This window comes from Spinacia oleracea, chromosome 5 (assembly GCF_020520425.1).
Source record: "Spinacia oleracea cultivar Varoflay chromosome 5, BTI_SOV_V1, whole genome shotgun sequence".
In the NCBI taxonomy this organism is placed as follows: Eukaryota; Viridiplantae; Streptophyta; class Magnoliopsida; order Caryophyllales; family Amaranthaceae; genus Spinacia; species Spinacia oleracea.
In genome coordinates, this window is record NC_079491.1 from 32467308 (window position 1) to 32539396 (window position 72089).

Below are 72089 nucleotides of genomic sequence, written 5' to 3' on the forward strand. Positions count from 1 at the left end.
TACGTGCGTTTAAAAATATTAATATCATATTAAATGCAAGGACCGATGACCACCATCGCCTATTCCCTCCACCAAAGTTTTAGATCTAAAGTTTTGATGTTTGATTCAACAATTGTCAAGTCCATCAAGCCCTTTATCATATTGTCTCCGTTTATGTTAGAAAATCTCTACTTTGATTTTAATATGTGACACATCACCCGACACATCAAACCTATTACACAAATAATTTATCGTAAATTGCAACCTTTATCACGTTACATAGAGATTAAAGATGGAGAAAACTCTATAATTTCTCTCTTAGAAAAATTAGAACTTTAGTTAACAAATAAGAAGAGGTAATAGTAGACTACATTTGTACAAATTAATTACTCGGTTTTGAATACACGGATGAATTTTTTTTTTATATATAAAAATTTATGTTCTCCAAAACTAACGGTAGTGAGTAGGGGTGTGCACATGTCTAAAATCGGACCGGACCGGAATCGGTTGGACCGGTGGACCGGAATCTTATGAATTCACGGACCAATGACCGGACCGGAAAGAATCCGGTCCGGACCGGACCCGGACCGGAAAATTCAGTTCCGGTCCGGTTTTGGACCGGTTTGGACTTGTTTTTTATAATTTTTGCGATTTACAATCTTAAACTCAATTTTACAATTTTATCTTTTTACAACCTATATTTCTCTTTAAGTATCTCATACATCACATCATGAGCTTAATATAAAGGTGATAAAGGCCAATGACATATAAAAAATATCCAAGGTGATAAAGGCCAGTGACAGTAGTTGGATTCTAATTATTCATTCAATTAAAAGAAAAAAGACATCTAAGAAGATTTAAACCCATAACCTACCATTAATATGTGAAAGAATTTCCATTTAAATTACATAACTTTTATGTTAATTATATCAACTACACTTTTAATACAATGCATTTTGAAACCACAAAATAAAGACTAAAATGAATCTAAATAACGGTAAAATCAATGCACATTAATTAATAAAAAGTTGGTAGGAAGTGCCCCTTGTTCGATCCCCCACAACAACAATTGGGAGGGGACTGAAACATATCCACCCAAAACTCTCCCTGAATATAAACCTAAGGATAAACCGGGTGCTAACACCAAAAATATCAATAAAAAAAATGTTTATCACAAAACTATTATATCCTCAATTCATCTAAAATCTTAATATTTCAATAATTACGTGCGTTTAAAAATATTAATATCATATTAAATGCAAGGACCGATGACCACCATCGCCTATTCCCTCCACCAAAGTTTTAGATCTAAAGTTTTGATGTTTGATTCAACAATTGTCAAGTCCATCAAGCCCTTTATCATATTGTCTCCGTTTATGTTAGAAAATCTCTACTTTGATTTTAATATGTGACACATCACCCGACACATCAAACCTATTACACAAATAATTTATCGTAAATTGCAACCTTTATCACGTTACATAGAGATTAAAGATGGAGAAAACTCTATAATTTCTCTCTTAGAAAAATTAGAACTTTAGTTAACAAATAAGAAGAGGTAATAGTAGACTACATTTGTACAAATTAATTACTCGGTTTTGAATACACGGATGAATTTTTTTTTTATATATAAAAATTTATGTTCTCCAAAACTAACGGTAGTGAGTAGGGGTGTGCACATGTCTAAAATCGGACCGGACCGGAATCGGTTGGACCGGTGGACCGGAATCTTATGAATTCACGGACCAATGACCGGACCGGAAAGAATCCGGTCCGGACCGGACCCGGACCGGAAAATTCAGTTCCGGTCCGGTTTTGGACCGGTTTGGACTTGTTTTTTATAATTTTTGCGATTTACAATCTTAAACTCAATTTTACAATTTTATCTTTTTACAACCTATATTTCTCTTTAAGTATCTCATACATCACATCATGAGCTTAATATAAAGGTGATAAAGGCCAATGACATATAAAAAATATCCAAGGTGATAAAGGCCAGTGACAGTAGTTGGATTCTAATTATTCATTCAATTAAAAGAAAAAAGACATCTAAGAAGATTTAAACCCATAACCTACCATTAATATGTGAAAGAATTTCCATTTAAATTACATAACTTTTATGTTAATTATATCAACTACACTTTTAATACAATGCATTTTGAAACCACAAAATAAAGACTAAAATGAATCTAAATAACGGTAAAATCAATGCACATTAATTAATAAAAAGTTGGTAGGAAGTGCCCCTTGTTCGATCCCCCACAACAACAATTGGGAGGGGACTGAAACATATCCACCCAAAACTCTCCCTGAATATAAACCTAAGGATAAACCGGGTGCTAACACCAAAAATATCAATAAAAAAAATGTTTATCACAAAACTATTATATCCTCAATTCATCTAAAATCTTAATATTTCAATAATTACGTGCGTTTAAAAATATTAATATCATATTAAATGCAAGGACCGATGACCACCATCGCCTATTCCCTCCACCAAAGTTTTAGATCTAAAGTTTTGATGTTTGATTCAACAATTGTCAAGTCCATCAAGCCCTTTATCATATTGTCTCCGTTTATGTTAGAAAATCTCTACTTTGATTTTAATATGTGACACATCACCCGACACATCAAACCTATTACACAAATAATTTATCGTAAATTGCAACCTTTATCACGTTACATAGAGATTAAAGATGGAGAAAACTCTATAATTTCTCTCTTAGAAAAATTAGAACTTTAGTTAACAAATAAGAAGAGGTAATAGTAGACTACATTTGTACAAATTAATTACTCGGTTTTGAATACACGGATGAATTTTTTTTTTATATATAAAAATTTATGTTCTCCAAAACTAACGGTAGTGAGTAGGGGTGTGCACATGTCTAAAATCGGACCGGACCGGAATCGGTTGGACCGGTGGACCGGAATCTTATGAATTCACGGACCAATGACCGGACCGGAAAGAATCCGGTCCGGACCGGACCCGGACCGGAAAATTCAGTTCCGGTCCGGTTTTGGACCGGTTTGGACTTGTTTTTTATAATTTTTGCGATTTACAATCTTAAACTCAATTTTACAATTTTATCTTTTTACAACCTATATTTCTCTTTAAGTATCTCATACATCACATCATGAGCTTAATATAAAGGTGATAAAGGCCAATGACATATAAAAAATATCCAAGGTGATAAAGGCCAGTGACAGTAGTTGGATTCTAATTATTCATTCAATTAAAAGAAAAAAGACATCTAAGAAGATTTAAACCCATAACCTACCATTAATATGTGAAAGAATTTCCATTTAAATTACATAACTTTTATGTTAATTATATCAACTACACTTTTAATACAATGCATTTTGAAACCACAAAATAAAGACTAAAATGAATCTAAATAACGGTAAAATCAATGCACATTAATTAATAAAAAGTTGGTAGGAAGTGCCCCTTGTTCGATCCCCCACAACGACACTTGGGAGGGGACTGAAACATATTCACCCAGAGCTCTCCCTGAATATAAACCTAAGGATAAACCGGGTGCTAACACCAAAAATATCAATAAAAAAAATGTTTATCACAAAACTATTATATCCTCAATTCATCTAAAATCTTAATATTTCAATAATTACATGCGTTTAAAAATATTAATATCATATTACATGCAAGGACCGATGACCACCATCGCCTATTCCCTCCACCAAAGTTTTAGATCTAAAGTTTTGATGTTTGATTCAACAATTGTCAAGTCCATCAAGCACTTTATCATATTGTCTCCGTTTATGTAAGAAAATCTCTACTTTGATTTTAATATGTGACACATCACCCGACATATCAAACCTATTACACAAATAATTTATCGTAAATTGCAACCTTTATCACGTTACATAGAGATTAAAGATGGAGAAAACTCTATAATTTCTCTCTTAGAAAAATTAGAACTTTAGTTAACAAATAAGAAGAGGTAATAGTAGACTACATTTGTACAAATTAATTACTCGGTTTTGAATACACGTATGAATTTTTTTTTTTTATATATAAAAACTTATGTTCTCCAAAACTAACGGTAGTGAATAGGGGTGTGCACATGTCTAAAATCGGACCGGACCGAAATCGGTTGGATCGGTGGACCGGAATTTTATGAATTCACGGACCAATGACCGGACCGGAAAGAATCCGGTCCGGATCGGACCCGGACCGGAAAATTCAGTTCCGGTCCGGTTTTGGACCGGTTTTGACTTGTTTTTTATAATTTTTGCGATTTACAATCTTACACTCAATTTTACAATTTTATCTTTTTACAACCTATATTTCTCTTTAAGTATCTCATACGTCACATCATGAGCTTAATATAAAGGTGATAAAGGTCAATGACATATAAAAAATATCCAAGGTGATAAAGGCTAGTGACAGTAGTTGGATTCTAATTATTCATTCAATTAAAAGAAAAAAGACATCTAAGAAGATTTGAACCCATAACCTACCATTAATATGTGAAAGAATTTCCATTTAAATTACATAACTTTTATGTTAATTATATCAACTACACTTTTAATACAATGTATTTTGAAACCACAAAATAAAGACTAAAATGAATCTAAATAACGGTAAAATCAATGCACATTAATTAATAAAAAGTTGGTAGGAAGTGCCCCTTGTTCGATCCCCCACAACAACACTTGGGAGGGGACTGAAACATATCCACCCAGAGCTCTCCCTGAATATAAACCAAAGGATAAACCGGGTGCTAACACCAAAAATATCAATAAAAAAAATGTTTATCACAAAACTATTATATCCTCAATTCATCTAAAATCTTAATATTTCAATAATTACATGCGTTTAAAAATATTAATATCATATTACATGCAAGGACCGATGACCACCATCGCCTATTCCCTCCACCAAAGTTTTAGATCTAAAGTTTTGATGTTTGATTCAACAATTGTCAAGTCCATCAAGCCCTTTATCATATTGTCTCCGTTTATGTTAGAAAATCTCTACTTTGATTTTAATATGTGACACATCACCCGACACATCAAACCTATTACACAAATAATTTATCGTAACTTGCAACCTTTATCACGTTACATAGAGATTAAAGATGGAGAAAACTCTATAATTTCTCTCTTAGAAAAATTAGAACTTTAGTTAACAAATAAGAAGAGGTAATAGTAGACTACATTTGTACAAATTAATTACTCGGTTTTGAATACATGGATGAATTTTTTTTATATATATAAAAATTTATGTTCTCCAAAACTAACGGTAGTGAGTAGGGGTGTGCACATGTCTAAAATCGGACCGGACCGGAATCGGGTGGACCGGTGGACCGGAATTTTATGAATTCACGGACCAATGACCGGACCGGAAAGAATCCGGTCCGGACCGGACCCGGACCGGAAAATTCAGTTCCGGTCCGGTTTTGGAACGGTTTGGACTTGTTTTTTATAATTTTTGCGATTTACAATCTTAAACTCAATTTTACAATTTTATCTTTTTACAACCTATATTTCTCTTTAAGTATCTCATACATCACATCATGAGCTTAATATAAAGGTGATAAAGGCCAATGACATATAAAAAATATCCAAGGTGATAAAGGCCAGTGACAGTAGTTGGATTCTAATTATTCATTCAATTAAAAGAAAAAAGACGTCTAAGAAGATTTGAACCCATAACCTACCATTAATATGTGAAAGAATTTCCATTTAAATTACATAACTTTTATGTTAATTATATCAACTACACTTTTCATACAATGCATTTTGAAACCACAAAATAAAGACTAAAATGAATCTAAATATCCGTAAAATCAATGCACATTAATTAATAAAAAGTTGGTAGGAAGTGCCCCTTGTTCGATCCCCCACAACAACAATTGGGAGGGGACTGAAACATATCCACCCAGAACTCTCCCTGAATATAAACCTAAGGATAAACCGGGTGCTAACACAAAAAATATCAATAAAAAAAAGTTTATCACAAAACTACACTAGTAGAAAAAACCCCTGTTGCACCCCCCTTGTTGCAGCGTACATGTATTAATACGTTTCAACAACCAGTCGGTCAACGCGGGTCAAACCATTTAAAGGGTTGTTGCAGCGTACAATTTAATTGTTCCCTGCAAAAAAGTTTGTTGCAGCGTACATTTTAAAAGCCCCCTGCAATAACCCTTTTTGTTGCAGCGTACAATTTAAAAGCCCCCTGCAATAACCGGATAAAAAAATTTCAAAACAATTTAAGCCGCATCTCAATTTTTTTTCTCGCGGTCCTTTCTTCTTCCCTTGCCTTTCCCTGCGTCGTCCCCTAAAGACAAACCCTAAGCCGCGTCCCTCAAAATTTCGAACACTCTTTCTCTTCGTTCCTCTGCATCGCCGGCCACCACCTCCTTCATGCCGACGCTGCTGGGTGGTTGCGATGGTTATTGCGTTGTTGTGGTTGATGGTGTTGTCCTGCCTCCGTGCTCGGCTTTCCTCTGCTTGTCGCCGCCAATAATGGTGGCCTACCAACACAACATCATTTGTAACTAATTGGTAAATTGATTTCAATTTTTCCCTCAATTGTTTTAATAAGTTCTTGATTTAAAATCCCAAAACCCTAACTAATCGATTCAATGTTTTTTTCCCCCTTGCTTGCGCCGCCCGTTCTGGTTGTTGGGTGACTACTAGCTAGCGCCGTCCAATTAGGGTGGGGGATTAGATCTTACAAGAAAGGCTTCGTCGGAGATTCCAATTTTATGCCCGCCAGGGAACTCGGGGTCGCCTCTCTCTTCGTTTGAGCCGCCGCTACCGCCTTCTTTGCCGCCCTTAACGCCTCCGGCATCCACAGTGTGAGTTTGTTTATCTCGTTTCTTTCTTTTTGGAGTAAAATGTTGGATTTTTAGGTCAAATTTCATCAATTTGGGAATTCTGGAATTTGTTTTTAGTGAAAAATTGATAGTTTGCCAATTGGGTTTTTGATTTACATTGAGAATGATGATTTGGGTTGATTAATTGAAGGGTTTTAGTTTATTGTTTCAGCTATTTTTAATTTATTCTTATTAATTTTGTATTCAGGTTTAGTATGCTTGTTGATTGTTGTTTTTGGAAGAATTTGAATGCAAAGTTGTGAGATTTTTGTATTTAGTTTGTTGCATTGTCAACTTAGTTCTCATAGCTCAAGTGATCTTAGAAGAACATGGGTTGAATGTAGTCTAGGGGATGACAAGTGACAACCACAGTTTAGTATTTGAATAATCAACTAGTCTCTATATCGTGATTTGGTGACTCTTGAATCTGATTTTAGTCAACTCACAATTGAAGTACTATCCAACCTGAAAAATTGATGTACTGATAGAATGATAGATATACGTGTTCCTTATAGTTCTATGAATAACAAGAATTATATGGGTCAAGTTCAACGCAAAGTATATTTTTTTCTTCAATTTCTATACAGAAAATGCCTTATTTTTTTTTAATGAAGGCTTGTCAATGTATAGCTTTGCTTCTAATTTGTGGTTTGCTTCAATGTATAACTGAACATAAAGGAAGGGGTTTAAATATAATCATACTACTATGGTGCTTTATGTTCAGTTGTATACTATCTGTAGTTCTGTACGGTTTACAGTTCTTTCATTGAGTTAATCTAGTAGCTCGATCATAATAATTGGCAGAGACTATAGTATAATGCTAGGGATATTTGTATTTTGGTATTGATGTTTTATACATTTGCAACATGAGAGGTGACATGAATTCAATAATGATTTTACATGCTGTAAGACATCTAACCCGGTTTTCCCCAAATCATATGTGCTTTCACATATTGACGAGAAGATGAGGGGTAAAAAATAGACAATGTATACAAAAGCTATGACGATTACAAGAAAGCTATTCACGGTTTGCTCTTGTTTGGTGGAGAAACTGTAAATATTTGTTCTCCTCTCCTGTTATGTTTGTATTGATGTGTTTCCTTATTGCGGCTCAAGTCACTTGTAACAACTATATTTCTGGAGCAGAATCAATTGATAGTTTATGTTTCTGTTGACCTTTTCTCAGACAATTGAACATGAAATCCATCTGGAAACTGTAAGCCAGGGGTCCGAACTATGTTCCCTCCTTTTACTGGATTCCACCTGAGGTTGAAGAAAATAAGTTAAATCTTCCCTTTTTATTTAATATGCATGTTAATTTTTGAAAGTGAGCTTCTACCTGTACTTTGTAACCAAGCAGTGTAGAAATACAGCCATTTACACCTTGGTAAAATCTGTCCCAACACAAAATCTCATGCCTCCACCGAAAGCCATGAAATGTTTGGATGCACCATTTATTTCTCCTCCCTATACACAAATAAATTTCATGTTTATTTTTTTGTATTTTAATAAAGTAATCTAACCAAAATTTTTTCCTCCCATCTTTTTTCCTCTCGTGAATGACAGAAATAAGAAAGTTTGATACATACCTCCCATCTCGATGGATTAAAGTCAAGGGGATTTTCATATTTAGCAGGGTTTAAGTGTACAGCTGGAGGACAGACCATGACACCCCAACCAGCTGGAATGGTGTAACCTACATCAATCAAAATTCTATGTTAAGGTATGCATTTGAGTATAAACATAACATTGACATAAAACACTTTAAGTCCATAAGTTTTGTAATGATGGTAGATGCATACCCTTGTAGCTGACATCTTTCAATGCTTTTCTAAATATTCCTGGAACTATATTTGCCAGCCTAACTGTTTCATTGATAAACTGTAATTCAAACTGGTTAGTTAATCAACACTATTTTAAGAAGGATCATCAATGAATTTGTTTTGTGTGGAGGCATTCTTAACGAACCTGAAAAGTGAATATCATTGATTTGTATTCACTCCATGTAAGGTGAGAATCAGGATTTTCACGCTTCTTTAAAATCGCCTCATGCTCTTCCTGTCAATTTGGTACGGTGTCAGTATGATTTCGATCAAATAGAAGATGCAATAGTGAATATGGATAATTTAGACATTTTTTTTGCCTCAAAGGTTATTTACCGTTAGTTTTTGTAGCACCAGAGGATAATCTGAGAGATATTTTAAGGCTACGGTTAAAGCCAAGGAGGTTGTCTCAAAGCTAGCTAAGAGAAGCACAAACATCAAGTCCAAAGCAATTCCCTCTGTTAGTAGTGTTTCCTCCTTTGCCAGTTCCACTAAGACATAATCATAAAAGTCGGTGTTCTGTTTTCTGGGCATCATTCTTCTCTCTTGTAGCATATTTTTTAGCATCTTCATTGCCTTCTTTCTTCCCTGTGGCCACAAATTTTGCATTTTGTCACTATACATTCATGTATGAAAAAACTAAGACATTTGTATTTAAGACTATTAGGACATTGTCATTCGTTTCTTGAATGTTAAAATGTGATATTTAATTTGTATTTAATCTAATGTTTAATTTAAATTTCTGTTTTTGTAAAGGTCTACACTCCGAGGATTGCGCCTTATGCGAGGAATTTGATGTGGTTCGTGAGCAATGGGCTAAGTTTTTTACCAGCAAGTATTTATTATTGGCTTTAGCGCGCTTGATCGAGTTGGTTTAGTTGTTATAGAATAAATTTTATATTAAAATGTATGTTTATGTTGAAATTGGAACATATATTTAAATGTAATATGTGCACTTTGGTTTTGGGATATATAGTATACAAAACTCCAGTTGTTGTTTTTATATTTGTTATACAGGTTGCGTTATTCTATTATTGTTTTGACAAGTTTCTATATTTGGTGCAAGGCACTCTAGGTATCCCTAAACAAAATTAGAATTTTCCCGCAAAAAGTGCTTTGTTGCAGCGTACATATATATTGTACGCTGCAACAAGGGGAAAAAATTTCGCAAAATTCCAGACTTGTTGCAGCGTACAAATAAATGTACGCTGCAAAAAGTTGAGTCTTTTGCAGCGTACATATATATGTACGCTGCAACAAGTCTAAATTTTTGCCAATTTTTTGGCACTTATTGCAGCGTACATACATATGTACGCTGCAAAAAACCCCTTTTAGCAGCGAACTTTGTACGCTGCAACAAGTTCAGACTTGTTGCAGGCACTAGTGGAAAAAGGGTCATTTGCATCGCACTTTTAAGCACATTTGCGTCGCACATCGTGCGTGGCAAAAGCTCTCGACGCAAATGACTAAAAGTCATTTGCGTCGCACATTTGTGCGACGCAAATGAACCTTATTTGCGTCGCACATTTAGCTAATGTGCGACGCAAATAACTTTTCAGGCATGGTGCTGAAAAGTCATTTGCAACGCACATTAGCTAAATGTGCGACGCAAATAAGGTTCATTTGCAACGCACATTTAGCTAATGTGCGTTGCAAATGACTTTTCAGCACCATGCCTGAAAAGTTATTTGCGTCGCACATTAGCTAAATGTGCGACGCAAATAGCTTTTTAGGCATGGTGCTGAAAAGTCATTTGCAACGCACATTAGCTAAATGTGCGTTGCAAATGACAATTTTAGCGCCAAAAAATTAAGTCATTTGCCTCGCACATTGAGCTAACGTGCGTTGCAAATGACTTATTTTTTTTAAAAAAATATTCGTTTTTTAATATTTTAGTTGGAAATTCCGACATGATCGTCTTTGAAATTAGACGCTTCATTCCCAATACCGGGAATACATTTATAATTAATACCTGTCACTAAAGTTTACAACGTAATTAACGTTCCCAATAAAAGGCAATTAAATTCGTCATAGATCGATCAACCAACATGTTACAACAAACATAAAATTATTACAACAAAGGTACGTAGCTAGCTAGAGATCAAGTTCATATTACAAATTAAGCTAAAAATTCGACATTGTTCATGAAGTAATCTGCCCAAAAATCTTTCACCTCATTAATCTCCTCCGGTGAATAGGGCAATGTTCTTGAAAAATCCTAAAAAAGTGTAAATAATTCAATTTATCAACGATTGATCAATATAATAGTTTTGTGTACTTCAATTTATTATATAAAGTACGTAGTTTATGAGAACATACCTTAGTAAGATCTTGACTATTACCATGATTCATTATTATGTCGTACATAAAACGCATGACGTAGTAGCCACAATCTAGTGATCCCGGTTGTTGAGCACACTAAATGCATTAAAATAAATAACACAAGTAAAATTTCTATCACATTGTATGTTATAATTTTGAAAAACTTATTTCTTAGGTAAATAATAAACTAATTATATATATATATACCTGTGCTGGAATCCATGTTAATTTAGTTCCCTTAGATTGTCCACCTAGTCTCTTGTAACTCCGAAAAGCACTACACATTCGATAAAATATGCAATTATATATACTTTGTTTACACATGTAAATGCAAAGAATATTTTACATGTAAGTGCAATTATATACTTTATTTACACATGTAAATACAATTATATACGTAGTAGTCACATTTAAGGCTAATTGGGTCGTTCTAGGTCATTTTTAGGCAAAAATGATGTTTTCGAACCCAACTTTGAACCAAAGAACCTAAGGAATGTTTTCAAACTTATTACACGTCTCATATGCATAGTTATAACTTTCTAAGGCCCTTTACAATCTATTATTTCACATTTAAGGCTATTTGGGTCGTCCTAGGTCATTTTTAGGCAAAAATGATGTTTTCGAACCCAACTTTGAACCAAAGAACCTAAGGAATGTTTTCAAACTTATTACACGTCTCATATGCATAGTTATAACTTTCTAAGTCCCTTTACAATCTATTATTTCACATTTAAGGCTAATTGGGTCGTCCTAGGTCATTTTTAGGCAAAAATGATGTTTTCGAACCCAACTTTGAACCAAAGAACCTAAGGAATGTTTTCAAACTTATTACACGTCTCATATGCATAGTTATAACTTTCTAAGGCCCTTTACAATCTATTATTTCACATTTAAGGCTATTTGGGTCGTCCTAGGTCATTTTTAGGCAAAAATGATGTTTTCGAACCCAACTTTGAACCAAAGAACCTAAGGAATGTTTTCAAACTTATTACACGTCTCATATGCATAGTTATAACTTTCTAAGTCCCTTTACAATCTATTATTTCACATTTAAGGCTAATTGGGTCGTCCTAGGTCATTTTTAGGCAAAAATGATGTTTTCGAACCCAACTTTGAACCAAAGAACCTAAGGAATGTTTTCAAACTTATTACACGTCTCATATGCATAGTTATAACTTTCTAAGGCCCTTTACAATCTATTATTTCACATTTAAGGCTATTTGGGTCGTCCTAGGTCATTTTTAGGCAAAAATGATGTTTTCGAACCCAACTTTGAACCAAAGAACCTAAGGAATGTTTTCAAACTTATTACACGTCTCATATGCATAGTTATAACTTTCTAAGTCCCTTTACAATCTATTATTTCACATTTAAGGCTATTTGGGTCGTCCTAGGTCATTTTTAGGCAAAAATGATGTTTTCGAACCCAACTTTGAACCAAAGAACCTAAGGAATGTTTTCAAACTTATTACACGTCTCATATGCATAGTTATAACTTTCTAAGTCCCTTTACAATCTATTATTTCACATTTAAGGCTATTTGGGTCGTCCTAGGTCATTTTTAGGCAAAAATGATGTTTTCGAACCCAACTTTGAACTAAAGAACCTAAGGCAAAAATTTTGGCAAAAATGGCATTTTCATATGCATACTTTACTTACTTGTTTAGTGGCTCCTTAATCATCAAATTTCTCTTCTTCTGTTGAGAATCAAATATGTAGACCTCACGTTTAGACAAGCAAAGAACTAAAAGCATCCAGTGACTCCTACATACAAACAATAAACGTATGTAGTTAGAAAAAAAAAAGTTAAATTTATAACAATCAATTAAAAACGAAGTTCAAAGTAATTTTCATACTTTTCGTAGTATGGACATAAGATGAATGTCTTAGAACTAAGTGCACTCATGGACCTCGTGATGTACAATAGAATTCGATCTGCATCGGACTTTAACATGGTGGCCGAGATCATCTCCGGGCACATGAATCCAATACTATTGGGGTGACAATCATCGTGAAAACACAACTCACTCAAAGCCCTATAATATAGAGTGTAAGAACGTTAAGACAATCATAAAAATCAAATTTAGGGGCAAAATATGAATTTAGGTAACTCACGTAGCAAAAACTTGTATTATTGATATATTGAGCCATGCTCCCGAGAGAAGTTGATCGGTGTCTTCAACGGTGACACTAATTTCAAAGTCCTTTTCCATATTGAATGTCCTTTTAGTGCAATGTACCTTAACGTGCTCCCCTTCTTTTAATCCCAACATCATAGTTTTCATCACATTGCACTTACCACTCAAATTTTGCACTTTATAATTTTCAAGGAAATAGGTTTTTGATTTAGTGTTGGACGCTTTTGTTCCACTTCCCCCAACCACTATCTCTTTCCCTTTGTTCCCTTTCCCTTTAGGCTCTTTACTTGTAGGCTTGTTTACCTGAGGTATGATTTTCAAATAACGATATACATATTAGTGAGCATACATGGTATAATAGTTCTACTTCAAATTATCATGCATATGTTAGTTACCTCCTCATTCGTAAGCGACACCAAATGTTTTGGCCACTGAGTGAAGGTACCATGAGCTTGAGCAAGTTTCTTAATATATTGAGAAGGCACGGGGACGGGAGCTTCTTTGTACGCGGGCTCAAAATCATCAACGCTCACTTTCACGTTATCGGACGTGACGTCGTTGTGGTGATCAAGGAGCAACTCTGGACATATGGTACCATAGGCAACAAAGACTTTCTCCGAGCCTATGTTCAGGTATAGATGGCACGGGACAGGTTCCTTATTATTTATTTTGAACAATAACGCAAATACAATGTAACATGTTAGAAAAGTTCAATAGAATTAACTAGAAACAAAGTACTTGAAAAACACAAATTATCATACCGTAATGTCGGCAAATGGATCTAAACCCCCGGAACGACAACTACTATGAACATTTGCGTCTATCCTCATATGGCTTGGTATTTGGACACCAAGTTCTTTAGCAAATGTGATAAATTTCTCCATGACCATGGCATCCATCTTGGAGTTCATCTCTTGTATTGTCTCATCTTTGACCCTTTTGGTCACTCTTGCTTCCATTTCCTCCATCTCCGCATCTCCATACCGTCGAAAGCTACGCCGCTCTCCGGTCCCCCACACAGCTTTGATGCCTACTCCACCACCAAATGTTAGTGGTCTCCCTTCTTTAGTCTTACCAAGTGCACGAGATAAGACATCATCTCGTGCACTTTTGGGAACAAATTCCCCTTCATCTTGTTTCCTTTTCCATTCATCCTACATGAAATCAAATGGTTTTGAGAAAAGTTCAACACTTGGTTTCATATTTAAGAACATATATGAAATTAGAGGAATCACAACATTACGCAAAATTGTTAAATGAACTTACAATATTTTCTTTGACCTTTTGTGTGCCCTCATCCGGCAAGTAAGGATTTCCTTTCTCATCTGGTTTCGATCTTGCAAGAAGCCATAAACATGTCCTACTCGGCAAACTTGAAGAAATTGTAGACGCAGAGGAACCTTCAGATGACGAAGAAACTGAGGGAATGTACCCTTTTCTCTGCCATTCACTTGTCATTTCAGCATATGATTTCTGTCCCATATGATGAGGATATATGTTGAAAGATTGACTTTGTCTTGCTTTCTCACTTATTTCCTAATTTTAGGGGGGTAAAAGAAATTATTACAACAAAATAAAACTTAGATTATAACAAGACTTTAAATAAGAATAATTTTTATACCTCAGCTTCTTCGGAGGTACGTATCTTCACAAATTCCTTCCATATATCCTTAGTTATATAACTATACAAATCATATGGCATCTTTTCATCTTTTGGCCTTTTCCTTGTACCCCGAATCCAACCAGTCGCCAATCTTGATTTGAATTCCCTCCAACGCTTATCACAACTCTTTAAGACAACTTCTTTCTTAGTTTCATCTGTGATATGAAATTCTCTCTAAATGAAAGAAAAAGAAAAGGAACAAGAAAGTCTTTTAGCACATGAAAAAGACACGTAGATATGTACAACTGAATTTCCAAAATAAAACCGGTTACCTTGACGTCTTCCCACAAAGTGTCTTTTATTCCTTGTGAAACATCTTCCCAGGTTCTGATCAATATTGAAACCTTTGCGCGACTTATCTCGCCAATGTGATTCTTGTAATCCGTTGCCCATTTCCCTGTGGGTCGGTCCAAGTGATCCCATTCAATTTTTCTTGGAACCCCGGGCATGGATTTTATTCCTTTTGTAGGGCCTCTTGGCTTCTTTTTTTGCTTTTGGGGCACTTGATTTGGTGATTTGTTAGAAGGACCTGAATTTGCGTGTTGATCTTCATCCATGCCTGACGCTACTGCATTGGAAAATCATTAAAATTACATACCTTCAAAAGCAGGATTTTAAAATAAAAATAAAGTTCTGATCAGTTCTGTGCACTGATCTGCACAGCTCAGATCAGAACTGTGCAGATCAGTGCACAGAACTGGTCAGAACTGATCAGTTCTGTGCACTGATCTGCACAGCTCAGATCAGAACTGTGCAGATCAGTGCACAGAACTGATCAGAGCTGACCAGTTCTGTGCACTGATCTGCACAGCTCAGATCAGAACTGTGCAGATCAGTGCACAGAACTGATCAGAGCTGACCAGTTCTGTGCACTGATCTGCACAGCTCAGATCAGAACTGTGCAGATCAGTGCACAGAACTGATCAGAGCTGATCAGTTCTGTGCACTGATCTGCACAGCTCAGATCAGAACTGTGCAGATCAGTGCACAGAACTGGTCAGTTCTGATCAGTTCTGTGCACTGATCTGCACAGTTCTGATCTGAGCTGTGCAGATCAGTGCACAGAACTGATCAGAGCTGACCAGTTCTGTGCACTGATCTGCACAGCTCAGATCAGAACTATGCAGATCAGTGCACAGAACTGATCAGTTCTGACCAGTTCTGTGCACTGATCTGCACAGTTCTGATCTGAGCTGTGCAGATCAGTGCATAGAACTGGTCAGTTCTGATCAGTTCTGTACAAATGCTGGGGAATGAATTTGAATATGCAAAATTTTGGTCCACAAACCCACCCAAAAACAGACTGTTCTTTAAAGATTAAGCAACAAAGAAAGCACAACCAAGCTCCTGAAATGACGTTTTCGAACCCAACTTTGAACCAAAGAACCTAAGGAATGTTTTCAAACTTATTACATGTCTCATATGCATAGTTATAACTTTCTAAGCCTCGTAATAATCTATTATTCCACATTTAAGGGTAATTGGGTCGTTATAGTACATATTTAGGCAAAAATGACATTTTCGAACCCAACTTTGAACCAAAGAACCTAAGGAATGTTTTCAAACTTATTACATGTCTCATATGCATAGTTATAACTTTCTAAGCCTCGTACTAATCTATTATTCCACATTTAAGGGTAATTGGGTCGTTATAGTACATATTTAGGCAAAAATGACATTTTCGAACCCAACTTTGAACCAAAGAACCTAAGGAATGTTTTCAAACTTATTACATGTCTCATATGCATAGTTATAACTTTCTAAGCCTCGTAATAATCTATTATTCCACATTTAAGGGTAATTGGGTCGTTATAGTACATATTTAGGCAAAAATGACGTTTTCGAACCCAACTTTGAACCAAAGAACCTAAGGAATGTTTTCAAACTTATTACATGTCTCATATGCATAGTTATAACTTTCTAAGCCTCGTAATAATCTATTATTCCACATTTAAGGGTAATTGGGTCGTTATAGTACATATTTAGGCAAAAATGACATTTTCGAACCCAACTTTGAACCAAAGAACCTAAGGAATGTTTTCAAACTTATTACATGTCTCATATGCATAGTTATAACTTTCTAAGCCTCGTACTAATCTATTATTCCACATTTAAGGGTAATTGGGTCGTTATAGTACATATTTAGGCAAAAATGACATTTTCGAACCCAACTTTTAACCAAAGAACCTAAGGAATGTTTTCAAACTTATTACATGTCTCATATGCATAGTTATAACTTTCTAAGCCTCGTAATAATCTATTATTCCACATTTAAGGGTAATTGGGTCGTTATAGTACATATTTAGGCAAAAATGACGTTTTCGAACCCAACTTTGAACCAAAGAACCTAAGGAATGTTTTCAAACTTATTACATGTCTCATATGCATAGTTATAACTTTCTAAGCCTCGTAATAATCTATTATTCCACATTTAAGGGTAATTGGGTCGTTATAGTACATATTTAGGCAAAAATGACATTTTCGAACCCAACTTTGAACCAAAGAACCTAAGGAATGTTTTCAAACTTATTACATGTCTCATATGCATAGTTATAACTTTCTAAGCCTCGTACTAATCTATTATTCCACATTTAAGGGTAATTGGGTCGTTATAGTACATATTTAGGCAAAAATGACATTTTCGAACCCAACTTTGAACCAAAGAACCTAAGGAATGTTTTCAAACTTATTACATGTCTCATATGCATAGTTATAACTTTCTAAGCCTCGTAATAATCTATTATTCCACATTTAAGGGTAATTGGGTCGTTATAGTACATATTTAGGCAAAAATGACATTTTCGAACCCAACTTTGAACCAAAGAACCTAAGGAATGTTTTCAAACTTATTACATGTCTCATATGCATAGTTATAACTTTCTAAGCCTCGTAATAATCTATTATTCCACATTTAAGGGTAATTGGGTCGTTATAGTACATATTTAGGCAAAAATGACATTTTCGAACCCAACTTTTAACTAATCTACAAATTAACTTGGTGAAAAAATAGTTGCCAAAATAGTACCTATCTCACTATTTCTCTTTTTCAACATAAAATCCTTCATCATGATCTCGGCGTGTATAACTCATGTCAACATCGTCAATCATTTGAGGGATATGCCAGGAGGAAGGTGGAATCTCATTAAACTGCTCATCATACTCTTCTTCATCATCTACATCCTCAACGCCAAGTATTCTTCTTTTGCCTTCCAGAACAACTGACCAACTACGATCGGCAGGGTCAACCATGTAAAAGATTTGTTTTGCCTGTGATGCTAATATGAAAGGATCTGCAAGATGCCCAACTCGACTAAAGTTTACAAGTGTCAGGTACCCATGTTCATCCTTTTTGACACCGCGACTAATATCAACCCACTTGCACCGGAATAGAGGAATCTTAAAATACTTATATTCCAACTCTAATATTTCTTCAATGACTCCATAGTAAGAGTTCGTCTTATCTACAAGTGTTCTATCTTTTACACTAGCATACTCTGAAGACAAACATATTGCCGTAACACCACTATTTTGCATCGTCGTTTTGTCATCTTGTCGCTTCGTGTAAAAAGAATAGCCATTGATGTCGTACCCCTCATAAGATATGACTTGACATTTAGGACCATATGCCAACCATCTCACCATGTCAGATACCTCATTAGGCGTGTCGGAAAATTGATCCATCACTCGACGCTTGAACCATGTGAGGAATGAACGATTATGCTCTTTTATCAGTTGAGGACCATTTTTTGAAGGATATTGCTCTCTAAGAAAGTTCATGTGCTCAGCCACGTATGGATGGACTTCACTAAGACTTTGCACCACAAACAGCTCAACCTTACACATCATTTCAGAACTGATTGATATCCTTTTCTTGCCAATTGTACCTTGACCCCCAAGTCTCCCATCATGTCTAGACTTTGGTACTCCGACTTCTTTCAAACGTGCCATATATTGAGAAACCCATGCAGCAACTTCCTCCGCGACGGTTCGTTGGACAATACTAGCTTCAGGTTTGGCCGGATTCATCACTCTATTTTTCAAGGTACCCATTTCCCGTTCAAAGGGATACATGTACCTCATACAAACTGGCCCACAAAGCTTAATTTCACGAACAAGATGAATAATCAAATGAGGCATCATGTCAAAGAATGATGGCGGAAAATACTTTTCAAACCGACACATGGTCTCAAGTACATCAGCCTGCAAATCATCCAGTATTGTTGGATTGATCACCTTGCTACAAATTGTGTTGAAAAAGAAACACAATCTTGTAATGGTATACCTCACTTGTGGCGGCAATATCCCTCGAATTGCAACCGGCAGCAATTGTTGCATCAACACGTGACAATCATGAGATTTCATTCCAACTAATTTCAAGTCAGACATGGACACAAGTCTACGAAAATTTGAAGAGTAACCGGCAGGGACCTTTAAGCCATGCAAAGACTCACAAAAGCTAACTTTCTCCTTTTTAGACAAGGTGAAACAAGCTGGGGGAAGGTACCAGCGTTTTCCCCTTTCTTGAGGTGCCAACTCGGAGCGACCCATAGCAGCCATATCTTGTCTAACTTTAGGCCCATCCTTCGTTTTCCCTTGCATATTCAACAATGTCCCAACAATGGCATCACAAACATTTTTCTCAATATGCATTACATCCAAACAATGCCTAACTTCCAAATCTCTCCAATATGGGAGATCCCAAAAGATAGACCTCTTCTTGTAACCACCACTTGGCTGACCTTTATAAGGCTTACCAAACTCTGTCTCAATGTCTTTAACCCGTTCATAAACCTCACACGCACATAAGGGGGCAGGAGCTTCTCTCATCTCCAATTCTCCATTAAAAGCTTCCTTCTCTTTTCGAAATGGATGATCTTCAGGAAGATACATCCGGTAATCCATGTACACATCTTTCCCACAAAATTTTAGGCGCCTCGAGACCAAATCATCATGACAAACTGGACATGCCTTCTTTCCCTTTACAGAATACCCTGACAAATTTCCATAAGCCGGGAAATCATTTATCGTACAAAAAATCATGGCACGTAAAGTGAAATTGGTTTTGGTGTATGCATCAAACATCAACACCCCTTCATCCCACAACAATTTCAAATCTTCAATGAGTGGCTCTAGATACACATCTATGTCATTTCCGGGTTGTTTAGGCCCAGAGATTAAGAGCGACAACATGATGTATCTACGCTTCATGCATAACCAAGGAGGCAAATTGTATATGGTGAGAAGAACCGGCCAAGTGCTATATTGGGTACTAAGTGTCCCAAATGGGTTCATTCCATCCGTGCAAAGACCAAGCCTGAGATTCCGAACTTCTTCCCTAAAGACCTTGTACTTTCGATCAATGTTCCTCCATTGTGGAGAATCAGCAGGATGCCTCATTAACCCATCTTTCTTCCTCCCCTCGGCATGCCACCTCAAGAGTTTTGCAGTTTTCTCTTCTGAGAAAAGGCGCTTAAATCTTGGTATAATTGGAAGATACCAAAGCACCTTAGCCGGAGAAGGTTTCTTCTTAGTTGATGTTGCATCATTCTCCACGATCTTGTAACGGGACAATCCGCATCTTGGACACTCATGCAGATTTGCATACTGCTTTCGATACAACACGCAATCATTTGGACACGCGTGTATCTTCTCATAATCCATACCCAAAGGACACATAAGCTTCTGGGCCTCATAGTTAGACCTTGGAAGTTTGTTTCCTTCAGGAAGATTACCAGACGTGGCCTCCAAAAACTGTGAAAAACTCTTGTTGGTCCAACCGTTTTCCACCTTTAAGTTGAAATATTCGATGACGGCACCAAGTACAGTTTGTGTAGAACCAGGATATAATGGTGTTGCGGAAGCTTTGATTATACTATCATACATATGGGGACGCTCAACGAAATGATGGTCTTCCACATCATGCATCATATCATCTATCCTATCTTTCTCCTCTTCTTCCTCACTTTCAACACCAATATCATCCTCAATTTCATTATCATCACCATTATCACAATGATTATGCTGACTCGAGCTCGGCATACTAGAACTTGCCCCATGATCTATGCTCTCACCATGCCATGTCCACGTCGTGTAGTTACCCTTAAAACCGCGACGAACTATGTGATCAACAATATCATCAATATCCCGATACCCCCTTGAATTATTGCAATCACAACAAGGACACAGAATTAAACTTGATTCATGTTCTGATTGATGTTTCAAGGCAACCTTAATGAACTCTTGAATCCCTTGTAAGAACCTTGTAGAAAATCGTTTACTACCATACATCCAACTCCGATCCATTTTCAACCACTAAAGATAAAACAATATGACCAAATTTTGTCAAAGGTTAGAATATAAACTAGGCTATTCATATCATTATAAATCCATGGCTTCCAACAAAACCTACCATAACTAATAACAAGTTCCCATAGTACAATTCATTTCACATCACAAATTCACAAACCCGAATTTTGTAGCAAACCCAAAACATCATTTCATAACCTACACAAACCATCTCATAAACCTAAACAAACCCAAAAATTCATTTCATAACCTTAATTCAACAAAACCTAATTGTAATAAACAAATAATTTCAACAAAACCAACTATTACAATTCACCAAAAACTACAATTAAAATTCAACAAAACCTAAATCTTAAATGTGCACAATTAAAATTCAATTAAATAATATCCACAATTAAAATTCAATCTTAAAATTCAACTAAAATGTACCATTAAAATTCAAACATAATATCCACAATTATAATTAAAATGCACAATTAAAATTCAATTAAATAATATCCACAAAATAAAATTTAAATGTACCTAATTAATCGATGGAGCAATTGAAGAGAGGAGGGCCAGCGGCGTGGCAGCCGACGGCGTTAGCAAGCAGCGGCGACAGTGACCTGTGAAGAGGCCGGGGGTTGAACGACGATCAGGGGGCGGCGACGAGCAGGAAGTTGGAGGACAATGAGCTGTGCGAAGAGGAGGTTGACGCGGCAGGAAGACGAACAGCAGGTCGAGGAAGACGGAGGTTGACGGCGGAGGACGAGGTTGACGGCGGAGGACGAGGAAGGCCGAGGAAGTTGGAGGAAGGAATTGAAGCAGTGAGGGGTGAAGCTTTTGCAATTGGGTTTCAATTTAGGTCGCGCGCTGTGGAATATCGCATTTTAGAAAAAATACAAAACATCATTTGCGTCGCAGAATTACTAAACTGCGACGCAAATGACTCTAGGATGCCCCCCAGAGTCATTTGCGTCGCAGATTAGTAAATCTGCGACGCACTTGATTGAGTTAATTGCGTCGCAGTTTTACTAATCTGCGACGCAAATGACTCTGGGGGGCATCCTAGAGTCATTTGCGTCGCAGTTTAACAAAGCTGCGACGCAAATGACTAAATTTTATGCTAAAAATTGTCATTTGCGTCACATGTTTAGAATGGCGTGGCAAATGCGGGGATGCAAATAAGCCTTTTTCCACTGCCCCCCAGTTGCAGCATACGATGTACGCTGCAACAGGGGTCTAAAAGCCCGCTGCAATAAGGGTTTTTTCTACTAGTGCTATTATATCCTCAATTCATCTAAAATCTTAATATTTCAATAATTACATGCGTTTAAAAATATTAATATCATATTACATGCAAGGACCGATGACCACCATCGCCTATTCCCTCCACCAAAGTTTTAGATCTAAAGTTTTGATGTTTGATTCAACCATTGTCAAGTCCATCAAGCCCTTTATCATATTGTCTCCGTTTATGTTAGAAAATCTCTACTTTGATTTTAATATGTGACACATCACCCGACACATCAAACCTATTACACAAATAATTTATCGTAAATTGCAACCTTTATCACGTTACATAGAGATTAAAGATGGAGAAAACTTTATAATTTCTCTCTTAGAAAAATTAGAACTTTAGTTAACAAATAAGAAGAGGTAATAGTAGACTACATTTGTACAAATTAATTACTCGGTTTTGAATACATGGATGAATTTTTTTTTTATATATAAAAATTTATGTTCTCCAAAACTAACGGTAGTGAGTAGGGGTGTGCACATGTCTAAAATCGGACCGGACCGGAATCGGTTGGACCGGTGGACCGGAATTTTATGAATTCACGGACCAATGACCGGACCGGAAAGAATCCGATCCGGATCGGACCCGGACCGGAAAATTCAGTTCCGGTCCGGTTTTGGACCGGTTTGGACTTGTTTTTTATAATTTTTGCGATTTACAATCTTAAACTCAATTTTACAATTTTATCTTTTTACAACCTATATTTCTCTTTAAGTATCTCATACATCACATCACGAGCTTAATATAAAGGTGATAAAGGCCAATGACATATAAAAAATATCCAAGGTAATAAAGGCCAGTGACAGTAGTTGGATTCTAATTATTCATTCAATTAAAAGAAAAAAGACATCTAAGAAGATTTGAACCCATAACCTACCATTAATATGTGAAAGAATTTCCATTTAAATTACATAACTTTTATGTTAATTATATCAACTACACTTTTAATACAATGCATTTTGAAACCACAAAATAAAGACTAAAATGAATCTAAATAACGGTAAAATCAATGCACATTAATTAATAAAAAGTTGGTAGGAAGTGCCCCTTGTTCGATCCCCCACAACAACAATTGGGAGGGGACTGAAACATATCCACCCAGAACTCTCCCTGAATATAAACCTAAGGATAAACCGGGTGCTAACACCAAAAATATCAATAAAAAAAAATGTTTATCACAAAACTATTATATCCTCAATTCATCTAAAATCTTAATATTTCAATAATTACATGCATTTAAAAATATTAATATCATATTACATGCAAGGACCGATGACCACCATCGCCTATTCCCTCCACCAAAGTTTTAGATCTAAAGTTTTGATGTTTGATTCAACAATTGTCAAGTCCATCAAGCCCTTTATCATATTGTCTCCGTTTATGTTAGAAAATCTCTACTTTGATTTTAATATGTGACACATCACCCGACACATCAAACCTATTACACAAATAATTTATCGTAAATTGCAACCTTTATCACGTTACATAGAGATTAAAGATGGAGAAAACTCTATAATTTCTCTCTTAGAAAAATTAGAACTTTAGTTAACAAATAAGAAGAGGTAATAGTAGACTACATTTGTACAAATTAATTACTCGGTTTTGAATACACGGATGAATTTTTTTTTTTTATATATAAAAATTTATGTTCTCCAAAACTAACGGTAGTGAGTAGGGGTGTGCACATGTCTAAAATCGGACCGGACCGGAATCGGTTGGACCGGTGGACCGAAATTTTATGAATTCACAGACCAATGACCGGACCGGAAAGAATCCGGTCCGGACCGGACCCGAACCGGAAAATTCAGTTCCGTTCCGGTTTTGGACCGGTTTGGACTTGTTTTTTATAATTTTTGCGATTTACAATCTTAACTCAATTTTACAATTTTATCTTTTTACAACCTATATTTCTCTTTAAGTATCTCATACATCACATCATGAGCTTAATATAAAGGTGATAAAGGCCAATGACATATAAAAAATATCCAAGGTCTTCTTTTGTGTTGGGGAGATTAATATACGTGGGCTACAAGTTGGGCTCTTCGATCTAAAATTTTTATATATTCCGGGTCACCGTCCGGACCGGAAAATTCCGGGTTTTGACCGGACCGGACCGGAAAACCGAAATCGTATATTTTTAAGGACCTAGGACCGGATCGGAATCTATTGTTCCGGTCCGGTCCGGTCCAATTCCGATCCGGTTCCGGTCCAATTTCCGGTCCGAACCAGACCGTGCACACCCCTAGTAGTGAGTATTTTTTAGTGGTTAAGTAGCAGATATTTGACAAAGTACCGGATAGCTGCCCACTAATGGCCAATAACAATTGGTTGTCAAAGTAACGGTAGATAATTTTGCAAATCTAGCGGCTTAAATTACAAAAGACTATAAAGATTATTAATTCAATTAAAAAAATGAGTTACAAAACTACAAACAACAAAGATCAAATTGTAAAAGCAACTCGATCATTTTTAAAAATATCACCCCCCAAACACCAAATCCTCTCAACTGATAAGAACCTTACGTGAAGTGTAGAATCCTTTTTGTCGATTGTTTCGTGCATTGAGTAATTTACCTTTGTTCATAAAAGGTACCTCATTTACCTCACGCATTTCTCCCTCCGTTTAACCATCTCTACAACTGTTAAAAATCAACCTGGTCTAAAATTCGACCCGTAACCTATCTCAAAATTTTGGGTTTTGAACAAGATTTTGTGACTCGTAATTCGATTTTATCCAAATCCAAGCAACCCGAAAAATAATAGGTCAAAATCCGATCGAACACGTTTTTAACTCGACCGATTGAAAATCGTTGTGTTTATAGTAGTAAATAAGATTTTGAGGGAATAATGTGCTACTATTGTTTGATGTAATATGATTTGATTTGAACTACATGCCATTTTATGGTTGAATTTACCAAATATAAACTTGTATATAAAATTTTGCTAATTTGTGCGCATATTTTTTAATTTATTACCCAAAATTAATGAAAATAGAATAAGTTCTAAAAATATCTCAACCCATTGGGTCGACGAACCTAAAAGTTACGGGTCTTGAACAAAAATTTGTAAACCCGAACCCGAAGCGACCGACCCAGATTAACCCAAACCCGAAAGTAATTTTTAATAACCCGACCCGACCGACCTGTTTGACAGGTCTAATGGTAATGGAAATTTATGAAGAAAAAGAGATAATTTTTAGTTAAGTAGCATTACCATGGGAATCAATGTTGATTTTCCTTACAAGTTTACATACACCAATGTATTCTCATTGACATATTTATGACCGGGTACCAAACGAGTCGTAAGTGCATATATTAAATCTCCTAATGGCGGTATCATAGGGGTACGACAACTCTTAGGAAAGGATAATTAGATGGATTGAACTCTGGCAAAGTAATTTTAGACGGTGAATACTCTACGTCGAAAACTTCTAGAAAATTTATGCTTTAGGGAGACGTTTGACATGCTAAAATTGTATCACCTAATAAAAAATAAACATAAATTTACTAAATGAGTAGCAAGGAAAGTCAAGATTAATGCACAGGGAAACATTGTTCTTACTGCTACTACTACTACTACTACTACTACTAATTAACAGGTCTAGACTATAGATAATAGGTAAAAATGAGTGTTTGAATTATTGAACTACGACGGAAATTAAATCAAGAAATATCAATAATAAAAAGGTAAAACGGTTCACCACGAATTCAGACTAAAATTGGACGCTGGAAAATAATAAACAATCAATAATCAAGACTAGGGAAAACACATATCTTTCAGTTAGGTTATGAACAATCCAATTGACATGCGGAAAAATCATAATTGCCAAAATCCAAATTAATTGCACATAATCAATTAGCACAATTCAGTTTACATACTTTGTGATGTGTGCCTTCCCTTGCTTCTCCCGAACAGAATAAGAACAAGTTAGAACGTCAAACGTCGTCCATCCGTAGAAAGTCCGGAACACGTTTGCATCCGCCTTAGGTCGTACCAACTAGGATATAAACTAAGGTTTATGGATTCGGAATTTCACTTTATGTGATAGGAAAAGTATGTTGTATTGATGTATTTAATTCATGACCATAGGCCATGTATTTATAGGAAAATAGGAAAAACCCTAGGAGCCAAAACCCTAGAAATAATTAGGTAGTTTTGGGAAAATTCCCAAAACCCCAAAACCCTAAGGCTGGTCGGCCACCTTGGTGCACAAGCAAAGCCTTGCGGCCTTGTTGTGCGCGCTGGCCCAACAACGCTAGCCAACTCAAGGTGCGAGCGCGTTGGGCGCTAGGCCTGGCGTGAAGTGCAGCGCGTCGGGACTCGCGGCCTGGCGTGCTTCGCTGTGCGCTGGGCCTTGCTGTTTAGAGGGTTGCGATGCACTTGTGGCTGGCTCGTCGAGCGATGGGCTGGTATTGCGCTGGCCTGTTGCTCGTCGAGCTTCCACTTTATTTTTCCGATTCCGGAATTATTTCGGACTCGAACAATATTTTTGTTTCCGATAATATTTCCGACTCCGACAACAGTTCGATTTTGAAAATATTTTCGATTCCGATAATATTTCGGTTTCCGGCAATATTTTCGATTCCGGCAATATTTCAATTTTTGATAATATTTCCGATATGAACCATATTTCCGTTTCCGACAATATTTTGGACTTCGATAATATTAATATTTCCGTTATGAACCATATTTTCGTTTCCGGTAATATCTTCATTTCCAGCAAACATTTTTTCTTTGTCTTTCGATGGTTTGTTTCTCCCACATCCATCATTTCCCAATATCCATAATTAGAGTATTTACTGAATATAATATTCACCTAAATACTTGATCCTTTCACGTACTATTTGTGTAACCCTACGGAATCAGTTAAGAGTAAGTTGTGGGATTAATAATATTAAATCCACTTGAACTGAAGCGCCCTCTATATAGGTGGCATTCAGATCACTTGATCTCACTAAGTAATTAACTTATTTAATTAATATTGAATATCATTTATTGGACTTAGCATTAAATGCATTAAATGCAAACTTGGACCAAGGGCATTATTTTCTTCAGTCTCCCACTTGTCCTTAGGGACAAGTGTGCATTTCCTAATTCCTTAATTTGTTGCTTGATGCCTGCTCATGAAAATAAGCTAAGACTGGCCATCCTTATTACGTTCAGAGGTATTCCTCGGTGTTAGAGTTCAACTGATCAAATAAATATATAATCATAGCCTATGATTCATTTGAGCACAACTATGCATTTTACAGTTTCTAGCTCTCCGAGTGGCCTCGTACAACTTTTGGCATCTCTTCCTAATTTGTGTTGGAGTATTACACATATACGTTGCACACAAGGAAAAGTGAAGCACAGACTTTAATTCAAGGAGGGCGATTGCTGCAATAAATTATAGTAGACTCCTACTGTGCAATTGAGGACAAAAGAAAAATCAGAAGTGGTATATTGAGATTTTAATCATTTTCTATCAGATAGGAAGGGCAGTTGCACAAAATGTACTTCTAAGTAATTAGCCGATAGATTCTATATCTACCTATATGATGAAGAAATCATGTAACGAAGGGGATTCGTATTTGTACAAGGAAAATTTGGTAATATTAATCCAACCTTTGGCCGGTTTTCTTTTATTAATCCCACCTACGACATATTTTTTAATAATCCCACCTTTACTATCCAACGACTTTTATTGGGCTTAAGTGACCGATAACTGGTGAAAAAATCATCGAGATGGTGATGAATTGATGATGATGACTGAATACATCTAGAGAGAGTACTTCCACGTAGGGATATATTACCGCCGACAATAGATTTATGACGTGTTGGGCCCAATAAAAGACGTTGGGTGGTAAAGGTGGGATTATTAAAAAATATGTCGTAGATGGGCTTAATAAAAGAAAATCGGCAAAAGGTTGGATTAATATTACCAAATTTTCCTTTGTACAAATGGTACTTCAAACTTGGAACGAGCATGAAGAAATTAACGATACTTATTTATCTTTCGAGGTTTGGCACCCGAGTGGAAGGCAGGGATGATGCGCAAACTATACAAACAATAGATGAACGAATAAAATAAACCACTATTTCTTTATCTGTTGACCAATTTTGGTAAAAAAAAATGCTTCAAGCTTCTTAGCGCACCTAAACTTTTTGTATGCCATCAGAAACAAAGGCACACAGGCGCCTGAGGTAGATTTAATAGACGGGCTGATTTCGGTGGTAATTGGAGTCGCTGCATAATGATTCTACCAAGTTTGATTATCAAAACATAAAGTTTTATGATCGGTCCTAACTAATCTAGATTTAGCTAAACATATATACTTTTTTCCATGTGTTATAAACAAAACATGCAATATGCGATTTGGTTTGATACTTCTTACCTACGTACTTTATCAATGTGTTTTTAAGTAGTAATTTTATCACTCTGAAAAGCGCGAGTATATATCAATCATCACATAATTCATTTATATGGATATGTTATACATTTTTATATCTAATTTGTCCCTAAATATTATGATTTTTTTTTTATTTGAATGATTGATCTAGTACTTTTTAAAGTCAAGCAAATCAATCACATACGAAGTTGACCATTTGATTTTTAAAGCTATTTAACTTAGTTAGAATTAATATAATTAAGATCAGGTAAAAAGATAAGCATTGTATTTATCTTTTTCATTATTAGCGTATTGGTGCTTAGATACAAGTATGGGACCAAACCTTTATTAATCATCATGTTCTTATTTTTTATTATCATTAAAAAAGTTTAACATTATAAAATATTAGAGATATAACAAAAAAAATACTTTCATGGTACTAATACTATCTTATTAGTAGTGGCACCGCCTTGAATACGTACACCCCATTCCTTAGCTCACTGAGGCCAATCGCCATCCTCATGCGGTCCTGTACAACACATAATTGATCAGTAAAATGTCACAGTACAATGTGGAGGGTTCGGTAAGGTGGGTTGTTGGACATAGTTCTCATAATCACCTCTCATACTGAGATAACTTCTTTATAGAGAAACTGTCATTAACCAAGAAGTTGTTCCAGCCACCAATATAATCTCTGCACGCAAAGATTTTTTTCACAAGCCAAGAAGCAGAATGAGGAATTGGCATTGTGAGAAAATCCTTTTTCTGGTCCCCACTGAGCCGAGGGGTGCTTGCGGTGAGGGTTTCCTTGTGTCGATAGTATGCAAACCATAAAGTGAAGAAGAGATACAAACATGGGATTTGCGATCCCAGGTAAAATCGGGTCAGGATCATGGATCATATTTCTATCTATATTGTATCATATAAAGTAGAATTTAAGCTTTGAACCCAAGATATTAACACCAAACTGTGCATCGCACGGGCTCAAAACTAGTTAAATAAATAATTAATAAAAAAAAAACAATAAGGAAGACAATGTATGATGTACCCCCCATGCCATTTTACGCATTTAAACCCAACTTCACTCAACTACAGAAGTTCAAAAGAAAAGGCCCAAGAATTACGAGTAGTACTAAAACTACAGAAGTCCAAAAGAAAAGGCCCAGGTCGATACGCCACCTAAAAACGTTGTTGATCGTACTTACTGCTGAAACTAAAAGGAAGCAGCCATAACATAAACCCTAACAATTTAATTGGTACTCTCTCTCTCTCTTCCTCATCTGCCGTTTTTACTCCAATTTTGTAGAATTAAATCTCAGCCTTGTTTAATTATCTTTGTGTTATTGTTATCAGGTTCACAAATTTTGCTCCTTTTGAACTTTAATCATGAGGTATGCTTAGCTTCCGCATTTTAGATTTCTGTTGTTTTCAATTATTCATTTGTTGGGTGTATGAATTTATCGATTTCTTTCACTTTTTTGTTTGAATTTGGGTATTGGGGTTTCAATTTTTGTTTATTTTTGTCAATATCAGTTAAACGATTACAAGTCGAAAATTTTGAAGTGGGTATTGTTTGTTAGCGTCAAAACTTAATGTGGAGGTCGTTTAGATATTTGGGAAATTCAGAAAGCTTTGTTATGCGAATTTAATTGTGAATTAAGGCCTGGATTTGTAATGTGCTATTTTTTTTTGGTAAGTAGTGCTATATTCAAAACCGAAACAAATACAACCAGCAAAGAACAAACACTACGCAGGCAACAAAGCCTGTACAACCAAGAATCCATTTACAATATATGGACCCAAACGAATTTCTACCCCTAACACTGATTCTCTCCCTTATCAAACAATGTATTCTGTTCTTCACATCAATTTTGATATCCTTTACAAGTATGTCTAATATGTCTAACTAGTGATTCCACAAGGCATCATTCCTACTTCCTAGCATGCCATATATGATAAATTGTAGCTTGGATTGCAGTGAGCACGACGCCCCTTCTAAACTGATTCCCACTCTCCTTCCTTCTGCATACCCAACGACATCAGAACTTCATGCATACATTCCCTGTTATAGTAGTATTCAAACAGAACATGCTTGTGGGTTTTTGAAGTAGAACCACGAATGAGGCAAATGTCATCCTGACATACTCCATTTTTGTACAACCTATCCTTTGTGGGAATGTTTAGGTAAAGTCATTCACTGCCACACTAGATGAGCCTGGATTTTCGGTGTGCTAAGACTGCAGTTATGCTTTTTTATTAGCTTTGTATCTGAATTTAATTGTGAGTGGGTTTTACACTATAACCTTAATTTCAATAGAATCTGGTTGTAGAAAACCCGGAATATAGATTGATTTTCAGTAAAATCTATGTCATGGTAAAATCTAAATATCGAATGGTCGAAGTTGGCAAGGTTAATCAAATGTGGCATTGTGGCTTATTGTTTTCGAACAGACACTCTAAAGTCTAAACTGTTCCTGTACTGTAGTTTATGCCCTGGCAGTGTTCATTGATTGCCACATTCCTCTGGTTAGTTCTTAATGATATGTAAAGATGTTGAATTTCATTCTTTCATCATTGCAGTAAGCTTCAAAGTGAAGCTGTGAGAGAAGCTATATCTGGGATTGCAAATGATTGCAAGGAAAAGAATCGCAAGTTTACAGAGACTATTGAACTCCAGATTGGGCTGAAGAATTATGACCCACAAAAGGACAAGCGTTTCAGTGGCTCTGTTAAATTGCCACACATCCCTCGTCCCAAGATGAAAGTTTGCATGCTTGGAGATGCACAACACGTTGAAGAGGTATATAATCTGTGCTTTTAGATTTGTCCTTGGATACTCAAGTAAATTACAGTAGAAGAAAAGACGGAGTGAGGACATTGCTCTGAAGTTACTTTATGTCTTTGAGATTATGTGATTTTGAGTTCTTGATCCTTTAAACTCCATAAGCTGCTGGTTATCAAGATAATTCACTGCCTTTGATGACTTCACTGTAGTTGTATCATGTTAAAGCTTTCATGCCTAGGTTTTGACTGTTGTAATCTCTTTCCACCAAGAAAGGGGGAAAGAAACCCTAAATTCTAGAGACCAGGAGGATATTCTCTCTCTAATGCGAGTTTGTTGGATGGCAGGCTGAGAGAATAGGTTTGCAATGGATGGACGTAGAAGCGTTGAAGAAACTCAACAAGAACAAGAAGCTGGTTAAAAAGCTTGCAAAGAAGTACCATGCTTTCCTTGCATCTGAGGCAGTCATTAAACAGATTCCGCGTTTGCTCGGTCCTGGTCTTAACAAGGCTGGTAAGTGTACAACTACTTCTCTTTACATTATGGTGAACCTGATACTGATACATGCTTTGAAGATCCGCGTTTGCTCAGATTTACTAATTGTTATCCGGTATGTTACTTATAGGCAAGTTCCCTACTCTTGTCACCCACCAAGAACCCTTGGAGAACAAAGTGAACGAGATTAAGGCAACTGTGAAGTTCCAGCTTAAGAAAGTTCTCTGCATGGGAGTTGCTGTTGGTAACCTTAGTATGGAAGAGAAGCAGATATTCCAAAATGTGCAAATGAGCGTCAACTTTCTCGTCTCATTGCTGAAGAAGAATTGGCAAAATGTGAGAACTGTTTTTTTTAAAAATATTTTTAATTTCCAAATTTTACAATGGCATTATAGACTTGTAGAAGGTCAAAAATGTGTCATTGTTTGCACTCTATATCAAGTAGTACTTAATAGTGTTGTTTATGTTTTGGCAGGTCCGGTGCTTATACCTGAAGAGTACCATGGGCAAGCCATACCGCATCTTCTAAATCAGTCTATGTCACTGTTTTTGATTTACCGGCTTAGGAGAGTTTGCTTATTGCCTGTTCCTTCATTAAAACCTTCGCCTTATTTCCTATTGACTCAGTTACGTTCCAAAACTGTATCAGCTTAGTTACAAAAAAAAAACTTTGTTTTGTTCTATGGTCCTAATTTCAATATATCAAGGCTGTTAAAAGAAAAATTAATTTTGTTCAATGTTATTTCAATTTATCCAGTGCTTAGTTGCGTCAAGATTTTTCCACGATTTCCTCAGGAGGCATTTATTTGTGTTGTCTGGTATCAAGTGGATCGACTCATTAACCAGTTTCCAAAAGAGAAACTCATCAACTAGTCCTAGCAAGAGGATGTATTTTTAATTTTTTTTGGAAAAAAAAACATGTTAAATTGAGTGAATTTGGGCACGCGGGCTTGGGCCATCTTGTGCAAGGCACGACTGTGCTTTCATGTTTGTGGCACGTGGGTTTGACACGAAACAATGTGCTTGATGTGGACTGGATTTGTTTAGGTTCATGGCATAGGCTGGGCATGAATCACGGCCCGCTACAAGTCTACAACCCTCGGCCATCTTCTACCTGCTCAAATATGATTTACGCGTAGCTGAATGGATTTGGGCATAATTTTTACCTGATTTGACTGCAGTGTTTTATAATCTGTAATTCAGCCTGTTTTATACCCCGTATTCAGCCAAAAATCAGAGTAAAAATCATACTCCCTCCGTCCCTTAATACTCGCACCGTTTCGACTAGACACGTTTGTCAATGCAAAACTTTGACCACCAATATCTTTAACTACATATTATAAAAACTTATAAAATATTAATATTTTGAAAATATATATTCAGATGAATGCAACAATATATTATATACTAACATTTGTTTTCATATAATAGAAATAAAATTGGGTCAAAGTGAATTATGTGAATAGTGTAAAAAGTCAAAATGATGCGAGTATTAAGGGACAGAGGGAGTAGTTGAAAAATACAATCAAATTATTCATCTTCTAATACACCTAGAAAAAAAAAATCACCATCTTCTAATAAAAATTAAAACACTATACACCCTTCGCAAACATTTCATAATAATTTTCGATTTCCATCACTGTTTTCTCATCTAAACCGCTGAGAGTAAATGAAACATGAACCAGTTGAAATATTGAAATGGTAAAGCCCGTCAACAGTTCAAAATCACTAGACTCCACCATGCATCAAAGTAACAAAATAAAAACAAAAATAATCGAATCCGCCAACAAAATTGTTATCCCACTTTTTGGACTGACGACATAACTGCTTTGACGTTTGATCATGTCGTGCCGACCAGGTACTGTCGTGTCACAGGTTGCGTCGTGTCGGGTGAACAGGTCGGACGTAGCATCAGGCGACGAAGCATGGGCGACGAGAAGGAAGTAGGTCAAGATCAAAGCCCAAGGCCCAAGACATGAAGCGCCGTCAGATTAAACAGAATGGGTCAAGGAAGTCTCCAAAGATCTCGGGAGCTGTTGAAGACAAGCGGAGAACGTAAGGGCAACGACCCTCAACCGATTCCTACTTTCCGGGGATCCTCTCAACTAATCATACCGTTGGACTCTACCTATATAAGCGAGGAGCAGTGGACCTCAAAGGGCACGTTAACTCAAGCACTCAAGCAACATAACAACATCATACTCTCTAGCCATTAAAACAATCATTGTATTCATTTTATTTCTTTCGCAAAGTACTTTGATATTACTTAGTTATTTCTTAGGATTACTTAGTGGATTGATAGCCTCATAGCTATCCGCGATTTTTTACCCTATTCCTGGGTTTTCCGCGTCAACATCTCCTTGTGTCGTCTCTCCTTTATCGCTTTCTGCATTTATTTACTTAGTTAGTGTCGACCCAAGCCAAGTGTCGACCCAAGCCAAGTGTCGCCCTTAGACGAAATTTGGCATAAACAGTTTGGCGCCGTCTGTGGGGACATTAACTAGGTTTCACACAAAATATCCTCTCACAAAACACCTCTCTCAAAATGACTTCCGGAGACATGACACTCGCAGAGATGAAAGCGGCCTACGACAAGGCCCAAGCAGAGCTGGCTCGGGAGAAAGCTGAAACCGCCCGCATCCTGGCCCAAAACGAGCAGCTCGCATCCGAAAACCTGTCCTCCAAAGCATCTGTTGAAAACCTCCAGTAGGAACTAGAGTCCACAAAGAGAAACAAGTACCAGTCGCGTTTGTGCACTCAAACATTCAGCATTCCGGCACGAAAGGATATAATTCGTGCGTACTGGCCTTTGGGTTTGATATGCTAATTCGGGTATTTTTTTTTCACGACTAGATTAGACTCGATTCCGTCAAAATACCTTCGGCACAATTTTGCATATGCATTTTACGAGGGGTATTTCCAGCCAGACTTACATAATGCTAAAAGCAGATGCGCATTTTATTCTCAAATCAGTTGCATGAATGTTCGACTTTAACTTTAAACTTCTAAATTACTCACTTAAATGCGAGGAATAAGCAGGATGCGCGCTGTAATATAATAGCGCTTGAAATTTGTAGCGCATGAGGACCAACGTTTTTAATATCTGGCGTCTCGCAGTATTGGCTTAATTATTTCCTCACGGTAAGGCGCTACGGTTTTCTGGCGCTCATTAAGAGCGTGCTGGAAACTTATAACGCTGCCTTGGGTAGCGCTGCTTTTTTTCTGGCGCTTTTACCCTGGTTGCGGAATTTGCAATTTTGATTTCTCGATTCGTAGCTTTATTTGTTTATTTCGACGTTTTGAAGCATTTTTTGTTGGATTTTGACAACGTTGTTGACCTTAAACTAGATGTCTGATTGGTTAGCTTCACATAGCACGTAAAATTTCTACACGAAACTAACAACGAGCATTAATTCAGATATAATGCACATTTAGTTTTATGCTAGTCTCTAAGGTGTGATAGGGTGGGTGTCATTGTACCAATCCTATCGCCAATTCCCCAACAGGCCCTTGTCAGAGTAGCCAGGTTCATGAACGAATTTCATCAAGGCCTATCTGATACGTGCTTGAGTGGCATATATCGCGAATGGACCTAGGAGATAAACATTTTGATTTGGGTGGATGTGCTACATTGCAAACGTGCCGAGTGGACAACATCCGAAGCGTGTGCACCCGCCGGGCTGATAGGTGTCCATATTCCCAACTTCCGAGATGAAACATGCCAAGGAAGCCAAGATTGGTATGCGGTTCTGTCGCAATCATTCGTCACATTTATTAATTCAGGTCGTCCCAACTTAATAAGGAAATAATTGTGGTGTAGCGTTCGATTTCTTCTATATGACTTCCTCACCGACGCACTACTTGCACAAATTAATTCAATATTGTCCCCAGTGGAGTCGCCACTGTGAGGGGGTCAAAAATAGGATGGGCGTACCTTTCCAAAGAAAGTGGCTCGAATGACTTTCACCTTGGGATGTGGAAATCATATTAAGTAAACAGGGACTAACTGTGGGCGTTAGCCTCTTTTTAATGGTCTTTAGGAGTCGCCATTCAGTTTTACAACTACACTGAAGAAAACTGACAAAACCTGGTTATCGTGATATGCCTGTAGTGCGAACATATTTGACTCACAACGGCACAGGTTCCCTTGTGATCCCTGTTATGGAGATCGCTCAACGTACATCTAGCGGAGTAGAGATTGAGAGTTCGGGGGACATTTACCAATACGGGGAGTGCCCAACACTAGACCACGCGACGGTCCTTACTAGTTCAATGTGACGACAAAAGGGACATGCGTTAGACTACTTTACTAATCTGATTTGATTTAATGCACAAATATTAACTAAACGACGTCAAAATAGTGATTTAGATTGATTAAAGATGCTTAAAATAGTCAGATTTGTCCAAGAATTATCTTTTTAGGCATGATTAATAAAAAAGATTATGTGAACAGATTTATATGGTGATGAAAGCGATAAAAAGGTATATTTCAGGTTACAGCATAGCGTAGGCTATACTGCGGTTCTAAGTAACACTAACCACTTGACTTTGCTAGCTTTCCTTTTCTGTTTCGATCTTTATGGCAACTGACTGACTATGGGGTGAGATTCTTCCAGAGTTTCATGTGTTTAGGCTAAAGATTGGGTCAGAACTTCGGCAGTATTTGGACTGGACTGAGTGGTTGTGCAAGCAGAGTCTACTTAACAGTGTATTAATACGGATGACAGTCGCAAACATGGGATAGAGAGAAGCTTCGGTCAATACCCAAGCTTAGGGTATTATGTCGGGGATTGTGTGTTCTTTTTCGGGTTTCGGAGGGTCTATTTATAGTGTAACAGGTTGGAATAAGATAAATATTCGAAAATATAGAAGTTTACTGAAAAGCAACCAGCAGCACCAGAATATTATAGCGCTCTGATCAGGAGCGCTATTATTTTCTGGCGCTAGCCAGAAAGCTCAGATGTGATTCATGCTGAGTCATTATAGCTGTTTAAAACTTTATTTTTGCCATGATTGGGTGAGAACCAAATTGTACCGTCAGAATTTTCTGGCGCTGGCTTTGGTGCGCTGGAATACTTGTGGCGTAAGTGTGCCTAGCGCTAGAAATATCTAGCGCTGGTGTTTTACTTCCACTTTTCCAGTATTTATCCGATTTTATCCGAATCTTATATCTCACTCACGGTTTTATTTCTTTAAAGGATATCGGTTGGAATGCAACTCTTATCTTTTCTTCAAGGATTAATTGTAATGCAACTGTAATCCCCCGTAAATTTATAAATTTTATTAATATATTTTAACGTATATTATTCATATTTAAATAGAATTTATGAATTTTAGTAATAAATATATAATTAACGTATATTTATTTATTTCATTTTTAATATTTTCAACGGTTTACGAAATTGAAAATGATTTTAGAATTTTAAGTTAAAACGAATTCGAATTACGAAATTTCCGTTCGATTGAAATTAGGAAGCAATCTTAACCATTTTGGATTCAACAACCCAAATCCTACTCCTAGCGCAATTGGATAAAGCCCAAACCATTAAAACCCAAAAAGGAACCCAAACCCTTACCCAAAACTGATTTACGTGAAAAAGAAAAAACAAGAAACCTCAAAAACCCTCATTCTCTCATTCAGCAACCACGTGAACCCATCCCTCCCCTGCTTCACGTTGCTGCAGCTGTCCACGCCGCCTCCACCGCCGGCGTTTCCTCCGTCGTAGTCCCTCTCCGTCGCCGCCGGTAACTCTCTCCCCCTCCTCTTCTCTTTCGTTTTTCTCTCTCTCTCCCGTTTTATTGCTCTCCTCCTTAAGCCTTGTGTTCTTGTTACTTGAACAACACCTCTGCCGCCGACGTCGACCAGTCCCCCCCCCCACTGTGTCGCCGCCGCCGAAAGGACCAACCACCGCCCTCCTTCATCTCTCGCTCGTGGAACTCTTCCACTCGTTGCTTCTTTGTTTCTTGCTCAGCCACGTGCAACCACCACCGCAACCACGTGCAACCACCAACACCAGTCGCGTAGCCCAACCCCCGGCCACCAGTGCTTCTGCCGCCGTACCTCCGCCGGCCAGCCACTCTCTCTCCTTGTTTTGGTTAATCCTTTACCCTTTAATTTAATTAATGTAATATTAATGTTTTAATAATTTAATTAGGGTTTTCATATTTAAATTATTAACTTTTGATGATGTATTTAGAAATTTCAAATTATATGTTGTTGAAATTAATGTAATCATTTTCAGATTTGTTAATTGCGTTTAAGTTAGAGTTTTTATGAAGTTTTATTAATTTAATTCATGTTTCTTGAATATAAATTATAAGTTTTTATGATTAAGTTAGATTTTCAGATTTTCAGATTTTCAGATTATATATTATGCTTAATTAATAATTTAATTTTCATATTACATAATCGAATTGAAATAAGAGTTTTTAGTATTTAAAGCATGAATTGTAAGGTTTTAATATTCTAAAACCATAGTAGAATGATTATATATTATTAAAGTTATTATTTTCATGATTTTAAGAACGTTGATTATATTTTGTGGACGTTTGAAATTATTTTATATTGCTGGAAATTTTAAAAGGGATGTTTTATTGGAGTTTAGAACGTTTTGGGATCATTATTTTAATAGTTATTATGCTTGGAGGTTAATTAGTTAAGTTTCGATATTGGGGATGGTTCAAAATATGTTTAGGATGTATTTAGAGTACTTTAATATTGCTGTAAATTGTTGGATATTGATTGGGGAATTTTATTGGTTGTTTTTAGGCGGAGAATTCTTTGTAGGCGACTTTTGAATTCGTTAAAGTGACTTATCAGTTTGTTTACACAAGGTACGTACATACCGTGTGCTTGGATGTGTGTTGTATTGAGAATATGATGAATATATTTATGAACTTGTTTATGTTGGAATTTCATGTTCAATGTCGTTGAATTAATGCGTTGAGCATATAACTTTATTTATAAGAATTGAATCATGTTAGCATGGAATATTGATGCAAGCATGTTGGTTTTGTGGAACTTTATATTATTTAATATTGGTTTAGATCTTTATTGATCGTTGTTCCTCTTTAGATTTTCACTACTTTATAAGGGCCGAGGACCTTGTTTGGTAGTTGAACCTTATACCTAATAAAGGTTTTTAAATATGGATAAAGGAAGGATTAAAGTAGTTGGAATTGGCTCTTGGTTGAATGTTGTGATCACTGGTTTAATTCAAAGATAAAAGAAGTTGTGTTTACTTGTTAAATATAATATTTATGTTTGATGGGTCATAACCAAGTATTAAAAGTTAAGTCATGTAAAGTGAAAATGAGTAGCAATAGCTTTAGACTGTGCACGTCTAAAGTGACGGACAATCAGGAGTTGGGGTCATGGGTAGCCTATGGCTTTTTCTGGGGCCGGATTGATCACCGGTTCTATTTTTATTTAAAAGTCCCTCGATATCGCAGGTCATTGGGGTTTACGGAGTCGCGCCCGTACCTCGTCTTCCTTGGTGAAGAAGAAGAAGTTTCTAGTAGACAACTCAGTCCACTGACTATTTCAATTAAAATAATGTTAATGATACAAAGGTCTAGTTCAGTCAAATATAGTCTTCAAGTCTATATATCTTGTTTATCCTTGCTTATGTTTTATTTAGTACCATGTTAGGATTGTTCGTTTAATAGAATCATGTTAGGATTGTTATTGATTTAGTATGTAGTACTCAGCTTTGCTGATTACGTGCTTTTGCTTGTGCATGTTGATCATGGCTATGCCTTATTGATCCTGTGATGACCCAATCTTTGGTGAGCAGTCTCTAAGGATCAATAAGCATTGTCCATCTGCAGGTTTGAAGATGTTGCATCATTGGGATCGGGAATAGAGAGCTTGTATTTAGTTTTGATTTGCTAAGTCAACTTGGGTTTGTTAATTGGGACTTTAAACTTGTCGTACTATTTATATTTCCTTATTTTCGTTGGATGATTTTTGGGATTAAACCTGTAATCGATTATTTATAAACCTGAAGTTAGTTTTATGTTTTCCGCTGCAAAATTCTGAATAAGCCGTTACGTTTTCACACGGGCGATAATGCCCTGATAATTCTCTACGTTTTATATTAAAATGTTGTTTTAGAAAAGAGAGAATTGTCGGGGTGTTACAACAACGTAATCACTTGAAAATTTATCTTATACAGTTAATATTCTGGGCAACGGTTAAGCATAGCAGTTACTATAAATGGTAGTTACTAAAAATGGAAATGTGGTTTTTGGGATTGTAGTCAGTCACAGGTTATTCGTTGTATGCTTAGGAAAGCTTAGTCAACCAGTGTTTGGTTTCATCATTGAACACACCGTTTTCGGGCCTAGGGACAAATGTAGGCGTCTACAACTGGTGTTACTTGACTTTCTATGTTGATGTTACTTATACATTTTATTCGCTGTTACTTTTCTTGATTTATTGCAGGTTCTTTAATTTCATGTTAGTGGTTCCTGGTATAGGTTGGTATTACTTGATTTTCTATGGTGGTGTTACTTTTAGTTATTGTTATTTCTTCAATTTCATGTTATAGGTTTCTTGTATAGACTGATGTTACTTGACTTTCTACGTTGGTGTTACTTATACATTGTATTCGATGTTACTTTTCTTGTTTTAATGCAGGTTCTTCAATTTCACGTTAGAGGTTCTTTGTATAGACTGGTGTTACTTTATTTTCTTGGTGGTGTTACGCTTAGGTTCTGTTAACCAACGCGCCGAGCTTATTTATAAGTGTGAACATGCCACACCATCAAGTTGATAGTATGGCTGGTCACATATCAGACTTGAAGTTTTATATCATTGTTCTTACTAAAAATTATTGTTAGGTTATGATACATATAAACGAATATAAATCATGCGGAAAAGCCATAAAAGCCAGGATTCCAAATTAATTGCCACATAACAATTAGCATAATTAGGATGCATACTTTTTGTAGCGTGCCCTCCCTTGCTGCGCCTTAACCGAACAAGAACAAGTCTTTAGGACTCCAAGTGTCGTCCCTCCGTAGAAAGTCCACAACACGTCCGGATCCGCCTTAAGATTGACCAACTAGAATCGCCCTTAAGGTTCTAATATTTTCGGCAATATGGGCAAAGAATGTGACTGAATTTTTCGCTCAAAATTCTCATCTTTAGAATACTTAAAACTCGTTATAATTTATGAGCATTGATCTCATATTTATAGGCTATGGAAAAAGTAATCAAATCCTACTAGGATACGAATTAATTAAATAGAATCCTATCAGAACTCTTATTAATTAATTTATCCTTTTAGGATTAGGAATTTAATCATCAAACGAATCCTATACGTTTTAGGTTTCGTATGTGAACATAAACACGCACAACATCCCACGAGGGGCGCCATGAGCGCGCGCTGAGCCCGAGCAGCGACGCAGCCCACGCGAGCTACGAAGCCCACGAGGCTGCCGCAGCCAAGGCGTGCGCTGGGCCTGCCTTGCGCTGGGCCTGGCGTGGCCTTGGGCTGTTGTGTGGCTCGCCTATGCTTGCTGGACGTGGGCATGGCTTCGCGTTAGGCCTTCGTCTAGCAAACTCGTCCGATGCTAATTCGTACGACGCGCTTCCGATTAATTTCCCGATTCCGGAATTCATTTCCGATACGAACAATATTTAACATTTCCGATTCCGGAATTAATTTCCGTTTCGAACAAATATTTAATATTTCCGTTTCCAGAATTATTTTCCGATTCCGATAATATTTCCGATTCCGACAATATTTCCGTTTCCGGCAATATTTTAGATTCCGGAAATATTTCTATTTCCGATAATATTTTCCGATACGTACCATGTTTCCGTTTCCGGCAACATCTACGACTTGGATAATATTTATATTTCCGATACGATCCATATTTCCGTTTCCGGCAATATCATCGTTTCCGGAGTATTCATTTATTTTCCTATGACGATCTCAGCTCCCACTGAAACCAAGATCCGTCGATTCCGAATATTCATAAATGGAGTATTTAATGACATTAAATACTTGATCCGTTTACGTACTATTTGTGTGACCCTACGGGTTCAGTCAAGAGTAAGGTGTGGATTAATATGATTAATCCACTTGAACTGAAGCGGCCTTTAGCTAGGCATACTGTTCACTTGATCTCACTGAATTATTAACTTGTATAATTAATAATGAACCACATTTATTAGACTTACCATTAAATGCATATTTGGACCAAGGGCATTATTTCCTTCAGTCTCCCACTTGTCCTTAGGGACAAGTGTGCATTTCCTAATTCCTTTGTCACTCGATGCTTGCTCTTGAACATAAGGTAAGAGTTGTCATCCTTATTATGTCCAGAGGTGTTTCTCGGTTTCAGAGTTCAACTGATCAAATAAACAGATAATCATATCCTATGATTCATCTGAGCACGACCATGCATTTTACAGTTTCTAGCTCTCCGAGTGACCTTGTACAACTTTCAGCATCTCATCCCGATTTATGGGAGGACAATCCCAATCTTGCGATCTTGAGATTAGACTTCGTTTGATAGGTGATTACCCGAGCGTTGCCTTTATAGCCTCCTTTTACGGTGCGACGGTTGACAACGTCAAAGTAAGCAGTTCTCAAACAAGTAATCTCAAATCACTCAGGTATTGAGGATTAGTGTCTAATAACTTTAATAAAATTTACTTATGACAGATTTTCATCTCTTACAGTAAAGTTTCATAGGTCTGTCCGATACTAGTCTTCCCAAAGTAAGTATCTATGCAAATGATTACGACATTGCCATGTCCACATAGTTTAAGAAACAGAACTACTAGTCATCTTGCATTCTAGTCGTCTAACGTTTTCTATGCGTCCATCTTTATAGAAAACTCCAACCATGGACCATTTTCAACTTTTGACATTCAAGTTCACTTGATAGACATTTCTTAGTCACAGGACTGGTCCTGACAGTCTATCTTGAATATATCGTTAAATTGAAGGGACTCATCATTTAATACTAAACCAAGATTAAATGGAATATGAAAATACATTTCATATATGATAAATGTTCAACCCCTACGTTTTACAACCATGGGCCTCTAACCCATCTTTAAAACAATTCAAGGATTTCAAAGCTATGCTTGATTTCTAGTGCTACAATGTGGGTGTTGCTTCTCACTTGTTGCATAGTTTTAGTTATCATGCTTTGCCAATCTTAATATCCCTTTCATCGAATGTTTTTCGAGATAGGATGATAAGATGTTTTGAGTTTGTTTATTATGTGATCTAGTCTTTCTTACTTAAATAGTGGTTCTACTCATTTTGCAATGAAGAACTATTAAGTCAACATACATGTGATCTATCCAAGTTCAATGAAGAACTCTTTAACATAAACAACCCTGGTTTATTGCTTCTTAGGCAATAAGTACTTTTACTTCAACTGTATAGGTTGCTAGTGATGCTTTGTTTGGATTTACCTCCAAGCAGTTCATAGATATGTGGAAGGCTTTCCAACTATATCTTAGAACATAGAAATTATTATTTTAGTTTCCCACGCAACAACCCATGGTCTCCAATCCATGTTGCCATTTCAAAACACGATGCTCTTTAGCTCGTCTTTGTCAATGGTTAACTCCAAAGGAATCTTGCTTGATCCTTTGCCAGTGTTTATGCGTGTAGCATCAATATTTAGTATATCTTTATTTCCTTGAATCAAGAACTATTCCTATGTACCTTTTCAATTACCATAAGTTTTTCTTGATTTCAATCTAGGTGATCTTTACTTAGAACAATAGAGATTGGTATGTGTTCGTCATGCCTAAAGCCATACGATACATTTTTGGCGATCCTCATATTATATCATACATGATAAATTCTTTTGAAGAATAATTCCCAATTGAATTCTATTCATGTAACTTTAGCTCATTCAGTTTCAGTAGATACTGAATCCAACTAAAATTTTTGACATATAATATAGGTTAAGAATCTCACTTAGATCCTTTGATGTTTAACTTAGTAAATGCTTATACATATTTCAAACATCTTTTACTTAGATTTATTCATATGGTTTGAATATCTCTAATGGAGTCTTTCGTGTTTGATTTAGTAATGCCATTACTTAATCCAGAACAATATTATAAGATCTTTGTGAATGGACCTTAATACCCAGTATGCACTAAGTTTCGCCTTGGTCCGTCATTGATGAATAATTTCAAATCTAAGTCATTAGCATTTGAATGTTATTTCACAATAGAGAGAGATATGTGTGTGATACACATAGGACCAATTAAGTTTTATGTACTCCCACTAAACTTCTTATATATCTATAAGAATCATGTACATTTTATGAAACTAAAATACTTATTTGTTTCACTAAAATGCATTTCCAATTCCCAATTGCTTGCTTAAATCTGTACTTAGATTTCATAAGATAGCATTCATTTCAAGCATTATTTGGATCCACAAATCCTATGACATGCCATGTACATAGTTTCTTCCAACATTTGATTAAGGAATAGGTTTTGTTATCCAATTGCCATATGTACCAATATGCAATCATTGCTTGAATTATAGACTTGAGCATTACGATTATGCATGAGGTTTCAACACAATCCATGCCATGAATTTGCTTGTAACCTTTAGCAACTAATCTAGCTTTGTGTGTGAACACAATTCCATGTTTGATGGTTTTTATCTTTAAAACCAATTTGCAACCAATAGATGTAAATCATTCTTGCAAATTAAAAAAATTACAATTTTGTCATCAGAACATTGAGTAGGTTTTATGGCCTTTAACCAATTAAACATTAAGTCTATATATGGCCTCTAACCATTTTAGGGAATCTATATTTCTTCATAGCTTTCTTACAAGTCATATACTCATTATTATCTTGATAATAGTTTGACTGTAAGTTTGACCTGAACTCTATGTCTACTTGGGTATAGAACATCAAACAACAGAATATCAACATGCACTTCGAGAGTCCTTTGAATATTCTGTTCTCCTTGAGGCACTTGTAAAGTCTTCTAAGAGATGTCTATTCTTTAAAGCCACTTCTAAAGTCCTTAAAGAATACGTGTTCGGATTTTCTAAAGAACTTCGAAAAGCCTCCGGAATGTCCGTTTATATTTGTTGTTCGCCTCGATGACTTTCGAGGTCTATTTTCTCCCACTTGTCATTTTGGAAACGAATCTCCAAAAGGACATTAGTTCGAGCAAACAATCATTATGTTCTCAAAAATTCGTGGGAGAAACAATACCCTTGTGTCTCATTTGAATAAATCACAATGAAACATATATCTATACTTGGGCCTTAGTTTGTCGAATGACAAACACTAAGCTCCCACTGAGTTTAGGAACTCTTTAGATATATTATGAAAAGATATTCTGAAATTACTTTTCAATAGCTTTGACGAATTTGGTTTAGTTTGGTGGTAGTTGAGCATTTTGTTTTAGAAATTATAGGAAAAGTCATATGATTCATCATTGATCGAATCAAGTACTAATTGACTTCGATCATTCCAACTTAGATATTCCATATCTTATGGAGCTAGATCGTGAATACACAATCATTGATGATCATTTTTGGTCTCAAGTAATCATTAACATGATCTATCCTAGATCTTTATGATTTCTTACCAAGTGGATTTTATACTTCTGAATCTTTGAACTAGCCAAACAGATTCAAACTTATATCACTTTGAGTAAATAAACCTATATTCACTCAAATCTATGTGAAATAATAAAGTCATAAAATCTTTCTAGCTTTGAACTCTATTGTCTAGGCGTTCTAACAATAGTTCATATCTTTTGTTACTTTCAACAAGTAAGACTAGCTTGTCTTGAATTGATCTAGAAATCAACCAACTTTCAAAAGTCCATCAAAATAGAGCTTTTGAATGTTAACTTGTTGATATGGTCTAAGCAACAATGCTAAAGGTTAGTGGAACTCAAATCAAGAGATTGATCTGAACCTAGTAAAGTTTTATTGTTAAAGATTTTTTTGTTTTAATCAAGCATATTGACTCAACCCGTAAATGACCATTTCATCCAAATAAAAAAAAAACATTGTTTTTGTTTTTCTTGAATGTGAGTCTTTCTGTGTTTGAAAACAGAAATGCTGATTATGTAACAAAATAGCCATTAAGTTCTAGCCTTTGAAAGGACTTAAAACAAACTAGATTACCCTACAACTAATGTAGCATTGCCATGCTTCATTTCCCACTTGTAGGTCATTAGTGTATCCTAGCTTCCATTGTTTGAGTTATTACCGAAGTAAGAACCTCAAGCGGTATATGATACCAACGAAGTTTGGTTGCTAGGTTACTTTTCTTTAAACATAAATTTATAGGTAGAAACGGAATTGCAAATTCCTTTCCTTTGTTCCTTGTTTTCCTATTTCTTGTACCCTTTCTAATAGCCTTAAGAATTTACTTCTCTAGTGTTGACTTTTATACTTTGTTAGACATGTCCAATGTCACTCCAACAAAGTTCATAACCATTTAATTTATGTTGAATATTTTTCTTCAACTAGATGATCTTACCAGAAGCTTCTAAAGTTCTCTAAGCATCGATCTATTCGAATGTCTAGGGACTAGACTCATTCGAGAATTAAATGGACAAAGATTTTAGGTTGTTAACCATTGGTAAAGCTGAGCGTTTAAACTCAATGCTTTATGATCTCAAAACTACATTGTATTTTGAATTTACAAGCACCAATCGGTTTGCCATTCGATTTTGATACTAAAAGAAACGTACATTATAAATTGCTCATTTTCTCTCATTTTCGTGAATCGTTTTTGGATTCACTACCAATCGAGGAAATTTACTATTACCTTTCTAAAAGAATTTACTGCAGTGCAAGATATTTAATTATAAACAATAATTAAAACATACATTGAAGCATGCAAAGTCTAAACATTTATCATGAGTAATAACTTGCAATTTAAACAAGTCATTGGCATTTTATTCGAATTTATTGTTCCGGCAGGTGTGAATAAAATGATTCCAAGATCCTTAAATCATTGAAGAATTAAGCACATTATGTATTTAGACTCAATTCTAAAATATTTTAGGTAAGCAAATCCTTTGCTAATAGTCTAGAAACTATTCTTGGTTGATAGGTACGTCTAAGAACTTATTAGGTAAACCTATCGCATTTTCCACGACATAAAAGGACTCCTTACTTATATCGTTGAGTTTCACCAAACTAACATGTACTCACAATTATTTGTATACCTTACCCCTTTAGAATCAATAAGTAACACCTCGCTATGGCGGAAAACTATTACTAAGATTGATGTAAAGGTTATTTAAGTAAGTGTTATTCTGGCATGGCACCTTTTAACTCAATTTTAAAGTTTGGAACTTAAGGCTCTTACTATGTTGGTTAGATTTTAAGTGAACTAAAATCCTTAATCATGCAACATAATCAAGTTATAATCTCATGCATAATTAAGACATATTTAAAGCAATAAATAACTTAAAACATGCATAAGATATAAATGAGATCTAGTATGGCCCGATTTCATCTTGAAGCTTCAACTTCAAAGTCCGTCTTGAAAATGGATTGGAAACTCCGTCTTGAATTTCACCATGGGAGGCGCCATTTCTTCAAATAGGATAAGCTATAATTAAACTAATTACAACTATTTGATGGTACGCAGACCATATTTAAAAGCAATAAAATTTGGTACTTTAGACCAATATTACATTCAAATTAATGGTACGCAGACCATATTTACTATCCTATTTGGGTCATACTAGTCACTTTCAATAACCTGCAAAACAGTACATATACAACATATACCATTCACCCATTCATTATCATGAATGGCCCACATAGCTGGTTAGTAGAACATGTTATGCATCACATAAATATTTGCAGCAATTAATCAAGGGCACCAATAATCTACCAATTATTCAGTCCTTATTAATTCTAATCAAGTTGTTTTAACCTTAAATGAATGTAGACCTAACCAAGAGTTTATGACTAAAATGCTCCCACTTAAATCAATAAATTCATATGCTTTACTAATTTTAAACATAAAAATGTATTTCCTATACAAATTTAATTAAAATTTAAAGCTCATATAAATTTATAATTGAATCCATTTAATTTATTTTCAGTTGAATTAAATGAATTTAAATTAATTCAAGGTTTTAATTTTAGTAAAATAATTAGTATAAATTAAAATTTATAATAATTAGATTATTCAAAATTAAATTCCAAGAAAACAATTTAATTACAAATTTTAAAATTAATTAAAATCGTTTCCGAACTGAAAATTCAAAATTAAAATTAACACGAACCAATCAGGTCAAGACAAGGCCGTGGGCTTGCGCCCATGCCTCGTCAAGTCCAACAAGCAACAAACCCCTTGTCACTCGATTGATCGTATTGCAAAGCCCAAGCAACAACGCACCAATGCGGCAGGCCCAGCGAGCCACGCTTGCGCGCAGCCCACTCGCCCATCGCCTTGGCGCGGTGCTGGGCAACGCTTGCTGGACAGGCCAACCAACGCTGCCCGCGTGCACGTTGTGCTGCGCTTGTCGCTGCCTTGGATGCTCCCTTGGCGTGCTTGCTGGGCGAGGCAAAGCACGTTGTGGCGCAGCATTCATCGCTGCCCACGCGTGCTTGCCTTGCTCGCTGCACCGCTCGCCCATCGCCCATCGCCCATCGCCCCACACGCATAGCACACAGCCCTTAGGCAGCCATTGCCTTGTGCATGCCACGCTCGTTGCTCGCTGCATTCGTACCGCATGGGCGACGAGCTCCCTTGCTCGTCGTCGCATGCCCGCACTATACAACACCCCTTAAGGGTAACACGTAGCGTCAATTGCTTTGTGCGTGCAACTTTTATGAGCGAATTTCATAAAAATTAAACTTTTTAATTCAAAATTAATGACAAATTAATAAAACATATTAATTTCATAATTTTATGGCGAAAAATCGAAAATTTATTAATCAATTAATTTTCGATTATCATGGATTCAAATCTAGGTCATAAAAATTTAAAATTTATCATAAATTAACAATTTTTATGGTGGTTTTAATCATGGTTACCTAATTAGATCGTTAATTAATTATGAAAATCAAACCAATTCTAAATTATTCGAATTTCAACAAATTAATTAAAATTACAAATTAGGTTGTATATTTAACAAGCTTAGGCATTCAAATTTTTTAAACATATACAGTAGGTCAATCAAAAATTCTAGATTTAACAACAAGAATCGCAAATATTTAATTTAACATCTTAAAATTACAAACTTTTGCGTTCGAAAAACTAAAACCTCCGAAAAGTCATAGTTAGGCTTCGAATTTGGGAATTCTGGGTTCGGCCGAAAAATAATTTGTTTGTCAAAATTTTAGAATGCCTTTTACATGCGGAATTGACACAAAAATCACTCGATTTCGTTGAGTAACGAAGAAACTGCCGAAAAACTGCGTACATATAATTAAATAAACGCAATTTGCAATTAATTAACAATTACGAAAATTAATCACCCTTTTAATTTTGTAAAATTTAACCATGTTAAGCAATTATTATGGAATTAATTAGAGGTTCGTGATACCACTGTTAGGTTATGATACATATAAACGAATATAAATCATGCGGAAAAATCATAAAAGCCAGGATTCCAAATTAATTGCCACATAACAATTAGCATAATTAGGATGCATACTCTTTGTAGCATGCCCTCCCTTGCTGCGCCCGAACCGAACAAGAACAAGTCTTTAGGACTTCAAGTGTCGTCCCTCCGTAGAAAGTCCACAGCACGTCCGGATCCGCCTTAAGATTGACTAACTAGAATCGCCCTTAAGGTTCTAATATTTTCGACAATATGGGCAAAGAATGTGACTGAATTTTTCGCTCAAAATTCTCATCTTTAGAATACTTAAAACTCGTTATAATTTATGAGCATTGATCTCATATTTATAGGGTATGAAAAAAGTAATCGAATCCTACTAGGATACGAATTAATTAAATAGAATCCTATCAGAACTCTTATTAATTAATTTATCCTTTTAGGATTAGGAATTTAATCATCAAACGAATCCTATACGTTTTAGGTTTTGTATGTGAACACAAACATGCACAGCAGCCCACGAGGGGCGCCATGCGCGCGCGCTGAGCCCGGGCAGCGACGCAGCCCACGCGAGCTACGAAGCCCACGAGGCTGCCGCAGCCAAGGCGTGCGCTGGGCCTGCCTTGCGCTGGGCCTGGCAAGGCCTTGGGCTGTTGTGTGGCGCGCCTATGCTTTCTGGACGTGGGCCTGGCTTCGCGTTAGGCCTTTCTCTAGCAAGCTCGTCCGATGCTAATTTGTACGACGCGCTTCCGATTAATTTCCCGATTCCAGAATTCATTTCCGATACGAACAATATTTAACATTTCCGATTCTGGAATTAATTTCCGTTTCGAACAAATATTTAATATTTCCGTATCCGGAATTATTTTACGATTCCGATAATATTTCCGATTCCGACAATATTTTCGTTTCCGGCAATATTTCAGATTCCGGCAATATTTCCATTTCCGATAATATTTTCCCATACGTACCATGTCTCCGTTTCCGGCAACATCTACGACTTGGATAATATTTATATTTCCGATACGATCCATATTTCCGTTTCCGGCAATATCATCGTTTTCGGAGTATTCATTTATTTGCCTTTGACGATCTCAGCTCCCATTGGAACCAAGATCCATCGATTCCGAATATTCATAGATGGAGTATTTAATGCCATTAAATACTTGATCCGTTTACGTACTATTTGTGTGACCCTACGGGTTCAGTCAAGAGTAAGCTGTGGATTAATATCATTAATCCACTTGAACTGAAGCGGCCTCTAGCTAGGCATACTTTCACTTGATCTCACTGAATTATTAACTTGTATAATTAATAATGAACCGCATTTATTAGACTTACCATTAAATGCATACTTGGACCAAGGGAATTATTTCCTTCAATTATATTTGACAATATATAACAGTTATGGGAATTTACTTTCTCATGATATCATAAGGTTTATAGGCGGTAAGAAGTTGCAACCCAACTATTTTTTATATGAATAAACCATAAGGACAATATAAACAGGTGAGTGGAGATTTGAAGCTACAATATTTCCTAAACACGCATTTAGGGGTCGTTTGGTTGGCCATTTTGGAATGGATTGGAATGGAGTTAGAATCCATTCCATCCATTTTATTGTTTGGTTGAGTCTTTATGAAATTAATTTTCATACTAATCCCATACCCACCTATTACCCTAAGATTCATAGTCCATTCCGCCCAAGTTAATAACCCTAACTTACAAATGAGGGAAGAGAGAAAGAGAGCAACCGCCAACCATCTTGTGAGCATCACCTTCGTCCTTTCAAGGCGACCATCACCGCCAACCTTCAAGGCGACCTTCACCGTCGACCTTCAATCTAACTACCTTCGACCTTCACTAATCAACAACCACTAATCTCCTCTACGTAATCGACGAAGGCGTTGCTACTCCAAGAGTACACCGAATGATGAGACTCCTCACCATCATATATCTTGATCTATGATGTACATTTGAAAAGTAGAGTTGCAGATTTTTGAAGTTTTCTGGAATGAAAAGTAAAATTGCAGATTTTGTTATCCAAAGAATATCACGACTGATGCAATGTTGGTTTTTAATTTTTTTTTTTTTTTGATGTTCTCAAATAATTTTTTTTTCCTAGATGAAATTAATTGGACATAATATAATTTTCTTTTGATAATAATAAAATAGTAATATAATTTATTATGAAGTAGTAGTACATGATACATAATCCATCGCTAAAAGTGAACCAAACAATAGGTATAGGATTATAGAATACATTCTAAAGCGAACCAAACACAATTACCTAGGAATGGGGATGTCAATCCATACCTTCCTGATATGGGTTTGCAATCCATTCTGTTTGGGCCCATACACATGGCCATCCCAACTCGATGCAAAAAGACTAAAATGCCCTCGAAGCCACCAGAATCAAACAGGACAGCTATTAGCTAGAAGTAGACGTAATTACGAAATTACCCCCATGTAATCATATAAATACTCTGCTGTAATCATTTAAAAAGCAATCTAATCATTACCTAAAAAAGAAAATCTGTTACTCTCTCTCTAGTCCTTCTCACTTAACAATCATTTATCTAATTTAAACATCACACGAAGGTTCTTCGGAGATATTCAGGGACGGTCCAAAACGATAATATAGGTGATCGGTAATAAGATTACTGTCAGATACGTCATCAGTTAAGCTAATTCCCAAAATATTATATTTACAGTTTCTCAGGCAGAAACAGTTTGGCGCCGTCTGTCGGGAACGCTAAACAAAAAGCCATGGTGAACACCAGACGTGCTCAACGCCCGTCACCTATTCGACATCCCTCACCTACCCAGTCACCCTCTCAAGGAAGGTCCTCGGCCTCCAGACATGTCGACGACCAGCTGCGTCGAGGTCCAGTGCTGTCTTCTCGACACGATCACGTGCTAGAGTCGATCCATGCCATCGACCCACAACCTCATGGAGAAGCCGAGGGACCTTTACCCGTCACACAGGAAAACTTAAGGAGGTTGGCTGAACAGTTCAACGACACCTTGGAGCGCAGCCTCAGGGCCGCCGTGTTGAACCTCCGGGATGGTAATGAAGGCCCATCTCGGCCTAGAGGGAAACCACGGTCATCCGTGGAGCACCTAGCCCAACGGGAGACAAGATCACGCCTCCAGCCCCTTAGAAGCACACTCTCTACGAGAGGCCCTCCTGTTAGGTTATGATACATATGATATTACATAAATCATGCGGAAACAACCATTAACCCAGGAATACATATTATTTACACATAATCATATAGCATAATTTAGATGCATACTCTTTGTTGCGTGCCCTCCCTAGCTGCGCCCGAACCGAACAAGAACAAGTCTTTAGGACTCCAAGTGTCGTCCCTCCGTAGATAGTCCACAGCACGTCCGGATCCGCCTTAAGATTGACCAACTAGAATCGCCCTTAAGGTACTAGAATTTTCGGCACTTTTGAGCAAGATGTGTGATTGAATTTTTCTCTCAAAAACTCACTTTGAATACTTTGAAACTCGTTATAAATTGTGAACCCAAGCCACATATTTATAGGGGTATGGAAAGGGAATTGGAATCCTATTCAGATACAAATTAATTAAACCTAGAATCCTACAAGAACTCTAATTAATTAATTTATCAAATAGAATTAGGAATTTAATCATTAACCGAACTCTGCACGTTTTAGGAATCGTGCATGAACACAAACACTTACGCACACACACACGGCAGCCACGATGGGCCGCCCATGCGCGTGCGTGCGAGCAGCAGCCCACGCAGCGAGGCCTACGCGAGCTACAAGCCCACGTAGCTCCTGCGCGCGCTGCGCGCGCTGTGCGCGCTGCCACGGCCTGCTGGGCCTGGCCTTGCGCTGGGCCTGGCGTGGCCTTGGCTGTTCGTGTGGCGCGCTTTGGCTTGCTGGGCGATGGCCTGGCTTCGTGCTGGGCCCTCGTCCGGCAGGCCTCGTCCGATGCTTATTCGTACGATACGCTTCCGATTAAATTTCCGATTCCGGAATTCATTTCCGATGCGAACAATATTTAATATTTCCGATTCCGGAATTAATTTCCGTTTCGAACAAATATTTAATATTTCCGTTTCCGGAATTATTTTTCGATTCCGATAATATTTCCGATTCTGACAATATTTCCGATTCTGGCAATATTTCCATTTCCGATAATATTTTCCGATACGTACCATGTTTCCGTTTCCGGCAACATCTACGACTTGGATAATATTTATATTTCCGATACGATCCATATTTCCGTTTCCGGCAATATCATCGTTTCCGGAGTATTCATTTCTTGCCTGTGACGATCTCAGCTCCCACTGAAACCAAGATCCGTCGATTCCGAATATCCATAGATAGAGTATTTAATGCCATTAAATACTTGATCCGTTTACGTACTATTTGTGTGACCCTACGGGTTCAGTCAAGAGTAAGCTGTGGATTAATATCATTAATTCCACTTGAACTGAAGCGGCCTCTAGCTAGGCATTCAGCTCACTTGATCTCACTGAATTATTAACTTGTTAATTAATACTGAACCGCATTTATTAGACTTAACATAGAATGCATACTTGGACCAAGGGCATTATTTCCTTCAGTCTCCCACTTGTCCTTAGGGACAAGTGTGCATTTCCTAATTCCTTTGTCGCTCGATGCTTGCTCTTGAACATAAGGTAAGAGTTGTCATCCTTATTATGTCCAGAGGTGTTCCTCGGTTTCAGAGTTCAACTGATCAAATAAACAGATAATCATAGCCTATGATTCATCCGAGCACGGCCATGCATTTCACCGTTTCTAGCTCTCCGAGTGGCCTTGTACAACTTTTAAGCATCTCATCCCGATTTATGGGAGGACAATCCCAATCTTGCGATCTTGAGATTAGACTTCGTTTGATAGGTGATTACGTGAGCGTTGCCTTTATAGCCTCCTTTTACGGTGCGACGGTTGGTCAACGTCAAAGCAACCAGTTCTCAAACAAGTAATCTCAAATCACTCAGGTATTGAGGATTTAGTGTCTAATAATTTAATGAAATTTACTTATGACAGACTTTCATCTCTTACAGTAAAGTTTCATAGGTCTTGTCCGATACTAATCTTCCCAAAGTAAGTATCTATGCAAATGATTATGACATTGCCATGTCCACATAGTTCAAGAAACAGAACTACTAGTCATCTTGCATTCTAATCGTCTAACGTTTTCTATGCGTCCAATTTTATAGAAAACTCCGATTAGGGACCATTTTCAACCTTTGACATTCAAGTTCACTTGATAGACATTTCTTAGTCACAGGACTGGTCCTGACAGTCTATCTTGAATATATTGTCAAATTGAAGGGACTCATCATTTAATAAACCACAAATTAAATGGAAAAATGAATTCTTTTCATTTATTGTGAATGATTAACCAATAATGTTTTACAAAGATTTAAACTCTAAAACTTTAAAACATTAAATAGAGACATCAAAGCCATTCTCCAATATGCTTGATTCCCATAGCTGCAGTGTGCGAGTTGTGCTTCGCTTGCGGCAGAGGTTTAGTTAATGGATCTGATATGTTGTCATCAGTTCCAATTTTGCTTATCTCGACTTCTTTTCTTTCAACGAACTCTCGTAGAAGGTGAAATCTACGAAGTACATGCTTGACTCTCTGGTGGTGTCTAGGCTCTTTTGCCTGTGCAATAGCTCCGTTATTGTCACAATACAGGGCTATTGGTCCTTTAATGGAGGGGACTACACCAAGTTCACCTATGAACTTCCTTAGCCATATAGCTTCCTTTGCTGCTTCATGTGCAGCAATGTACTCCGCTTCAGTTGTAGAATCCGCAATGGTGCTTTGCTTAGCACTTTTCCAGCTTACTGCTCCTCCGTTGAGGCAGAAGACAAACCCAGACTGTGATCTGAAATCATCTTTGTCGGTTTGGAAACTTGCGTCCGTATAGCCTTTAACAATTAATTCATCATCTCCACCATAGACCAGGAAGTCATCTTTGTGCCTTTTCAGGTACTTCAGAATGTTCTTGGCAGCAGTCCAATGCGCCTCTCCTGGGTCTGACTGGTATCTGCTCGTAGCACTGAGTGCGTACGCAACATCCGGGCGTGTACATATCATAGCATACATTATTGAACCAATCAATGATGCATATGGAATCCCATTCATTCGTCTACGCTCATCAAGTGTTTTTGGGCACTGAGTCTTGCTTAGAGTCATTCCATGAGACATGGGTAGGTAGCCTCGCTTGGAGTCCGCCATCTTGAACCTATCAAGCACCTTATTGATATAAGTGCTTTGACTAAGTCCAATCATCCTTTTAGATCTATCTCTGTAAATCTTGATCCCCAATATGTACTGTGCTTCTCCTAGATCCTTCATCGAAAAACATTTCCCAAGCCAAATCTTGACAGAGTTCAACATAGGAATGTCATTTCCGATAAGCAATATGTCGTCGACATATAATACTAGGAAAGCAATTTTGCTCCCACTGACCTTCTTGTATACACAAGATTCGTCTGCGTTCTTGATGAAACCAAAGTCACTGACTGCTTCATCAAAACGTATATTCCAGCTCCTGGATGCCTGCTTCAATCCGTAGATTGATTTCTTTAGCTTGCATACCTTTTTAGCATTCTTTGGATCCTCAAAACCTTTAGGCTGTGTCATGAACACAGTTTCTGTTAAAACGCCGTTTAAGAAAGCAGTTTTGACATCCATCTGCCATATTTCGTAATCGTAATATGCAGCGATTGCTAACATTATCCGAATAGACTTTAGCATTGCAACTGGTGAAAAGGTTTCATCGTAATCCACACCGTGGACTTGCCTGTAACCTTTTGCAACCAATCTAGCTTTGAAAACTTCAAGTTTCCCATCCTTGTCCTTTTTCAGTTTGAAAACCCATTTGCTTCCAATGGCTTGATAGCCATCTGGCAAATCGACCAAATCCCATACTTGGTTTTCAGACATGGAGTCTAATTCAGATTGCATGGCTTCTTGCCATTGCTTGGAGCTAGGGCTCGTCATAGCTTGTTTGTAAGTCGCAGGTTCATCACTTTCAAGTAATAGAACGTCATAGCTCTCGTTCGCCAAAATACCTAAGTACCTTTCCGGTTGAGATCTATATCTTTGCGATCTACGCGGGGTAACATTTCTAGATTGACCATGATTCTCACCAGATTCTTCTAAAGATCTCTGAGTTTCATCCTGAATGTCATCTTGAGCATTCTCTAGAGTTTGTTGTTCGACTCGAATTTCTTCGAGGTCTACTTTTCTCCCACTTGTCATTTTGGAAATGTGATCTTTCTCCAAAAAGACACCATCTCGAGCAACAAACACTTTGTTCTCAGATGTATTGTAGAAGTAATACCCCTTTGTTTCCTTTGGATAGCCCACAAGGATACATTTGTCAGATTTTGGATGAAGTTTGTCTGAAATTAATCGTTTGACGTATACTTCACATCCCCAAATCTTAAGAAAAGACACATTTGGAGGCTTTCCAAACCATAATTCGTATGGAGTCTTTTCGACAGCTTTAGACAGAGCTCTATTTATAGTGAGTGCAGCTGTATTTAGTGCATGTCCCCAAAATTCTAATGGAAGTTCGGCCTGACCCATCATTGACCTGACCATGTCTAGCAAGGTTCTGTTCCTCCGTTCCGACACACCGTTCCATTGTGGTGTTCCAGGAGGAGTCAATTCTGATAGAATTCCACATTCTTTCAGATGGTCATCAAATTCATAGCTCAGATATTCACCGCCTCTATCAGACCGCAGTGCCTTAATCTTCTTGCCTAATTGATTCTCTACTTCACTCTGAAATTCCTTGAATTTGTCAAAGGATTCAGACTTATGCTTCATTAGGTAGACATAACCATACCTACTGAAGTCATCAGTGAAAGTGATAAAGTAGCTGAAACCACCTCTAGCATTTGTACTCATTGGTCCACATACATCTGTATGGATTAAACCCAATAGTTCATTTGCTCTTTCTCCAACTTTAGAGAAAGGTTGCTTTGTCATTTTGCCAAGTAAACATGATTCGCATTTACCATAATCCTCTAAGTCAAATGGTTCTAGAATTCCTTCCTTTTGAAGTCTTTCTAAGCGTTTCAAGTTTATATGGCCTAATCGACAATGCCACAGATAGGTGAGATCTGAATCATTCTTTTTGGCCTTTTTGGTATTTATGTTATATACTTGTTTGTCGTGATCTAATAAATAAAGTCCATTGACTAATCTAGCAGATCCATAAAACATCTCTTTAAAATAAAACGAACAACTATTGTCTTTTATTAAAAAGGAAAATCCCTTGGCATCTAAGCAAGAAACTGAAATGATGTTTTTAGTAAGACTTGGAACATGGAAACATTCTTCCAGTTCCAAAACTAGCCCGGAGGGCAACGACAAATAGTAAGTTCCTACGGTTAATGCAGCAATCCGTGCTCCATTTCCCACTCGTAGGTCGACTTCACCCTTGCTTAACTTTCTACTTCTTCTTAGTCCCTGTGGATTGGAACATAAGTGTGAGCCACAACCTGTATCTAATACCCAAGAAGTTGAATTAGCAAGTATACAGTCTATAACGAAAATACCTGAAGATGGAACGACTGTTCCGTTCTTCTGATCTTCCTTTAGCTTTGGACATTCTCTTTTGTAATGGCCTATTCCATCACAATAAAGACAGCTTGATGTGGACTTGTCCTGCTTTGATTTAGCATTGCCCTTGGACTTTCCACCTTTCTTGAATGGTCTCTTTCTAGCCTTGAGTAAATCTTTGGCTTCACAGTCCAGTACTATTTCAGCCTTTCTGACAAGGTGAATAAATTCTGCAACTGTTTCTTCTCTTGGTTCACTTAGGTATAGTTGCTTGAAGCGACCAAACCCACTGTGTAGTGAATTGAGCAAGACAGAGACTGCCATCCTTTCGCTTATTGGTGTTCCTAGTAGACTTAGGCGATCAAAATATGAACACATAAGATCCACATGGAACCTCAGTGGGACGCCTACCCTCTGTTTAGTGCGAAGGAGCTGAACATGTGTTTCTTGGACCTCCATCCTATAACACCTGTTGGGAGAACTAACCTTTAGACCAGACATTGATTCAATCAACTCATGGACGTTCAGGTCCCTGTCCTCCGTACTTCCACGACAGATATCCCTCAGATTCTTGATGAGCGTAAAAGGTTCATAGGCTACAAACCTTTTTGCCCAATCATCAGGGATATTGTTCAGCATGAGACTCATAACCTTTTTGAGATCCGCATCCCAGGCGTAAAATCTCTCAGGGGTCATGTCTCTGGCATAGTAGCTTGGCATGGGATGTGACAGTACATACTCAAGTCCATTGAGTTTGACTATTTCAACTAGCTTAGCTTCCCATTCAAGAAAATTTGTCAGGTTCAGCTTGACCATAAGCTCAGAACCCATGATGATGTTTTGATTGTTGTTTGCCATATTAAAACTACAATTGAAAAGAATAAACAAATAAATAACCATTCACAGTTTCTCTTAATAAACTTAAATTCTAGCATATATGCATAATTCAATGTTTATTAAGCATTTTATTCAAGTTATGTGTTCCGGCAGGTGTGAATAAAATGATTCCAAGATCCTAAAATCATTGAAGAACTAAGCACAGTTTGTCGACTTAATCCTAGAACATCTTAGGTAAGCAAAAGCCTTTTGCTAATAGTCTAGAAACTATTCTTGGTTGATAGGTACGTCTAAGAACTTATTAGGTAAACCTATCGATTTTGCCACGACATAAAAGGACTCCTTACTTATATCGTTGAGTTTCACCAAAACTAACATGTACTCACAATTATTTGTGTACCTTGCCCCTTTAGGACCAATAAGTAACACCTCGCTGAGCGAAAACTATTACTAGATTGATGTAAAGGATATCCAAGCAAGTGTATATTTTGGCATGGCACCTTTTAACTCAATTTTTAAGTTTGGAACTTAAGGCTCTTACTATGTTGGTTAGATTTTAAGTGAACTAAAATCCTTAATCATGCAACATAATCAAGCTTTTGATCTCATGCATTTTAAGACATATTTAAAAGCAATAAATAACTTAAAACATGCATTAGATATTTGTGATCTAGTATGGCCCGACTTCATCTTGAAGCTTTAACTTCAAAGTCCGTCTTGAAAATCTCCGTGGGAGGCACCATTTTCTTCAAATAGGATAAGCTATAACTAATTACAACTATTTGATGGTTCGCAGACCATATTTGAATTGAAAAATAACTTTGGTACTTTTGACCAATTACATTCAAATTAATGGTACGCAGACCATATTTTCTATCCTATTTGGGCCATACTAGTCACTTCATAACCTGCAAAACAGTACATATACAATATATACCATTCACCCATTCATTATCATGAATGGCCCACATAGCTGGTTAGTAAAACACATTATGCATCACGTAAACATTTGCAGCAATTAATCAAGGGCACCAATAATCTACCAATTATTCAGTCCTTATTATTTCTAATCAAGTTGTTTTAACCTTAAGGATTTGTAGACCTAATCAAGAGTTTATGACTAAAAAGCGCTCCCACTTAAACCAATAAATTCATATGCTTTACTAATTTTAAACATAAAAATGTATTTCTAGTCTAACCGGAAACATACAAATTTAATTAAAATTTAAAGCTCATATAAATTTATAATTGAATCCAAAAAGTTTAATTTAATTTCAGTCGTTATTTAAATTAATTCATGATTTTAATTTTAGTAAAATAATTAGAATAAATAACATTTATTATAATTACAATATTCAAAATTAAAATCCAAGAAACTAATTTAAATTATTAATTTTAAAATTAATTAAAATTACGTGAACTGAAATTTTCAAATTAAACATTCAAAGCGATCTAATCGTAACGCAAACACCCTACGCATTGCACGCCCATGGGCCGCACGCATACAGCCATCGCTGGCCATGTGCGCGCAGCCCATGCGCTCGTCGCATAGCTGCTACATCTCCATCGCAAGCCATCGCACGCTGTGGTGCTTGCTGCGCGCGCGCTAGCGCTCGACGCACGCGAGCCATCGCTCGCAGTGCGCGCTCGCCAGCGCTTGCTGCACGCGCTCCACCGCTTGCTGTGCGCGCGAGCCATTGCTCGCTGTGCGCGCGAGCCATCGCTCGCTGTGCGCGCGAGCCATCGCTCGCTGTGCGCGCGAGCCATCGCTCGCTGTGTGCGCGAGCCATCGCTCGCTGTGCGCGCGACATCGCTCGCTGGGCGCGCGACATCGCTTGCTGTGCGCGCGACATCGCTCGTTGGGCGCGCGACATCGCTCGCTGTGCGCGCGAGCAACGCTGGGCGCAGCGCTCGTGGTACGCGAGCTTGCGCTCGCTGCGCGCGAGGCTGCGCGCTCTTGCGCGAGGCAGTGCGCGTCGTGGCGCAGCTCGCTTGCTGCCCACACGCGACTGCCTTGGCTTGCCTTTCGCCCATGTCCATTTGTTCATAGCTCGTGGCCCACGACACAAGGCAGGGCTGCTGCCCTGTGCTCGTGCACCATGCCTTGCTCATTGCATTCGTGCCGCACGGGCGACGAGCTCCCTTGCTCGTCGTCGCATGCCCGCACTATACAACACCCCTTAAGGGTAACACGAAGCGTCCATTGCTTTGTGCGTGCAAGTTATATGAACGAATCGCATAAAAATTTAAAATTTATATTTAAAATTAATGACAAATTAATAAATAATATTAATTTCATAATTTTAGGGCGAAAAATCGAAAATTTATTATTCAATTGATTTCCGATTGTTATGGATTCAAGTCTAGGTCATAAAAATTTAAAATTTATCATAAATTTATAATTTTTATGGTGGTTTTTAATCATAGGTTTCTAATTAAATTATAATTAATTATGAAAATCAAATTAATTCTAAATTATTCTAATTTTCAACAAATTAATCATAATTACAAATTAGATTGCATAATTAACAAGGCTAGGCATTCAAACTTGTTAAACATATACAGTAGGTCAATCAAAAATTCAAGATTTATCAACAAGAATCGCAAATATTTAATTTAACATCTTAAATTTACGAAATTTTGCATTCGAAAAACTAAAACCTTCGAAAAGGCATAGTTAGGATTCGACTTTGAGAATTCTGGGTTCGGCAGAAAAAGACTATTTTTGTCAAAATTTTAGAATGCCTTTTACATGCGGAATTGACACAAAAATCACTCGATTTGGATGAGTAACGAAGAAACTGCCGAAAAACTGCGTACGTATAATTCAATAAACGCAATTTGCAATTAATTAACAATTACGAAAATTAATCACCCCTTTTAATTCTTGCAAATTTGTAATATTTAACCATGTTCATGCAAATTAGATTATGAAAATAATAAGGGGCTCGTGATACCACTGTTAGGTTATGATACATATGATATTACATAAATCATGCGGAAACAACCATTAACCCAGGAATACATATTATTTACACATAATCATATAGCATAATTTAGATGCATACTCTTTGTTGCGTGTCCTCCCTAGCTGCGCCCGAACCGAACAAGAACAAGTCTTTAGGACTCCAAGTGTCGTCCCTCCGTAGATAGTCCACAGCACGTCCGGATCCGCCTTAAGATTGACCAACTAGAATCGCCCTTAAGGTACTAGAATTTTCGGCACTTTTGAGCAAGATGTGTGATTGAATTTTTCTCTCAAAAACTCACTTTGAATACTTTGAAACTCGTTATAAATTGTGAACCCAAGCCACATATTTATAGGGGTATGGAAAGGGAATTGGAATCCTATTCAGATACAAATTAATTAAACCTAGAATCCTACAAGAACTCTAATTAATTAATTTATCAAATAGAATTAGGAATTTAATCATTAACCGAACTCTGCACGTTTTAAAAATCGTGCATGAACACAAACACTTACGCACACACACACGGCAGCCACGATGGGCCGCCCATGCGCGTGCGTGCGAGCAGCAGCCCACGCAGCGAGGCCTACGCGAGCTACAAGCCCACGTAGCTCCTGCGCGCGCTGCGCGCGCTGTTCGCGCTGCCACGGCCTGCTGGGCCTGGCCTTGCGCTGGGCCTGGCGTGGCCTTGGCTGTTCGTGTGGCGCGCTTTGGCTTGCTGGGCGATGGCCTGGCTTCGTGCTGGGCCCTCGTCCGGCAGGCCTCGTCCGATGCTTATTCGTACGATACGCTTCCGATTAAATTTCCGATTCCGGAATTCATTTCCGATACGAACAATATTTAATATTTCCGATTCCGGAATTAATTTCCGTTTCGAACAAATATTTAATATTTCCGTTTCCGGAATTGTTTTCCGATTCTGATAATATTTCCGATTCTGACAATATTTCCGTTTCCGGCAATATTTCCGATTCTGGCAATATTTCCATTTCCGATAATATTTTCCGATACGTACCATGTTTCCGTTTCCGGCAACATCTACGACTTGGATAATATTTATATTTCCGATACGATCCATATTTCCGTTTCCGGCAATATCATCGTTTCCGGAGTATTCATTTCTTGCCTGTGACGATCTCAGCTCCCACTGAAACCAAGATCCGTCGATTCCGAATATCCATAGATAGAGTATTTAATGCCATTAAATACTTGATCCGTTTACGTACTATTTGTGTGACCCTACGGGTTCAGTCAAGAGTAAGCTGTGGATTAATATCATTAATTCCACTTGAACTGAAGCGGCCTCTAGCTAGGCATTCAGCTCACTTGATCTCACTGAATTATTAACTTGTTAATTAATACTGAACCGCATTTATTAGACTTAACATAGAATGCATACTTGGACCAAGGGCATTATTTCCTTCACCTCCTCGGTCCGAAAGAGAACATGAACCACCAATGAGTCCTCCTCGACACGCAGGAGACACCAGACATCGATAAGTCTCCCCCCGCCACCCCAGAGGCAGGGCCGAAGCGATGCTCGAAATGTGATTGTCCGACAAAGTTTCAGGAGAGTTGAGCTCGACGCCCGAGAAATCATCAACTCTCGAAGAAATGAGGGGAGACATGGAGATACCGGGAGGGTCTCTGTTCACTCTCAACATGAGAGTTCGAGAAGGTCCCTTAGTCATCCTCGACACTCCCCCACCCCAATGGAACCTCCAAGGTCTCGACACGGATCCTCTCGAGAACGGAATCAAGAAGAAAACTTAGTTACATTTAGAAGAAGGGCGGATGGACACACCCAAGCAGAGAGAGAACCTCCTCGGACTGGGAGACGGGAACCAACCCTCCCTTGAGATGAGGTGCAGCTCGGCAACCTCAGCTTCCTAAGTCCTTTTAGCAGACAGATCATTGAAGCACCAACCCCGAACAAAGTCAAGGTGCCCTCTATCGACCCATATGACGGGACCTCTGACCCGAATGATCACATGGATGCCTACAAGGCCCAAATGACTGTCCAAACAGGAGATGAAGCGGCATGGTGTAGATTCTTCCCTGCCACTCTCAAAGGGATGGCTCTCTCATTATTCTCTGGGTTATCGGCCGGTGTCATCACGAGATTCTCAGTGCTCGAAGCTCTATTCAAATCACAATTCATTGCCGGACAGGTATACAAGAAGACCAACATGCATCTCATGTCCGTCCAACAACAACCCAATGAAAGCCTCAAGGAATACATCAAGAGATTCAATGACGAGTCCTTGAACATACCAAACTTGCAAGATTCTGTTGCCTTCACCGCACTCATGACCGGGCTAAAGGAAGGAAGCCGATTTCGTTGGGTCTTGGCCGGCGAGCAAATATCTACCCTACCCCAAGAAATTGTCCGGGCACATAGATACATTCAATCCGCGGAGATCTGCAATCCGTCGGTCAAAACTGACCTTAAGAGGAAAAAAGACGTCGTTGGACGGGAAAAAGAGAAGAAACCCAGAGAAACTGAAAATGGAAACGACACTCGGTATAACAGTAACAGGAGGGAGATATACCTTGACATCAAGGAAAAGTCAGTGCTACCGAATCCAACCCCTATCAGGACCCCCGCATCTAAAAGAGATAAGAGTCTTTGGTGTGAGTTCCCCAAAGAGTGCGGACACACCACCAAGGACTGTCGAGAATTGAAGAGGGCCTTGGACAGACTCGCTGACGAAGGGAAGTTGAACAAATATTTGAAGGGTTCATCCTCTGGCAAGAAGGAAGATAACAAGGGATCAGATGTCCATAGTGATCATACCGAGGGATATGTTGGGGTGATAGCTGGGGGTCTCGGATCAGAAAAAGACACTTGCACGCACTAACCCATCAGGTCCTCAATGTCGAAGCACCTCCATCAGATCTCAAGTGTCCAACAATAACGTTCCAAGAGGATCCCTCTCAAACTGTTCATGCCCCGCATGATGATCCCCTAGTCATCGAGATCAAGGTAGCCAACCGAATAGTAAAAAGAGTGTTGATCGATAGTGGAAGCTCGGCTGACATCCTGACTCTTGAATACCTCGAGAGGCTACGTTACAAGAAAAGTGACCTCATCGACATCAGCCAGCCCCACGTAGGATTCAGTGGTCAATCAGTATACCCTGTCGGCATGATCAAACTTCCCGTCCGTATCGGAGAAAAAGGAAAAGGGGAGGCCTCTACTGAACAAGATCATCAGATTTAAATAAAGCTTGCCCCAAAGATGACTATCCTCTGCCAAAAATCGACAGGCTCGTTGACTCTACGACTGGACACAGCCTGTTCAGCTTCATGGATGCCAATGCAGGCTACCATCAGATTCCCATGTCCGAAAAAGATCAAGCTCATATGGCTTTCATCACCAGCCAAGGAGTATATTGCTACAAAGTGATGCCCTTTGGGCTAAAAAATGCAGGGGGAACATACCAGAGGCTAGTTAACAAAAATTTTGGGGAACAGATTGGGAAGGAACATCGAAGTGTACGTCGATGACATGATCGTTAAAAGCAAACTCCCTAAAGAACATTCTTCTGACCTCGAAGAAACACTCAAGGGCCTACACCTGCACAACATGAAGCTCAATCCAAAGAAGTGCGTGTTTGGGGTCAAGGGTGGGAAGTGCCTCGGATTCCTTGTGGACGAAAGGGGAATCGAAGCCAACCCTGACAATATACAGGCGCTCCCCGACATGAAACCCCCCGTTCAGTCAAGGAAGTCCAAAGACTCACTGGATGCATCGCAGCCCTCGGCGGGTTCTTGTCCAGATCAGCTGATAAAAGTCTTGCTTTCTTCAAAGTACTGAAAGGAATAGGGTTCAATTGGAACGCCGAAGCCGAAGTCTCCTTCCAACAATTAAAGGCGCACCTCTCGACCATTCCCAAGTTGGTCTCTTCACATTGGCAGGAGAAAATTTATACTTATACCTGGGCGGTCCTTGTCGCCGAAAGAGAAAAGCAACAACACCCAGTGTACTTCATCAGCCATGCATTCCGAGGAGCAGAAGCCAAGTATCCACTCATTGAGAAGATGGTATATGCTCTAGTGATGACCAGTCGAAAACTTAAACCATACTTTCAGGCACATCAGATCAAGTTCTTGACAAGCCAGCCCTTGAGAAAGGTGATAGAGAGTCGAAATCACTCGAACCGCATGACCGAATGGGCAAACCAGCTCTCGGATTTTGGTTGGAATACGAGCCAAGGAGAGCTATCAAGGCACAAGCCCTCGCTGACTTCATAGTCGAATGCACTAATCGGCCACCCGAAAGAGATACGACGAACCAAAAGTCGTGGGAACTCTATGTTGATGGGTCGGCTACGGAAACAGGATGTGGGGCAGGCATACTGATCAAAACACCCAACGGTGATCGGCTCGAATATGCTGTTAAGTTCTCATTCCTAGCCTCCAATAATGAATCGGAATATGAGGCACTCATCCTCGGAATTCAAATGTGTCAAGCCGCGGGGGCCGTCTCCATACATGCCAAGTCTGACTCATAACTCATTGTCGGACAAATTCAAGGTGATTTTGAGGATAAAGAAGACAGCATGAAAATGTACCTGATAAAGGCAAGGAAAGTCATCGACCAATTACAAAATTTCACCATCCAACATATTCCGCGGTCTGAAAACCAGCAAGCTGACGCCCTTTCAAGGCTAGCAATTTCTGCAGAGGGGGTGGAGCCTAGGACGATCATTTGGGAGGTGCTCCAAGAGCCAAACATTAATGTCGAGGCACTCATGAACTTAGACAGAGGTCCGAACTGGATGGAAAAGATCATAAAGTACAAAAGAGACGGTGTGCTCCCCGACAATGAAAAAGAGGCGGCATTGATTAAGAAACAAGCAGATTGGTTCCTCTGGCACAATGAGACTCTCTGCCAGATTTCATACACCCACCCCTTGCTCAAATGTGTCACCCCATAGGAAGGAAATTACATACTCCGGGAAATACATCAAGGGGCGTGCGGAAGCCACCAAGGTGCAAGAACCATTGCAGGAAAAGAGCTCCGATCAGGTTTTTATTGGCCAACTCTAAAAAAGGATGCGACAGACTTGGTTAAGAAATGTAGTCGATGTCAAGAGTACGCTAACCTTACTCGGATGCCAGCCAACAACCTAACAACTGTTTAAGCTGTGTTACCCTTCGACAGATGGGGGTTAGACATCCTCGGACCATTCCCGGTTGCCTCCGGTTAGAGAAAATTCTTAATTGTGGCTGTCGACTACTTCACCAAATGGATCGAGGCGGAACCTTTGGCAAAGATAAGTGATAAGCAAGTTCAAAAATTCATCTGGAGGAATATCATCACGAGATTTGGATTCCCTCGAACACTCATATCAGACAATGGTCGACAGTTTGACAGCAAAGCCACCAAGGGATACTGTGATCGCTTCGGAATACAGACTCGATTCACGTCGGTTTCAAGGCCCCAAAGCAATGGCCAGGATGAATCTTCTAACAAGATTATCTTGAACAGACTCAAGACAATCATTGAGGGGTCTAGTGGCTCTTGGATCGACGACCTACCCGGTGTCTTGTGGTCGGCTCGAACCACTGTCAAAGAATCTATTGGGCAAACTCCTTCTTCACTTGTCTATGGAAGCGACGCCGTCCTTCCCGTCGAAGTCGGTATTCCCTCACCCCGATTCACCTACTATGATTACGAGAAAAATGAAGCCGAAAAAAGGTTAATCTCGACTTGCTCCCCGAAACAAGAGGAAACACTCTGCTCAAGTCCATTGCCTATAAGCAGAAGAATGCTCGGTACTTCAACAAAAGAGTTTGTCCTCGGCCATTGCACGAAGGAGATTGGGTACTAAGGAAAATCGAGGCAACTGGCCGAAGAAGCACCCTCGAAAGGATGGGACCTAACTGGGAAGGCCCTTACAAGATTGCAAAAGTTATTCGACCAGGCACCTACAACCTCGTCGACACCAAAGGCAAGCACCTTCCTCGACCATGGAATGCCGATAACCTCAAAAAATTCTACGTCTAAAGTGTATGGTATATATATTTAAATAGCAATGATGTAAGTAGAGGCATAATAGGGGGCATTGTCGCCAAGTGATAAATAATTTCATCATTGTAATAAATAAAGTGTAAGGCTACGTTGAGAACGAAAGAAAGTTTTGAGCCAAAATCTCGAAAAGTACTTAGATTTAGTTTCTTGACAATGTTCCTCTACGAAGGTCCAAATATTCAAAGATTACATCATACTAAGTACAGAAAGAAAGCTACAAAAGCGACATAAGGAAAGCATAATCATCTGCCTAAGGGTCAATGACATCAACATGGCTACCAACATCATCATCACCACTGTTGCTCGAATCAGAGCCTGAAGTACTAGCAGAATCGGAGTCAGACGAACCGGCCTCACCCTTATCAACCTCGCCCTGAGAAACCAACTGAGCCCTGAGATCCTCTCGCTCATTGGCCAAGATAGAATCATATTTCCCCTGTATCTTATCCCAACCAACACTGGGCGCAAACTCAGCCAAAACAAGCTGAAATCGACGCAATGTATCTGAAGTAACAACAACAATCGCCTCAAGGCCTATCTCGACATTTTGAGCCTCGCCCTCCTCTGAATGTTTCCACTCCTCGACGATCTTCTCCTTCAAACGGCTCTGCGAACTCAAAATCTCACCGACCCTAGCCTCAGAGGCTTTAAGCCGACCCTTGGCGACCTCCAACTCAGCCTTCACCACCTTCAAAGCCCGGTTAACGGAATCACGTTGACTCATGAAAGTCGTAGCATCTTCCTTAGCCTTGGCCATATCATCCTTGGCCTGTTGAAGCTCCCCCTCGTCGTTCTTGATGCTCCTCTTAGCACGATCCAACTCAAACTCTATCCAATGAAGCTTCTTCTTCAGTTCACTCACCTCCGAAAAATGCATCTTCTCCTTCTCCTTGAGTTTCTCGATCTCGCCTTTCAGCCTCTCTACCTCGTATGCGGCCCCATTATAGCATCGGCGGGTGTAAGCCGTCATCTTGATGGAAAATTGAAAAACAAAACCTAGTTAGAAGAAGAGAAGGGAATCATGAAACAAAAAGAGAGAACTGCATTAAGAAACTCACATCGGCCCAACTCTCATGAAGGGCATCAATCTTAAATTTCCCAAGGGAGGATAAATGAGCATCATCGGCAGGGGTAAACAACTCATTCATCGCCCTGCTCATACGCCGATTCTTCTCATTCGCGGGAAGCTCTGCAAAAGGCTTCAAACCTCCATCACCCGTCGAAAGGCACATCAAAGACCCTCGTGCTAACGAAGCATCCTCGGCAAGGTACTCAGGAGACAACTCACGACCTTCCTCGGACATAGAGGCATGGTGTTTCTCCCCCTCGCCTGGACAAACATTAAGAGGGTTAGGAACCACCCTCTTAGAAGCTTTCGTTCCCTTAGAACCCGAAATAACAGTTGTCGACGCGGCACGAGAAGCCTTCCTCGGTTCAGATTCCGCCAGAGCAGTTGTCAGAACCAAGTCAACAAGCGCCCTCTTTCTCTTGAGCTTTTTGGGATACTGACCAAGGAAAAATTAGATAAAAGCAACAAGGAATGTTCATCTATTAGAAAATAAAACCCTACATACCTTGGGAGGCTCGGGAATCTTCATCGAATCGGCGGCTAAGTCCTTCTTTATCTGAGCAGCTAGAAGGGCACGGACACTAATCCTCCCTGCCATTTCCTCGTCCAACTTCAACCGGGCAATATCTGCAAATCAACAAAGCATTCAACAAAACCCACAAAGAAAAATAAAGAGTTAGTGAAGCAAAAGAAAGATCCCTCGGCGCCTACCCTTAGGATAAGCCGGACTCAAACCAAACGACGACAAAAAGTGCTCATCACTCAACTCCCGTGAGCTCGACAACCAATACGGGGCAACCATGAATTGATGACCCTTCACCCTCTTCTCCACATTCTGGAGATATATAGCGACAACCGCCTCATCTATTGACATCCTCGGCACTTTTTGATTCAGAGAAAAGTTTGGACCCTCGGACCCGGGAACCAATGGGATATCCCATTCTCCACCATAGTACACAAAAACAAACTCATGACGGAACCCCCTATGATTTGAAGGGACGGTGTCAACAACCTTGAACCCACCACAACATTGAAAGGACCACCAACCCAGACCGTACTCATAAGCCGACACTTCCAACAACTTCATTACCGACCGCCACAATGTCAAAGTGCACCGAACTCTCAAAAGATCACAAATGGCCAACACTGAATTTATGGAAGCCCATGAGTTGGGCATTAACTGGAAGATAGACAAGTTGTAGGCACTAAGTTATTCGACAATGAAGGGATGCAACGGAAATCGAAGGCCCAACTGAAGACCCGACTTGTACACGGCCGTACAACCCGGAGACGGGGTCAAGATGGTGTGTAACGCCCCTAGCCTATACAAAATATACTCCCCCTTGAGAGAATACTTCTTATTCAAGTGATCGATATGCTTTTTCAAGGTTTTCCTCCACTCAGGCTTGAGATAAAAATTAACCGGACCCCCGGCGGGATCGGGTGTAGGATAATCATCGAAGCTAGAAGATGTTTGACCCTCTTCTTCGGACATTATTTGGACGGAACCACTGTTCAAATAAATATCTAGTAGTTATTATGTGCGGGTGGAAAGGAAATCGAAACCTCCCACGGATAAGGACAATGTTCCTCCTCCCCTGCAGAAATCGACTCATCCGATGAAGTGGGAAGGGGTAGGGCATCGGGCACCGCCGAGGGATCTAAGCATGACGATACAACACTGAATACTATAACCCCCTCCACCCTTAGTTCCCGAGATAAGTCAAATTTCTCGGGGTAGGTAGGTGGGGTGACCGACTCGGACCGAATACCTCGTTTATTCATGGTACAACAGTACTCGGCCCAAGAAGCAACCCTTATTTACAAGAAATTAAAACTACACTTAAAGGGGAACACAATTGCATACCTCTTGAAGCGCGCCTCCGTTGAGCGAAAGAACAAAGAACCGTACAAGATATCCACCAAACGCCCTCCTCAATCAAGTTATACCAACACCAAATAAGCTCGTCGACCAATCGAGTAGGCCGTCGACGGAATGCCGCTCGACGAAAGGCCGATATCAAGGCGGATGGAACACCCACGGTCGTCGGCAGACGGTCGAGTGGGTTGTCAGGTGGCACGTCAATGAGAAGCCGAGCCGGTTGACTTATGTTGCGTCGACGGACCGTCGGGCAAGGCGTCGGCAACTGGTCGCCTAATGGTCGGGTTGGGCGTCGACGCTGCTGAACAAAGACCCGGATCCTCAAAGCGGTATTTTTATATAAACCCCCTCGACATAATCAAAAGTATATAGCTCTCTTGAGGATTAATGGAGAAGTGAATGAATAATAAGAGAATGCCCCCCCCATTTATATATTGAAACTCCAAGAGCTAGGTCAGAAAGGGGGCGGCGGCTAGGGGAAAGCTAAGGAGAAGTAAAAGCCCATTATGAGGCCCAATAAACCCTACTACTCAAACTCACGAACATCGCTCCACTCGACCGCGCATTGCTCGACCGTACTGATTCAACCATGTCCTCTGCGGGCCCATCTTCCGAGATTTACAAGGCTCATTAGCCCTTCTTTGGGCCCCAAGGCCAAACAAAAATAAGGAAAACACTTAAGATCAAATTAAGTGCCTAAAGACCTTCCTTCAAGGCGTACTTGAGCATATCGTTCAAAGTATTTGAAAGACCTTTATCCAAAGGCACCCTCCTCTTATTGAGGCCGGACTACACTACACATCGGAACTCGCTCTTGGGGCTTATTAACCCCTCGACTAATCCAAGATATCTTAACTAGACCACCGAAAGAGACGTTCGGCGCAAAGCAATTATCCTTGTGTAAATAACTCTCCTCGGCCGAATGTCATCATATGATCGCATGAGATAATATCTATGATATAACACAATTTGAAACAAGTAAAAAAGAGGGTCCTCGGCCCACTATGAGTAAGGTATCGGGTTCAATGATGTAATAACATCATACCTCTAACACCAAAAATAAGCAGTGTCAGTCCAACCAAGGCCAAGAAGCTCCTCGGCCAAAGCCAAGAAGTTCCTCGACGCATAC

At 38.3% G+C, this 72089-nt stretch overlaps 4 protein-coding genes and 1 pseudogene across 4 annotated transcripts; 2 read left to right on the forward strand and 3 right to left on the reverse strand.

The window, feature by feature from the left end:
• Positions 1-7354: 7354 nt before the first annotated feature.
• LOC130461408 (cytochrome P450 87A3-like) lies at positions 7355-9274 on the reverse strand (annotated as a pseudogene).
• A 1463-nt stretch (positions 9275-10737) lies between these two features.
• Positions 10738-13400, reverse strand: LOC130461861 (ubiquitin-like-specific protease 1). The gene is made up of 6 exons (XM_056830099.1): positions 13088-13400; positions 12829-13008; positions 12632-12736; positions 11180-11249; positions 10970-11068; positions 10738-10868 (listed from the first exon to the last, which is right to left on the reverse strand). Exons 1-6 carry the CDS (start codon positions 13255-13257, stop codon positions 10770-10772), a joined length of 723 nt encoding a protein of 240 aa, XP_056686077.1. The 5' UTR covers positions 13258-13400; the 3' UTR covers positions 10738-10769.
• A 934-nt stretch (positions 13401-14334) lies between these two features.
• Positions 14335-21976, reverse strand: LOC130461029 (uncharacterized). The gene is made up of 4 exons (XM_056828905.1): positions 21602-21976; positions 15046-15341; positions 14732-14947; positions 14335-14646 (listed from the first exon to the last, which is right to left on the reverse strand). Exons 2-4 carry the CDS (start codon positions 15328-15330, stop codon positions 14350-14352), a joined length of 798 nt encoding a protein of 265 aa, XP_056684883.1. The 5' UTR covers positions 15331-15341; positions 21602-21976; the 3' UTR covers positions 14335-14349.
• Positions 21977-29866: 7890 nt separating this feature from the next.
• LOC110797192 (60S ribosomal protein L10a) lies at positions 29867-32761 on the forward strand. The gene is made up of 6 exons (XM_022002288.2): positions 29867-29984; positions 30082-30119; positions 31309-31528; positions 31858-32023; positions 32136-32341; positions 32481-32761. The coding sequence occupies exons 2-6, from the start codon at positions 30115-30117 to the stop codon at positions 32532-32534; spliced, it is 651 nt and encodes a 216-aa protein (XP_021857980.1). The 5' UTR covers positions 29867-29984; positions 30082-30114; the 3' UTR covers positions 32535-32761.
• Positions 32762-63960: 31199 nt separating this feature from the next.
• On the forward strand, positions 63961-65192 carry LOC130461409 (uncharacterized). The gene is made up of 2 exons (XM_056829502.1): positions 63961-64782; positions 64839-65192. Exons 1-2 carry the CDS (start codon positions 63961-63963, stop codon positions 65190-65192), a joined length of 1176 nt encoding a protein of 391 aa, XP_056685480.1.
• Positions 65193-72089: the final 6897 nt, after the last annotated feature.

What these genes read in the sequence shown, in the direction of transcription:
- LOC130461029 (XM_056828905.1), bottom strand. Translation starts at nt 15,330, where the DNA reads ATGGATGAAGATCAACACGCAAATTCAGGTCCTTCTAACAAATCACCA. An exon ending in CTTTGTGGGAAGACGTCAAG is followed by an intron (nt 14,948 to 15,045) that starts GTAACCGGTTTT and finishes TCTTTCATTTAG; the next exon opens with AGAGAATTTCATATCACAGA. An exon ending in GTACCTCCGAAGAAGCTGAG is followed by an intron (nt 14,647 to 14,731) that starts GTATAAAAATTA and finishes CCCTAAAATTAG; the next exon opens with GAAATAAGTGAGAAAGCAAG.
- LOC110797192 (XM_022002288.2), top strand. An exon ending in ATGCACAACACGTTGAAGAG is followed by an intron (nt 31,529 to 31,857) that starts GTATATAATCTG and finishes GTTGGATGGCAG; the next exon opens with GCTGAGAGAATAGGTTTGCA. An exon ending in TCCTGGTCTTAACAAGGCTG is followed by an intron (nt 32,024 to 32,135) that starts GTAAGTGTACAA and finishes TGTTACTTATAG; the next exon opens with GCAAGTTCCCTACTCTTGTC.
- LOC130461861 (XM_056830099.1), bottom strand. Translation starts at nt 13,257, where the DNA reads ATGAAAACTATGATGTTGGGATTAAAAGAAGGGGAGCACGTTAAGGTA. An exon ending in ATAATACAAGTTTTTGCTAC is followed by an intron (nt 13,009 to 13,087) that starts GTGAGTTACCTA and finishes TCTATATTATAG; the next exon opens with GGCTTTGAGTGAGTTGTGTT. An exon ending in ATAGTCAAGATCTTACTAAG is followed by an intron (nt 10,869 to 10,969) that starts GTATGTTCTCAT and finishes ACACTTTTTTAG; the next exon opens with GATTTTTCAAGAACATTGCC.
- LOC130461409 (XM_056829502.1), top strand. Translation starts at nt 63,961, where the DNA reads ATGGATGCCTACAAGGCCCAAATGACTGTCCAAACAGGAGATGAAGCG. An exon ending in ATACCGAGGGATATGTTGGG is followed by an intron (nt 64,783 to 64,838) that starts GTGATAGCTGGG and finishes CTAACCCATCAG; the next exon opens with GTCCTCAATGTCGAAGCACC.